Source organism: Pseudophryne corroboree, unplaced genomic scaffold, assembly GCF_028390025.1.
Source record: "Pseudophryne corroboree isolate aPseCor3 unplaced genomic scaffold, aPseCor3.hap2 scaffold_719, whole genome shotgun sequence".
NCBI lineage: Eukaryota > Metazoa > Chordata > Amphibia > Anura > Myobatrachidae > Pseudophryne > Pseudophryne corroboree.
The window spans coordinates 164943-235695 of NW_026970301.1; the positions used below are offsets into that span (position 1 = coordinate 164943).

The 70753-nt window shown below is 41.1% G+C and overlaps 21 non-coding genes and 1 pseudogene across 21 annotated transcripts in view; 11 read left to right on the plus strand and 11 right to left on the minus strand.

The window, feature by feature from the left end:
* The first annotated feature begins 4388 nt into the window (after positions 1 to 4388).
* Positions 4389 to 4552, plus strand: LOC135039989 (U1 spliceosomal RNA). Its single transcript, XR_010233955.1, has one exon. It is a non-coding gene; the product is annotated as a U1 spliceosomal RNA (small nuclear RNA).
* Positions 4553 to 4704: 152 nt separating this feature from the next.
* Positions 4705 to 4867, plus strand: LOC135039904 (U1 spliceosomal RNA). The gene has a single exon (XR_010233878.1). It is a non-coding gene; the product is annotated as a U1 spliceosomal RNA (small nuclear RNA).
* A 655-nt stretch (positions 4868 to 5522) lies between these two features.
* LOC135039992 (U1 spliceosomal RNA) lies at positions 5523 to 5685 on the plus strand. Its single transcript, XR_010233958.1, has one exon. It is a non-coding gene; the product is annotated as a U1 spliceosomal RNA (small nuclear RNA).
* Positions 5686 to 15156: 9471 nt separating this feature from the next.
* On the minus strand, positions 15157 to 15319 carry LOC135039888 (U1 spliceosomal RNA). The gene has a single exon (XR_010233862.1). It is a non-coding gene; the product is annotated as a U1 spliceosomal RNA (small nuclear RNA).
* A 152-nt stretch (positions 15320 to 15471) lies between these two features.
* Positions 15472 to 15635, minus strand: LOC135039962 (U1 spliceosomal RNA). Its single transcript, XR_010233928.1, has one exon. It is a non-coding gene; the product is annotated as a U1 spliceosomal RNA (small nuclear RNA).
* A 674-nt stretch (positions 15636 to 16309) lies between these two features.
* On the minus strand, positions 16310 to 16472 carry LOC135039889 (U1 spliceosomal RNA). Its single transcript, XR_010233863.1, has one exon. It is a non-coding gene; the product is annotated as a U1 spliceosomal RNA (small nuclear RNA).
* A 152-nt stretch (positions 16473 to 16624) lies between these two features.
* LOC135039999 (U1 spliceosomal RNA) lies at positions 16625 to 16788 on the minus strand. The gene has a single exon (XR_010233964.1). It is a non-coding gene; the product is annotated as a U1 spliceosomal RNA (small nuclear RNA).
* A 694-nt stretch (positions 16789 to 17482) lies between these two features.
* Positions 17483 to 17623, minus strand: LOC135039928 (U1 spliceosomal RNA; annotated as a pseudogene).
* A 152-nt stretch (positions 17624 to 17775) lies between these two features.
* LOC135039869 (U1 spliceosomal RNA) lies at positions 17776 to 17939 on the minus strand. The gene has a single exon (XR_010233843.1). It is a non-coding gene; the product is annotated as a U1 spliceosomal RNA (small nuclear RNA).
* A 674-nt stretch (positions 17940 to 18613) lies between these two features.
* Positions 18614 to 18776, minus strand: LOC135039895 (U1 spliceosomal RNA). The gene has a single exon (XR_010233869.1). It is a non-coding gene; the product is annotated as a U1 spliceosomal RNA (small nuclear RNA).
* Positions 18777 to 18928: 152 nt separating this feature from the next.
* Positions 18929 to 19092, minus strand: LOC135039984 (U1 spliceosomal RNA). Its single transcript, XR_010233950.1, has one exon. It is a non-coding gene; the product is annotated as a U1 spliceosomal RNA (small nuclear RNA).
* Positions 19093 to 19141: 49 nt separating this feature from the next.
* On the plus strand, positions 19142 to 19305 carry LOC135040000 (U1 spliceosomal RNA). Its single transcript, XR_010233965.1, has one exon. It is a non-coding gene; the product is annotated as a U1 spliceosomal RNA (small nuclear RNA).
* Positions 19306 to 19403: 98 nt separating this feature from the next.
* LOC135039930 (U1 spliceosomal RNA) lies at positions 19404 to 19566 on the plus strand. Its single transcript, XR_010233900.1, has one exon. It is a non-coding gene; the product is annotated as a U1 spliceosomal RNA (small nuclear RNA).
* Positions 19567 to 20240: 674 nt separating this feature from the next.
* Positions 20241 to 20404, plus strand: LOC135039967 (U1 spliceosomal RNA). Its single transcript, XR_010233933.1, has one exon. It is a non-coding gene; the product is annotated as a U1 spliceosomal RNA (small nuclear RNA).
* A 152-nt stretch (positions 20405 to 20556) lies between these two features.
* On the plus strand, positions 20557 to 20719 carry LOC135039890 (U1 spliceosomal RNA). The gene has a single exon (XR_010233864.1). It is a non-coding gene; the product is annotated as a U1 spliceosomal RNA (small nuclear RNA).
* Positions 20720 to 30190: 9471 nt separating this feature from the next.
* On the minus strand, positions 30191 to 30353 carry LOC135039867 (U1 spliceosomal RNA). The gene has a single exon (XR_010233841.1). It is a non-coding gene; the product is annotated as a U1 spliceosomal RNA (small nuclear RNA).
* A 655-nt stretch (positions 30354 to 31008) lies between these two features.
* Positions 31009 to 31171, minus strand: LOC135039905 (U1 spliceosomal RNA). Its single transcript, XR_010233879.1, has one exon. It is a non-coding gene; the product is annotated as a U1 spliceosomal RNA (small nuclear RNA).
* A 152-nt stretch (positions 31172 to 31323) lies between these two features.
* On the minus strand, positions 31324 to 31487 carry LOC135039991 (U1 spliceosomal RNA). The gene has a single exon (XR_010233957.1). It is a non-coding gene; the product is annotated as a U1 spliceosomal RNA (small nuclear RNA).
* A 37655-nt stretch (positions 31488 to 69142) lies between these two features.
* LOC135039916 (U1 spliceosomal RNA) lies at positions 69143 to 69306 on the plus strand. The gene has a single exon (XR_010233888.1). It is a non-coding gene; the product is annotated as a U1 spliceosomal RNA (small nuclear RNA).
* A 152-nt stretch (positions 69307 to 69458) lies between these two features.
* LOC135039912 (U1 spliceosomal RNA) lies at positions 69459 to 69621 on the plus strand. The gene has a single exon (XR_010233884.1). It is a non-coding gene; the product is annotated as a U1 spliceosomal RNA (small nuclear RNA).
* Positions 69622 to 70295: 674 nt separating this feature from the next.
* LOC135039972 (U1 spliceosomal RNA) lies at positions 70296 to 70459 on the plus strand. Its single transcript, XR_010233938.1, has one exon. It is a non-coding gene; the product is annotated as a U1 spliceosomal RNA (small nuclear RNA).
* A 152-nt stretch (positions 70460 to 70611) lies between these two features.
* The window catches only part of LOC135039913 (U1 spliceosomal RNA), a 163-nt gene continuing 21 nt past the window's right edge, over positions 70612 to 70753 (plus strand). Inside the window, exon 1 of the small nuclear RNA XR_010233885.1 lies at positions 70612 to 70753. This exon is cut by the window's right edge and continues 21 nt beyond it. This is a non-coding gene — a small nuclear RNA (U1 spliceosomal RNA).

Sequence of the window (70753 nt, forward strand, 5' to 3'; positions counted from 1 at the left end):
GTTTCAATCTGCCTACCTCTGGGTTATGGACCCAGCATGCTTCCATTACAGTACTCTGCTGCACATGTAAGTGCAAGAGATCCTGAAGCACTCACTCATCATGGGAAAGTACCAATGTGTTTCTTCATTGGTTGATGGAAGAAACATCATACAAAAACTCTCCACATTATTGACTTTTTAAAATGTTTCTAGGAATCGTTCTAGATGAATGCTTATTAGCCTTTGTCAGTATGTACTTTTGCAAAGTGTCGCGGTGGCGCAATCAGTTAGTGTGTAAGGCTATTAACCAAAAGGTTGGTGGTTCAATCCCACCCAGGGACTTAATTGACCTTGTTATCAGATTTTGGTGATCTTTAAGTAGACAAGTCAAAATTTCGAAAACCCCTGTTATGGTGTAGGGTACCTGGCCTTCTCTGATGTAATCAGAGTTAGATTTGATTCAGTGATTTTATAAAAACAGCTAGGAAGCACAATTTAGCAGTGGGTTGCAGAGAAAAAGAAATATGCTGGCAAAAAAATCCAATTGACTGATTAAACAGCTCTTCATTTTCTGGCTTTATTTTTATGCTAACAAATTTGTTCTCTGAAAAGTGTCCACAAAGCCAAGTATCTGATTAACATCTTTGTAGGGATGGTTTTTCACCTATTACTAAATTAAACTTGCTTCATTGGAAAGGCAGCAAGATGCATCCTCATTTCAATATCTACTGAAATAATACAGGTTGACACCAGGAAACATTAACGCCACTGCATCCTTGCTGCTTTCTCATGTGGAAGTCTGTTTAATGTGAAAACAAGGTGATATCTAATTAGCACACAGGTAAGGAATTAAGAAAATCTTTATTTAAGGCTGAAGATGTTTCTCACAAAATCGTTGCCCCAATGCATCATTGAAATTCAAGCTGGAAAGATGATTTTAATATATCACTTGTACATTTTGTATTGCTCTTCTGGTGACAATGTAGTTTGCTTTTGTCAATTACCATTTTAATAATCGGGTAAAGAAAATTAATTGGATTTTTGAAAGAAAACAATACTGTCAATATACTATTAAAACAAATTAAAATGGTAAAAGTTATTGTACTTTAAGTAAAAATAAAAGAGCAAAAATATCAATCCCAGTTTTGGATTACTTTAATTAACAAAAAAAAATGCATATAGCAGAGGATAGTTTCAATCTGCCTACCTCTGGGTTATGGACCCAGCATGCTTCCATTACAGTACTCTGCTGCACATGTAAGTGCAAGAGATCCTGAAGCACTCACTCATCATGGGAAAGTACCAATGTGTTTCTTCATTGGTTGATGGAAGAAACATCATACAAAAACTCTCCACATTATTGACTTTTTAAAATGTTTCTAGGAATCGTTCTAGATGAATGCTTATTAGCCTTTGTCAGTATGTACTTTTGCAAAGTGTCGCGGTGGCGCAATCAGTTAGTGTGTAAGGCTATTAACCAAAAGGTTGGTGGTTCAATCCCACCCAGGGACTTAATTGACCTTGTTATCAGATTTTGGTGATCTTTAAGTAGACAAGTCAAAATTTCGAAAACCCCTGTTATGGTGTAGGGTACCTGGCCTTCTCTGATGTAATCAGAGTTAGATTTGATTCAGTGATTTTATAAAAACAGCTAGGAAGCACAATTTAGCAGTGGGTTGCAGAGAAAAAGAAATATGCTGGCAAAAAAATCCAATTGACTGATTAAACAGCTCTTCATTTTCTGGCTTTATTTTTATGCTAACAAATTTGTTCTCTGAAAAGTGTCCACAAAGCCAAGTATCTGATTAACATCGTTGTAGGGATGGTTTTTCACCTATTACTAAATTAAACTTGCTTCATTGGAAAGGCAGCAAGATGCATCCTCATTTCAATATCTACTGAAATAATACAGGTTGACACCAGGAAACATTAACGCCACTGCATCCTTGCTGCTTTCTCATGTGGAAGTCTGTTTAATGTGAAAACAAGGTGATATCTAATTAGCACACAGGTAAGGAATTAAGAAAATCTTTATTTAAGGGTGAAGATGTTTCTCACAAAATCGTTGCCCCAATGCATCATTGAAATTCAAGCTGGAAAGATGATTTTAATATATCACTTGTACATTTTGTATTGCTCTTCTGGTGACAATGTAGTTTGCTTTTGTCAATTACCATTTTAATAATCGGGTAAAGAAAATTAATTGGATTTTTGAAAGAAAACAATACTGTCAATATACTATTAAAACAAATTAAAATGGTAAAAGTTATTGTACTTTAAGTAAAAATAAAAGAGCAAAAATATCAATCCCAGTTTTGGATTACTTTAATTAACAAAAAAAAATGCATATAGCAGAGGATAGTTTCAATCTGCCTACCTCTGGGTTATGGACCCAGCATGCTTCCATTACAGTACTCTGCTGCACATGTAAGTGCAAGAGATCCTGAAGCACTCACTCATCATGGGAAAGTACCAATGTGTTTCTTCATTGGTTGATGGAAGAAACATCATACAAAAACTCTCCACATTATTGACTTTTTAAAATGTTTCTAGGAATCGTTCTAGATGAATGCTTATTAGCCTTTGTCAGTATGTACTTTTGCAAAGTGTCGCGGTGGCGCAATCAGTTAGTGTGTAAGGCTATTAACCAAAAGGTTGGTGGTTCAATCCCACCCAGGGACTTAATTGACCTTGTTATCAGATTTTGGTGATCTTTAAGTAGACAAGTCAAAATTTCAAACCCCCTGTTATGGTGTAGGGTACCTGGCCTTCTCTGATGTAATCAGAGTTAGATTTGATTCAGTGATTTTATAAAAACAGCTAGGAAGCACAATTTAGCAGTGGGTTGCAGAGAAAAAGAAAAATGCTGGCAGAAAAATCCAATTGAGTGATTAAACAGCTCTTCATTTTCTGGCTTTATTTTTATGCTAACTAATTTGTTCTCTGAAAAGTGTCCACAAAGCCAAGTATCTGATTAACATATTTGTAGGGATGGTTTTTCACCTATTACTAAATTAAACTTGCTTCATTGGAAAGGCAGCAAGATGCATCCTCATTTCAATATCTACTGAAATAATACAGGTTGACACCAGGAAACATTAACGCCACTGCATCCTTGCTGCTTTCTCATGTGGAAGTCTGTTTAATGTGAAAACAAGGTGATATCTAATTAGCACACAGGTAAGGAATTAAGAAAATCTTTATTTAAGGGTGAAGATGTTTCGCACAAAATCGTTGCCCCAATGCATCATTGAAATTCAAGCTGGAAAGATGATTTTAATATATCACTTGTACATTTTGTATTGCCCTTCTGGTGACAATGTAGTTTGTTTTTGTCAATTACCATTTTAATAATAGGGTAAAGAAAATTAAGTGGATTTTTGAAAGAAAACAATACTGTCAATATACTATTAAAACAAATTAAAATGGTAAAAGTTATTGTACTTTAAGTAAAAATAAAAGCTAAAATATCAATCCCAGTTTTGGATTACTTTAATGAACAACAAAAAAATGCATATAGCAAAGGATAGTTTCAATCTGCCTACCTCTGGGTTATGGACCCAGCATGCTTCCATTGCAGTACTCTGCTGCACATGTAAGTGCAAGAGATCCTGAAGCACTCACTCATCATGCGAAAGTACCAATGTGTTTCTTCATTGGTTGCTGGAAGAAACATCTTACAAACACTCTCCAGATTATTGACTTTTTAAAGTTTTTCTAGGAAACGTTCTAGATGAATGCTTATTAGTCTTTGTCAGTATATACTTTTTGCAAAGTGTCTCTGTGGCGCAATCGGTTAGTGTGTTCAGCTAACCCTTGTGCACTATCCTGACTTCTCCTCCTGTCTGCTTACTTTGTGCCTTCCAATGCACAATGCAAACTACAGGTAGTGCTGCAGGGCCCACACCCTTTTACTTGCCTTACGGAGCAGCTCTGGAGCTGTTTCAGTGCCAAGCTGCTGTAAGAAATAAGCTTGAATGCTTCAGAGGCTGGGGCATTGTCAACATGAGCCCCACACCAAAGGAGGGTGGAGGTGTTTAATGCGAACTAGGGGTCATCCAAGCGCCGCAAAAGGCCGCCATACCCTGCACGCCCCTTTTCTCTTTTCATATGCAGATGAGGATTGAAGCCAACTTTGACCCACTGCTTGGATGACATCACCATATGCAAATCCATCTGCTGCAGGCCTTCCCCCCGGAATGCTTGCACTAGTTGTTGCATTTGGTTTGTTGTTTGGGGGTGCTTCAGTATTAGGCAGCCTTCTGCCCTCCCATGTTCATCTGAAAATATGTGTTCTCCCTGCAGTTGTTGTCCCAAGATGAGAGTTCCCTTGTGCTGCCTCAGTTGAATCTCCTTTACTTGACAGAGATGTGCCTGAGCAGCGGCCCTCCCCAGCCCTATCCCAAATCATACTTATTTTGCATAGGAGATACCATGGTCATGAAGATTGTTCTCCCAGGGTGAGGTTCATTCATTGCATTTTGGGTATGCTGATCCCTGTGATTTCCCCAAATGTGGGTAACTCGACTGCATTATTTGTGGTAGTGGGGGACTGTGTTTGTGTTTTCCTCTGGTCAGCTCTGGTAAAAGTCAGATTTCTTTGTTTCAGATCTTCCTCTAGCCTTGTTCTTCTTTCGAGAGTTCCCTTGTGCTTCCTCAGTTGGATCTCCTTCAGTTGACAGGGCGGTGCCCGAGCAGCGACCCTCCCCAGCTCAAGCCCAACTCCTACTTACCTGCCAGGTGAGATACTATGATCATGAAGGTGCTTCTTCCAGGGCAAGGCTTACCCATTGCACTCTGGGTGTGCTGCCCCTGCGATTTCCCCAAATGTGGGAAACTTGACTGCATAATTTGTGTTTCCCCTGGTCGGCTCTCGTATAATTCAGATCTCTTTGTCTCAGGTCTCTCTCCAGCCTAGTTTGCTGTCTGTTTCCACTTCTTTTTTCTTGAGCCCCTCCCTTTTATACCCTTGTGCACTATCCTGACTTCTCCTCCTGTCTGCTTACTTTGTGCCTTCCAATGCACAATGCAAACTACACACCCTTTTACTTGCCTTACAGAGCAGCTCTGGAGCTGTTACAGTGCCAAGCTGCTGTAAGAAATCAGCTTGAATGCTTCAGGGGCTGGGGCATTGTCAACATGAGCCCCACACCGAAGGAGGGTGGGGGTGTTTAATGCGAACTAAGGGTCATCCAAGCGCCGCAAAAGGCCGCCATGCCCTGCATGCCCCTTTTCTCTTTTCATATGCAGATGAGGGTTCCAGCCAACTTTGGCCCACTGCTTGGATGACATCACCGTATGCAAATCCGTCTTCTGCAGAACTTCCCCCAGGAATGCTTGTACTAGTTGTTGCATTTGGTTTGTTGTTTGGGGGTGCTTCAGTATTAGGCAGCCTTCTGCCCTCCCATGTTCATCTGAAAATATGTGTTCTCCCTGCAGTTGTTGTCCCCAGATGAGAGTTCCCTTGTGCTGCCTCAGTTGAATCTCCTATACTTGACAGAGATGTGCCTGAGCAGCGGCCCTCCCCAGCCCTATCCCAAATCATACTTATTTTGCATAGGCGATACCATGGTCATGAAGATTGTTCTCCCAGGGTGAGGTTCATTCATTGCATTCTGGGTATGCTGACCCCTGTGATTTCCAAAATGTGGGAAACTCAACTGCATTATTTGTGGTAGTGGGGGACTGTGTTTGTGCTTTCCTCTGGTCAGCTCTGGTAAAAGTCAGATTTCTTTGTCTCAGATCTTCCTCTAGCCTTGTTCTTCTTTCGAGAGTTCCCTTGTGCTGCCTCAGTTGGATCTCCTTCACTTCACAGGGGGTGCCCGAGCAGCAATCCTCCACAGCTCTGGCCCAACTCCTACTTACCTGCCAGGTGAGATACTATGATCTTCACTGTTAGGGCAATCAGGATGTGGAATTCCCTGCCAGGGAAGGTGGTAATGGCGGACTCTGTAATTGGATTTAAAAAAGGAATGGATACATTTCTGAATGAAAAAGCTATCCAAGTTTATAATACTTAAAATATCAACATGGTTAATCCGGGGGTAACATGAGTTGTAGTAGCTAACTAGTCATAATACATTATTAAGCAAGTATGTAGAATCATCACAACTTAAAACAGGTTGAACACGATGGGCAATTTGCCTCTATTCAACCTCAAAAACTATGTTACTATATGTTACTATATTACTATGTTACTGTAGTATACAGAACACCACAATGCAATGAGCAGTGATAGTGAGCACTGATGAGGATACTAGAACTGACACTGAGCAGCAAGATGCAGCACTGGACTATTAGTAATGTACTGTAGTATGCTGAGCACAACAATGCAGCACAAGACAATGAGCAGTGATACTGAGCACTGATGAGGATACTACTGAGAACTGACACTGAGCAGGAGAGACACACTACTAGTATTACTGAGCAGCAATAAGTATCCACTGATACTGAGCACTGATATTGAGATTTCCACTGAGAGAACATAGCCACGTCCTCTCCGCTCTCTCTTCAATGCACGAGTAAAAATGGCGGCAACGCGCAGCTCTTTATATGGAATCCGAATCTCGCGAGAATCCGACAGCGGGATGATGACATTTTCCCTTGTTCATAGAATTTGGGAGTCATTTTGATCCCAAAGTATTATTAACCTCAATAACCATAATTTCCACTCATTTTCAGTCTATTCTTAACACCTTACACCTCACAATATTATTTTTAGTCCTAAAATTTGCACCGAGGTCGCTGGATGACTAAGCTCAGCGACCCAAGTGGCCGACACAAACACCTGGCCCATCTAGGAGTGGCACTGCAGTGTCACGCAGGATAGCCCTTCCAAAAAACACTCCCCAAACAGCACATGACGCAAAGAAAAAAAGAGGCGCAATGAGGTAGCTGTGTGACTAAGCTCAGCGACCCAAGTGGCCGACACAAACACCTGGCCCATCTAGGAGTGGCACTGCAGTGTCACGCAGGATGGCCCTTCCAAAAAACACTCCCCAAACAGCACATGACGCAAAGAAAAAAAGAGGCGCAATGAGGTAGCTGTGTGACTAAGCTCAGCGACCCAAGTGGCCGACACAAACACCTGGCCCATCTAGGAGTGGCACTGCAGTGTCACGCAGGATGGCCCTTCCAAAAACACTCCCCAAACAGCACATGACGCAAAGAAAAAAAGAGGCGCAATGAGGTAGCTGTGTGACTAAGCTCAGCGACCCAAGTGGCCGACACAAACACCTGGCCCATCTAGGAGTGGCACTGCAGTGTCACGCAGGATGGCCCTTCCAAAAAACACTCCCCAAACAGCACATGACGCAAAGAAAAAAAGAGGCGCAATGAGGTAGCTGTGTGACTAAGCTCAGCGACCCAAGTGGCCGACACAAACACCTGGCCCATCTAGGAGTGTCACTGCAGTGTCACGCAGGATGGCCCTTCCAAAAAACACTCCCCAAACAGCACATGACGCAAAGAAAAAAAGAGGCGCAATGAGGTAGCTGTGTGACTAAGCTCAGCGACCCAAGTGGCCGACACAAACACCTGGCCCATCTAGGAGTGGCACTGCAGTGTCACGCAGGATGGCCCTTCCAAAAAACACTCCCCAAACAGCACATGACGCAAAGAAAAATGAAAGAAAAAAGAGGTGCAAGATGGAATTGTCCTTGGGCACTCCCACCCACCCTTATGTTGTATAAACAGGACATGCACACTTTAACCAACCCATCATTTCAGTGACAGGGTCTGCCACACGACTGTGACTGAAATGACGGGTTGGTTTGGACCCCCACCAAAAAAGAAGCAATTAATCTCTCCTTGCACAAACTGGCTCTACAGAGGCAAGATGTCCACCTCATCATCATCCTCCGATTCATCACCGTGTACATCCCCCTCCTCACAGATTATCAATTCGTCCCCACTGGAATCTACCATCTCAGCTCCCTGTGTACTTTGTGGAGGCAATTGCTGCTGGTCAATGTCTCCACGGAGCAATTGATTATAATTCATTTTAATGAACATCATCTTCTCCACATTTTCTGGAAGTAACCTCGTACGCCGATTGCTGACAAGGTGAGCGGCGGCACTAAACACTCTTTCGGAGTACTACTTGTGGGAGGGCAACTTAGGTAGAATAAAGCCAGTTTGTGCAAGGGCCTCCAAATTGCCTCTTTTTCCTGCCAGTATACGTACGGACTGTCTGACGTGCCTACTTGGATGCGGTCACTCATATAATCCTCCACCATTCTTTCAATGGTGAGAGAATCATATGCAGTGACAGTAGACGTCATGTCCGTAATCGTTGGCAGGTCCTTCAGTCCGGACCAGATGTCAGCATCAGCAGTCGCTCCAGACTGCCCTGCATCACCGCCAGCGGGTGGGCTCGGAATTCTGAGCCTTTTCCTCGCACCCCCAATTGCGGGAGAATGTGAAGGAGGAGCTGTTGACCGATCAAGTTCCACTTGACTTGATAATTTTCTCACCAGCAGGTCTTTGAACCCCTGCAGACTTGTGTCTGCCGGAAAGAGAGATACAACGTAGGTTTTAAATCTAGGATCGAGCACGGTGGCCAAAATGTAGTGCTCTGATTTCAACAGATTGACCACCCGTGAATCCTGGTTAAGCGAATGAAGGGCTCCATCCACAAGTCCCACATGCCTAGCGGAATCGCTCTGTCTTAGCTCCTCCTTCAATGTCTCCAGCTTCTTCTGCAAAAGCCTGATGACGGGAATGACCTGACTCAGGCTGGCAGTGTCTGAACTGACTTCACGTGTGGCAAGTTCAAAAGGTTGCAGAACCTTGCACAACGTTGAAATCATTCTCCACTGCGCTTGAGACAGGTGCATTCCACCTCCTATATCGTGGTCAGATGTATAGGCTTGAATGGCCTTTTGCTGCTCCTCCATCCTCTGAAGCATATAGAGGGTTGAATTCCACCTCGTTACCACTTCTTGCTTCAGATGATGGCAGGGCAGGTTCAGGCGTTTTTGGTGTTGCTCCAGTCTTCTGTACGTGGTGCCTGTACGCCGAAAGTGTCCCGCAATTCTTCTGGCCACCGACAGCATCTCTTGCACACCCCTGTCGTTTTTTAAATAATTCTGCACCACCAAATTCAATGTATGTGCAAAACATGGGACGTGCTGGAATTTGCCCAGATATAATGCACGCACAATATTGCTGGCGTTGTCCGATGCCACATATCCACAGGAGAGTCCAATTGGGGTAAGCCATTCTGCGATGATCTTCCTCAGTTGCCGTAAGAGGTTTTCAGCTGTGTGCGTATTCTGGAAAGCGGTGATACAAAGCGTAGCCTGCCTAGAAAAGAGTTGGCGTTTGCGAGATGCTGCTACTGGTGCCGCCGCTGCTGTTCTTGCGGCGGGAGTCAATACATCTACCCAGTGGGCTGTCACAGTCATATAGTCCTGAGTCTGCCCTGCCCCATTTGTCCACATGTCCGTGGTTAAGTGGACATTGGGTACAACTGCATTTTTTAGGACACTGGTGAGTCTTTTTCTGAGGTCTGTGTACATTTTCGGTATCGCCTGCCTAGAGAAATGGAACCTAGATGGTATTTGGTACCGGGGACACAGTACCTCAATCAAGTCTATAGTTGGCTCTGAAGTAATGATGGATACCGGAACCACGTTTCTCACCGCCCAGGATGCCAAGGCCTCAGTTATCCGCTTTGCAGCAGGATGACTGCTGTGATATTTCATCTTCCTTGCAAAGGACTGTTGGACAGTCAATTGCTTGGTGGAAGTAGTAAAAGTGGTCTTACGACTTCCCCTCTGGGATGACCATCGACTCCCAGCAGCAACAACAGCAGCGCCAGCAGCAGTAGGCGTTACACTCAAGGATGCATCGGAGGAATCCCAGGCAGGAGAGAACTCGTCAGAATTGCCAGTGACATGGCCTGCAGGACTATTGGCATTCCTGGGGAAGGAGGAAATTGACACTGAGGGAGTTGGTGGGGTGGTTTGCGTGAGCTTGGTTACAAGAGGAAGGGATTTACTGGTCAGTGGACTGCTTCCGCTGTCGCCCAAAGTTTTTGAACTTGTCACTGACTTATGATGAATGCGCTGCAGGTGACGTATAAGGGAGGATGTTCCGAGGTGGTTAACGTCCTTACCCCTACTTATTACAGCTTGACAAAGGCAACACACGGCTTGACACCTGTTGTTCGCATTTCTGTTGAAATACTTCCACACCGAAGAGCAGTTTTTTTTGGTATTTTCACCAGGCATGTCAATGGCCATATTCCTCCCACGGACAACAGGTGTCTCCCCGGGTGCCTGACTTAAACAAACCACCTCACCTCCCCAGCGCCAGCAACACCCATATCCTCCTCATCCTGGTGTACTTCAACACTGACATCTTCAATCTGACTATCAGGAACTGGACTGCGGGTGCTCCTTCCAGCACTTGCAGGGGGTGTGCAAATGGTGGAAGGTGCATGCTCTTCACGTCCAGTGTTGGGAAGGTCAGGCATCGCAACCGACACAATTGGACTCTCCTTGTGGATTTGTGATTTTGAAGAACGCACAGTTCTTTGCTGTGCTTTTGCCAGCTTAAGTCTTTTCATTTTTCTAGCGAGAGGCTGAGTGCTTCCATCCTCATGTGAAGCTGAACCACTAGCCATGAACATAGGCCAGGGCCTCAGCCGTTCCTTGCCACTCCGTGTGGTAAATGGCATATTGGCAAGTTTACGCTTCTCCTCCGACGATTTTTATTTAGATTTTTGAGTCCTTTTTTTTACTGATCTTTTGTGTTTTGAATTTTACATGCTCTGTACTATGACATTGGGCATCGGCCTCGGCAGACGACGTTGATGGAATTTCATCGTCTCGGCCATGACTAGTGGCAGCAGCTTCAGCACGAGGTGGAAGTGGATCTTGATCTTTCCCTATTTTTGGAACCTCAACATTTTTGTTCTCCATATTTTAATAGGCACAACTAAAAGGCACCTCAGGTAAACAATGGAGATGGATGGATACTAGTATACTTATGGATGACGAGTGACTGACGACACAGAGGTAGCTACAGCCGTGGACTACCGTACTGCGTCTGCTAGTATAGAGATGATAATTAATGATATAAAAAAAATATATATATAACTACTGTAGGTATATATTATATAATGACGGACCTGGTGGACACTGTCAGCAGACTGCTAAACTACTAGTATGATGAAGACAGAAAAAAAAACCCCACCACAGGTAGGTAGGTATACAATTATGGACGAGCACTGACGACACAGAGATAGCCACAGCCGTGGCCTACCGTACTGCGTCTGCTAGTATAGAGATGATAATTAATGATATAAAAAAAAATATATATAACTACTGTAGGTATATATAATGTAATGACGGACCTGGTGGACACTGTCAGCAGACTGCTAAACTACTAGTATGAAGAAGATAGAAAAAAAACTTCACCACAGGTAGGTATACAATTATGGACGAGTGACGACACAGAGGTAGGTACAGCCGTGGACTACCGTACTGCGTCTGCTAGTATAGATAATATACTAAATATATTACTACTGTAGGTATATAATATAATGACGGACCTGGTGGACACTGTCAGCAGACTCCTAAACTACTAGTATGAAGAAGATAGAAAAAAAAACCCACCACAGGTAGGTAGGTATACAATTATGGATGAGCACTGACGACACAGAGATAGCCACAGCCGTGGCCTACCGTACTGCGTCTGCTAGCATAGATAATATACTAAATATATTACTACTGTAGGTATATAATATAATGACGGACCTGGTGGACACTGTCAGCAGACTGCTAAACTACTAGTATGAAGAAGATAGAAAAAAAACCCCCACCACAGGTAGGTATACAATTATGGACGAGTGACGACACAGAGGTAGGTACAGCCGTGGACTACAGTACTGCGTCTGCTAGTATAGATAATATACTAAATATATTACTACTGTAGGTATATAATATAATGACGGACCTGGTGGACACTGTCAGCAGACTCCTAAACTACTAGTATGAAGAAGATAGAAAAAAAACCCCCACCACAGTTAGGTATACAATTATGGACGAGTGACGACACAGAGGTAGGTACAGCCGTGGACTACCGTACTGCGTCTGCTAGTATAGATAATATACTAAATATATTACTACTGTAGGTATATAATATAATGACGGACCTGGTGGACACTGTCAGCAGACTCCTAAACTACTAGTATGAAGAAGATAGAAAAAAAACACCCCACCACAGGTAGGTATACAATTATGGACGAGCACTGACGACACAGAGATAGCCACAGCCGTGGACTACCGTACTGCGTCTGCTAGTATAGATAATATAATAAATATATTACTACTGTAGGTATATAATATAATGATGGACCTGGTGGACACTGTCAGCAGACTCCTAAACTACTAGTATGAAGAAGATAGAAAAAAAAAACCCACCACAGGTAGGTAGGTATACAATTATGGACGAGCACTGACGACACAGAGATAGCCACAGCCGTGGACTACCGTACTGCGTCTGCTAATATAGAGATGATAAAGATGATAGAGATGAAAAAAAAATATAACACTACTGCAGGTAAATATTTATATAATATAATGTATGACCGACCTGCTGGACACTGTCAGCAGAATGCGTTTATAGAATAAAAAAAAAAAACACCACAGGAGTGTTTAACTTTTTCAGGCAGACAATATACTGGTGGTCACACTGGCAGCAAAAGTGTGCACTGTACTCCTGCTATAACTGCTCCCCAGTCTCCCCCACAATTAAGCTGTGTGAGCAGTGAGCACTCAGCACAGTCAGATATACATAGATGATATATCATGCAGCACACTGAGGCTGAGCACATATATGGTATGTGTATCGTTTTTTTTCAGGCAGAGAACGGATTATAAATAATAAAACTGGTGGTCACTATCAGCAAAACTCTGCACTACTGAGTACTCCTGACAAGTTCAACTGCTCCCCAAATTAGTAGTAAATCAAATGTCACTCGTCTCTATCTTCTAATCTAAACGGAGAGGACGCCAGCCACGTCCTCTCCCTATCAATCTCAATGCACGTGTGAAAATGGCGGCGACGCGCGGCTCCTTATATAGAATCCGAGTCTTGTGAGAATCCGACAGCGGGATGATGACGTTCGGGCGCGCTCGGGATAACCGAGCAAGGCGGGAGGATCCGAGTCTGCTCGGACCCGTGCAAAAAAGGGTGAAGTTCGGGCGGGTTCGGATTCCGAGGAACCGAACCCGCTCATCTCTAATGGCCACCCAGCATGACGCCTCCCTTCTTGACCATGCTGTAATTGCAGTCGCACTGCAGTTCAGCGTGATCATAAAAAATGGTGTAGCCTCCTGCTGGTGCAGACTGTATGTGCGCGCAGGAAGCCGCCACCATTTTTGTGATCACAGCGGCTGAATGTGATGTCATACAGCCGCTGTGACCACGCCCCCTGTGTCTCCTCCATTGCAGACCCCATTTTGAAGCCTTGCCCCCGCACCGCTCCATCCCTGACTTGGAAATGGAGTGTTGCTGACCCCCCTCTCCCCCCCTGCCCCGATTGACAGGCAGAGGCGATCGCATTCTCTGCGGGGTGCCGCAGAAAATGCAGGCACATGCGTATGCTCTTAGCAATTTTTGCAGTTGGATCGCTTATTGTGATTGCAATCCAACCTGAATCAGGCCCTATTACCTATCACAATGCGCTGCGGGCAGTACAAAATTGGTTTAATATAGGAGAAAAACCCCCAGACCTGTGCTCCTTAACTGTACCTGGTGGCTAGTGGAGCGGCTGCCCAGTAATCAGTGTCCACGACAGTGCGCACACGGTCCACCCCCTACGGCCACGCTCCCCTTCATCAGCGGCCTCGTGATCCGGAAGGGCGGTGTGTGTGTGACTGACCTTAGGAAGAAACCGGAGCCTCCGCTGCAGTGACCCAGCAACCAGGGCACGGGAGTATACAGCGCCGCTGGGAGTGATGAAGCTGCAGTAAAGATGTCTATTAGACCTAGCCTGCTGCAGCCCTTGTAGATTCTCATAAAACAAGTTCTTCTTTTCTTGTCAAAATTAATAGCTAAGAATAGGCTGCCTGAGGCAGGCCCCTGTTAAGTGGCCTGCTACTGAAGGCACCAACTACAAACTGAGCTCCCTGTTCATGGAAGCGGGGTTATAGAGGAGAATGCACTGAGCTTCTTGGGAACAGTCAAAAGCTTTGAGCCGGTTGGTGCCTCAGATCAAGATCCTACTCTACACACCAATGTGAATCCTTGTGGAGTCCAGTGTACCCCACAGAAGAAATTAATGTGTCACACCCATTGGCAGCAACCTTAGAATAGCTGCTGACGGGCACAATTGAGAAAGGAAGGGGGGGGGGGACATTTGAATCCAACACATAGATGCAATTCAAATATGTAATTTGTACCTTCCTATTTTAAAATATAATGGATGAACCTCACCCTGTGAGAACAATCTTCATGATCAAGAGATCTCATATGCAAAATAAGTATGAGTTGGGATAGGGCTGGGGAGGGTGGCTGCTCGGGCAGCCCCTCCCCCGTCAAGTTAAGGAGATTCAACTGAGGAAGCACAAGGGAACTTTTGTCTGGGGACAACAACTGCAGGGAGACCACATCTTTTCAGATGAACATGGGAGGGCGGAAGGCTGCCTAATACTGAAGCACCATCAAATATCAAACCATATGCAACAACTAGTACAAGCATTCCTGGGGGAAGGTCTGCAGAAGACGGATTTGCATACGGTGATGTCATCCAAGCAGTGGGCCAAAGTTGGCTGGAACCCTCATCTGCATATGAAAAGAGAAAAGGGGCATGCAGGGCATGGCGGCCTTTTGCGGTGCTTGGATGACCCTTAGTTCGCATTAAACACCCCCACCCTCCTTTTGTGTGGGGCTCATGTTGGCTCTGCCCCAGCCCCTGAAGCATTCAAGCTGATTTCTTGCAGCAGCTGGGCACTGTAACAGCTCCAGAGCTGCTCTGTAAGGCAACTAAAAGGGTGTGGGCCCTGCAGCACTACCTGTAGTTCGCATTGTGCGTTTGAAGGCACAAAGTAAGCAGACAGGAGGATAAGTCAGGATAGTGCGCAAGGGCATAGAAGGGAGCGGCTCAAGAAAAGAGAAGTGGAAACAGACAGCAAACTAGGCTGGAGAGAGACCTGAGACAAAGAGATCTGAATTATACGAGAGCCGACCAGGGGAAACACAAATTATGCAGTCAAGTTTCCCACATTTGGGGAAATCGCAGGGGCAGCACACCCAGAGTGCAATGGGTGAGCCTTGCCCTGGGAGAAGCACCTTCATGATCATAGTATCTCACCTGGCAGGTAAGTAGGAGTTGGGCTAGAGCTGGGGAGGGTCGCTGCTCGGGTACCCCCCTGTAAAGTGAAGGAGATCCAACTGAGGCAGCACAAGGGAACTCTCGAAAGAAGAACAAGGCTAGAGGAAAATCTGAGACAAAGAAATCTGACTTTTACCAGAGCTGACCAGAGGAAAGCACAAACACAGTCCCCCACTACCAAAAATAATGCAGTCAAGTTTCCCACATTTGGGGAAATCACAGGGGTCAGTATACCCAAAATGCAATGAATGAACCTCACCCTGGGAGAACAATCTTCATGACCATGGTATCTCCTATGCAAAATAAGTATGATTTGGAATAGGGCTGGGGAGGGCCGCTGCTCAGGCACATCTCTGTCAAGTAAAGGAGATTCAACTGAGGCAGCACAAGGGAACTCTCATCTGGGGACAACAACTGCAGGGAGAACACATATTTTCAGATGAACATGGGAGGGCAGAAGGCTGCCTAATACTGAAGCACCCCCAAACAACAAACCAAATGCAACAACTAGTGCAAGCATTCCTGGGGGAAGTTCTGCAGAAGACGGATTTGCATACGGTGATGTCATCCAAGCAGTGGGTCAAAGTTGGCTTCAACCCTCATCTGCATATGAAAAGAGAAAAGGGGCGTGCAGGGCTTGGCGGCCTTTTGCGGTGCTTGGATGACCCCTAGTTCGCATTAAACTCCTCCACCCTCCTTTGGTGTGGGGCTCATGTTGGCCATGCCCCATCCCCTGAAGCATTCAAGCTGATTTCTTGCAGCAGCTGGGCACTGTAACAGCTCCAGAGCTGCTCTGTAAGGCAAGTAAAAGGGTGTGGGCCCTGCAGCACTACCTGTAGTTTGCATTGTGCATTGGAAGGCACAAAGTAAGCAGACGGGAGGAGAAGTCAGGATAGTGCACAAGGGTATAGAAGGGAGCGGCTAAAGAAAAGAGAAGTGGAAACAGACAGCAAACTAGGCTGGAGAGAGACCTGAGACAAAGAGATCTGAATTATACGAGAGCCGACCAGGGGAAACACAAATTATGCAGTCAAGTTTCCCACATTTGGGGAAATCGCAGGGGCAGCACACCCAGAGTGCAATGGGTGAGCCTTGCCCTGGGAGAAGCACCTTCATGATCATAGTATCTCACCTGGCAGGTAAGTAGGAGTTGGGCTAGAGCTGGGGAGGGTCGCTGCTCGGGCACCCCCCTGTCAAGTGAAGGAGATCCAACTGAGGCAGCACAAGGGAACTCTCGAAAGAAGAACAAGGCTAGAGGAAGATCTGAAACAAAGAAATCTGACTTTTACCAGAGCTGACCAGAGGAAAACACAAACACAGTCCCCCACTACCACAAATAAAGCAGTCGAGTTTCCCACATTTGGGGAAATCACAGGGGTCAGCATACCCAGAATGCAATGAATGAACCTCACCCTGGGAGAATAATCTTCATGACCATGGTATCTCCTATGCAAAATAAGTATGATTTGGGATAGAGCTGGGGAGGGCCGCTGCTCAGGCACATCTCTGTCAAGTAAAGGAGATTCAACTGAGGCAGCACAAGGGAACTCTCATCTGGGGATAACAACTGCAGGGAGAACACATATTTTCAGATGAACATGGAGGGCAGAAGGCTGCCTAATACTGAAGCACCCCCAAACAACAAACCAAATGCAACAACTAGTGCAAGCATTCCTGGGGGAAGGCCTGCCGCAGATGGATTTGCATATGGTGATGTCATCCAAGCAGTGGGTCAAAGTTGGCTTCAACCCTCGTCTGCATATGAAAAGAGAAAAGGGGCGTGCAGGGCATGGTGGCCTTTTGCGGCGCTTGGCTGACCCCTAGTTTGCATTAAACACCTCCACCCTCCTTCGGTGTGGGGCTCATGTTGGCTATGCCCCAGCCCCTGAAGCATTCAAGCTGATTTCTTGCAGCAGCTGGGCACTGTAACAGCTCCAGAGCTGCTCTGTAAGGCAAGTAAAAGGGTGTGGGCCCTGCAGCACTACCTGTAGTTTGCATTGTGCATTGGAAGGCACAAAGTAAGCAGACGGGAGGAGAAGTCAGGATAGTGCACAAGGGTATAGATGGGAGGGGCTCAAGAAAAAAGAAGTGGAAACAGACAGCAAACTAGGCTGGAGAGAGACCTGAGACAAAGAGATCTAAATTATACGAGAGCCGACCAGGGGAAACACAAATTATGCAGTCAAGTTTCCCACATTTCGGGAAATCGCAGGGGCAGCACACCCAGAGTGCAATGGTGGGCCTTGCCCTGGGAGAAGCACCTTCATGATCATAGTATCTCACCTGGCAGGTAAGTAGGAGTTGGGCTAGAGCTGGGGAGGGTCGCTGCTCGGGCACCCCCCTGTCAAGTGAAGGAGATCCAACTGAGGCAGCACAAGGGAACTCTCGAAAGAAGAACAAGGCTAGAGGAAGATCTGAAACAAAGAAATCTGACTTTTACCAGAGCTGACCAGAGGAAAACACAAACACAGTCCCCCACTACCACAAATAAAGCAGTCGCGTTTCCCACATTTGGGGAAATCACAGAGGTCAGCATACCCAGAATGCAATGAATGAACCTCACCCTGGGAGAACAATCTTCATGACCATGGTATCTCCTATGCAAAATAAGTATGATTTGGAATAGGGCTGGGGAGGGCCGCTGCTCATGCACATCTCTGTCAAGTAAAGGAGATTCAACTGAGGCAGCACAAGGGAACTCTCATCTGGGGACAACAACTGCAGGGAGAACACATATTTTCAGATGAACATGGGAGGGCAGAAGGCTGCCTAATACTGAAGCACCCCCAAACAACAAACCAAATGCAACAACTAGTACAAGCATTCCTGGGGGAAGTTCTGCAGAAGACGGATTTGCATATGGTGATGTCATCCAAGCAGTGGGTCAAAGTTGGCTTCAACCCTCGTCTGCATATGAAAAGAGAAAAGGGGCGTGCAGGGCATGGCGGCCTTTTGCGGCGCTTGGATGACCCCTAGTTCGCATTAAACACCTCCACCCTCCTTCGGTGTGGGGCTCATGTTGGCTATGCCCCAGCCCCTGAAGCATTCAAGCTGATTTCTTGCAGCAGCTGGGCACTGTAACAGCTCCAGAGCTGCTCTGTAAGGCAAGTAAAAGGGTGTGGGCCCTGCAGCACTACCTGTAGTTCGCATTGTGCGTTGGAAGGCACAAAGTAAGCAGACAGGAGGAGAAGTCAGGATAGTGCGCAAGGGCATAGAAGGGAGCGGCTCAAGAAAAGAGAAGTGGAAACAGACAGCAAACTAGGCTGGAGAGAGACCTGAGACAAAGAGATCTGAATTATACGAGAGCCGACCAGGGGAAACACAAATTATGCAGTCAAGTTTCCCACATTTGGGGAAATCGCAGGAGCAGCACACCCAGAGTGCAATGGGTGAGCCTTGCCCTGGGAGAAGCACCTTCATGATCATAGTATCTCACCTGGCAGGTAAGTAGGATTTGGGCTAGAGCTGGGGAGGGTCGCTGCTCGGGTACCCCCCTGTCAAGTGAAGGAGATCCAACTGAGGCAGCACAAGGGAACTCTCGAAAGAAGAACAAGGCTAGAGTAAAATATGAGACAAAGAAATCTGACTTTTACCAGAGCTGACCAGAGGAAAGCACAAACACAGTCCCCCACTACCACAAATAATGCAGTCAAGTTTCCCACATTTGGGGAAATCACAGGGGTCAGCATACCCAGAATGCAATGAATGAACCTCACCCTGGAAGAACAATCTTCATGACCATGGTATCTCCTATGCAAAATAAGTATGATTTGGAATAGGGCTGGGGAGGGCCGCTGCTCAGCCCTATTCCAAATCATACTTATTTTGCATAGGAGATACCATGGTCATGAAGATTATTCTCCCAGGGTGAGGTTCATTCATTGCATTCTGGGTATGCTGACCCCTGTGATTTCCCCAAATGTGGGAAACTCGACTGCTTTATTTGTGGTAGTGGGGGACTGTGTTTGTGTTTTCCTCTGGTCAGCTCTGGTAAAAGTCAGATTTCTTTGTTTCAGATCTTCCTCTAGCCTTGTTCTTCTTTCGAGAGTTCCCTTGTGCTGCCTCAGTTGGATCTCCTTCACTTGACAGGGGGGTGAGATACTATGATCATGAAGGTGCTTCTCCCAGGGCAAGGCTCACCCATTGCACTCTGGGTGTGCTGCCCCTGCGATTTCCCCAAATGTGGGAAACTTGACTGCATAATTTGTGTTTCCCCTGGTCGGCTCTCGTATAATTCAGATCTCTTTGTCTCAGGTCTCTCTCCAGCCTAGTTTGCTGTCTGTTTCCACTTCTCTTTTCTTTAGCCGCTCCCTTCTATACCCTTGTGCACTATCCTGACTTCTCCTCCCGTCTGCTTACTTTGTGCCTTCCAATGCACAATGCAAACTACAGGTAGTGCTGCAGGGCCCACACCCTTTTACTTGCCTTACAGAGCAGCTCTGGAGCTGTTACAGTGCCCAGCTGCTGCAAGAAATCAGCTTGAATGCTTCAGGGGATGGGGCATGGCCAACATGAGCCCCACACCAAAGGAGGGTGGAGGAGTTTAATGCGAACTAGGGGTCATCCAAGCACCGCAAAAGGCCGCCAAGCCCTGCACGCCCCTTTTCTCTTTTCATATGCAGATGAGGGTTGAAGCCAACTTTGACCCACTGCTTGGATGACATCACCGTATGCAAATCCGTCTTCTGCAGAACTTCCCCCAGGAATGCTTGCACTAGTTGTTGCATTTGGTTTGTTGTTTGGGGGTGCTTCAGTATTAGGCAGCCTTCTGCCCTCCCATGTTCATCTGAAAATATGTGTTCTCCCTGCAGTTGTTGTCCCCAGATGAGAGTTCCCTTGTGCTGCCTCAGTTGAATCTCCTTTACTTGACAGAGATGTGCCTGAGCAGCGGCCCTCCCCAGCCCTATTCCAAATCATACTTATTTTGCATAGGAGATACCATGGTCATGAAGATTGTTCTCCCAGGGTGAGGTTCATTCATTGCATTTTGGGTATACTGACCCCTGTGATTTCCCCAAATGTGGGAAACTTGACTGCATTATTTTTGGTAGTGGGGGACTGTGTTTGTGCTTTCCTCTGGTCAGCTCTGGTAAAAGTCAGATTTCTTTGTCTCAGATTTTCCTCTAGCCTTGTTCTTCTTTCGAGAGTTCCCTTGTGCTGCCTCAGTTGGATCTCCTTCACTTTACAGGGGGGTACCCGAGCAGCGACCCTCCCCAGCTCTAGCCCAACTCCTACTTACCTGCCAGGTGAGATACTATGATCATGAAGGTGCTTCTCCCAGGGCAAGGCTCACCCATTGCACTCTGGGTGTGCTGCCCCTGCGATTTCCCCAAATGTGGGAAACTTGACTGCATAATTTGTGTTTCCCCTGGTCGGCTCTCGTATAATTCAGATCTCTTTGTCTCAGGTCTCTCTCCAGCCTAGTTTGCTGTCTGTTTCCACTTCTCTTTTCTTGAGCCGCTCCCTTCTATGCCCTTGCGCACTATCCTGACTTATCCTCCTGTCTGCTTACTTTGTGCCTTCAAACGCACAATGCGAACTACAGGTAGTGCTGCAGGGCCCACACCCTTTTAGTTGCCTTACAGAGCAGCTCTGGAGCTGTTACAGTGCCCAGCTGCTGCAAGAAATCAGCTTGAATGCTTCAGGGGCTGGGGCAGAGCCAACATGAGCCCCACACAAAAGGAGGGTGGGGGTGTTTAATGCGAACTAAGGGTCATCCAAGCACCGCAAAAGGCCGCCATGCCCTGCATGCCCCTTTTCTCTTTTCATATGCAGATGAGGGTTCCAGCCAACTTTGGCCCACTGCTTGGATGACATCACCGTATGCAAATCCGTCTTCTGCAGACCTTCCCCCAGGAATGCTTGTACTAGTTGTTGCATATGGTTTGATATTTGATGGTGCTTCAGTATTAGGCAGCCTTCCGCCCTCCCATGTTCATCTGAAAAGATGTGGTCTCCCTGCAGTTGTTGTCCCCAGACGAAAGTTCCCTTGTGCTTCCTCAGTTGAATCTCCTTAACTTGACGGGGGAGGGGCTGCCCGAGCAGCCACCCTCCCCAGCCCTATCCCAACTCATACTTATTTTGCATATGAGATCTCTTGATCATGAAGATTGTTCTCACAGGGTGAGGTTCATCCATTATATTTTAAAATAGGAAGGTACAAATTACATATTTGAATTGCATCTATGTGTTGGATTCAAATGTCCCCCCCCCCCTTCCTTTCTCAATTGTGCCCGTCAGCAGCTATTCTAAGGTTGCTGCCAATGGGTGTGACACATTAATTTCTTCTGTGGGGTACACTGGACTCCACAAGGATTCACATTGGTGTGTAGAGTAGGATCTTGATCTGAGGCACCAACCGGCTCAAAGCTTTTGACTGTTCCCAAGAAGCTCAGTGCATTCTCCTCTATAACCCCGCTTCCATGAACAGGGAGCTCAGTTTGTAGTTGGTGCCTTCAGTAGCAGGCCACTTAACAGGGGCCTGCCTCAGGCAGCCTATTCTTAGCTATTAATTTTGACAAGAAAAGAAGAACTTGTTTTATGAGAATCTACAAGGGCTGCAGCAGGCTAGGTCTAATAGACATCTTTACTGCAGCTTCATCACTCCCAGCGGCGCTGTATACTCCCGTGCCCTGGTTGCTGGGTCACTGCAGCGGAGGCTCCGGTTTCTTCCTAAGGTCAGTCACACACACACCGCCCTTCCGGATCACGAGGCCGCTGATGAAGGGGAGCGTGGCCGTAGGGGGTGGACCGTGTGCGCACTGTCGTGGACACTGATTACTGGGCAGCCGCTCCACTAGCCACCAGGTACAGTTAAGGAGCACAGGTCTGGGGGTTTTTCTCCTATATTAAACCAATTTTGTACTGCCCGCAGCGCATTGTGATAGGTAATAGGGCCTGATTCAGGTTGGATTGCAATCACAATAAGCGATCCAACTGCAAAAATTGCTAAGAGCATACGCATGTGCCTGCATTTTCTGCGGCACCCCGCAGAGAATGCGATCGCCTCTGCCTGTCAATCGGGGCAGGGGGGGAGAGGGGGGTCAGCAACACTCCATTTCCAAGTCAGGGATGGAGCGGTGCGGGGGCAAGGCTTCAAAATGGGGTCTGCAATGGAGGAGACACAGGGGGCGTGGTCACAGCGGCTGTATGACATCACATTCAGCCGCTGTGATCACAAAAATGGTGGCGGCTTCCTGCGCGCACATACAGTCTGCACCAGCAGGAGGCTACACCATTTTTTATGATCACGCTGAACTGCAGTGCGACTGCAATTACAGCATGGTCAAGAAGGGAGGCGTCATGCTGGGTGGCCATTAGAGATGAGCGGGTTCGGTTCCTCGGAATCCGAACCCGCCCGAACTTCACCCTTTTTTGCACGGGTCCGAGCAGACTCGGATCCTCCCGCCTTGCTCGGTTATCCCGAGCGCGCCCGAACGTCATCATCCCGCTGTCGGATTCTCACAAGACTCGGATTCTATATAAGGAGCCGCGCGTCGCCGCCATTTTCACACGTGCATTGAGATTGATAGGGAGAGGACGTGGCTGGCGTCCTCTCCGTTTAGATTAGAAGATAGAGACGAGTGACATTTGATTTACTACTAATTTGGGGAGCAGTTGAACTTGTCAGGAGTACTCAGTAGTGCAGAGTTTTGCTGATAGTGACCACCAGTTTTATTATTTATAATCCGTTCTCTGCCTGAAAAAAAACGATACACATACCATATATGTGCTCAGCCTCAGTGTGCTGCATGATATATCATCTATGTATATCTGACTGTGCTGAGTGCTCACTGCTCACACAGCTTAATTGTGGGGGAGACTGGGGAGCAGTTATAGCAGGAGTACAGTGCACACTTTTGCTGCCAGTGTGACCACCAGTATATTGTCTGCCTGAAAAAGTTAAACACTCCTGTGGTGTTTTTTTTTTTTATTCTATAAACGCATTCTGCTGACAGTGTCCAGCAGGTCGATCATACATTATATTATATAAATATTTACCTGCAGTAGTGTTATATTTTTTTTTCATCTCTATCATCTTTATCATCTCTATATTAGCAGACGCAGTACGGTAGTCCACGGCTGTGGCTATCTCTGTGTCGTCAGTGCTCGTCCATAATTGTATACCTACCTACCTGTGGTGGGTTTTTTTTTTCTATCTTCTTCATACTAGTAGTTTAGGAGTCTGCTGACAGTGTCCACCAGGTCCATCATTATATTATATACCTACAGTAGTAATATATTTATTATATTATCTATACTAGCAGACGCAGTACGGTAGTCCACGGCTGTGGCTATCTCTGTGTCGTCAGTGCTCGTCCATAATTGTATACCTACCTGTGGTGGGGTGTTTTTTTTCTATCTTCTTCATACTAGTAGTTTAGGAGTCTGCTGACAGTGTCCACCAGGTCCGTCATTATATTATATACCTACAGTAGTAATATATTTAGTATATTATCTATACTAGCAGACGCAGTACGGTAGTCCACGGCTGTACCTACCTCTGTGTCGTCACTCGTCCATAATTGTATACCTAACTGTGGTGGGGTTTTTTTTTCTATCTTCTTCATACTAGTAGTTTAGGAGTCTGCTGACAGTGTCCACCAGGTCCGTCATTATATTATATACCTACAGTAGTAATATATTTAGTATATTATCTATACTAGCAGACGCAGTACTGTAGTCCACGGCTGTACCTACCTCTGTGTCGTCACTCGTCCATAATTGTATACCTACCTGTGGTGGGGGTTTTTTTTCTATCTTCTTCATACTAGTAGTTTAGCAGTCTGCTGACAGTGTCCACCAGGTCCGTCATTATATTATATACCTACAGTAGTAATATATTTAGTATATTATCTATGCTAGCAGACGCAGTACGGTAGGCCACGGCTGTGGCTATCTCTGTGTCGTCAGTGCTCATCCATAATTGTATACCTACCTACCTGTGGTGGGTTTTTTTTTCTATCTTCTTCATACTAGTAGTTTAGGAGTCTGCTGACAGTGTCCACCAGGTCCGTCATTATATTATATACCTACAGTAGTAATATATTTAGTATATTATCTATACTAGCAGACGCAGTACGGTAGTCCACGGCTGTACCTACCTCTGTGTCGTCACTCGTCCATAATTGTATACCTACCTGTGGTGAAGTTTTTTTTCTATCTTCTTCATACTAGTAGTTTAGCAGTCTGCTGACAGTGTCCACCAGGTCCGTCATTACATTATATATACCTACAGTAGTTATATATATTTTTTTTTATATCATTAATTATCATCTCTATACTAGCAGACGCAGTACGGTAGGCCACGGCTGTGGCTATCTCTGTGTCGTCAGTGCTCGTCCATAATTGTATACCTACCTACCTGTGGTGGGGTTTTTTTTTCTGTCTTCATCATACTAGTAGTTTAGCAGTCTGCTGACAGTGTCCACCAGGTCCGTCATTATATAATATATACCTACAGTAGTTATATATATATTTTTTTTATATCATTAATTATCATCTCTATACTAGCAGACGCAGTACGGTAGTCCACGGCTGTAGCTACCTCTGTGTCGTCAGTCACTCGTCATCCATAAGTATACTAGTATCCATCCATCTCCATTGTTTACCTGAGGTGCCTTTTAGTTGTGCCTATTAAAATATGGAGAACAAAAATGTTGAGGTTCCAAAAATAGGGAAAGATCAAGATCCACTTCCACCTCGTGCTGAAGCTGCTGCCACTAGTCATGGCCGAGACGATGAAATTCCATCAACGTCGTCTGCCGAGGCCGATGCCCAATGTCATAGTACAGAGCATGTAAAATTCAAAACACAAAAGATCAGTAAAAAAAAGGACTCAAAAATCTAAATAAAAATCGTCGGAGGAGAAGCGTAAACTTGCCAATATGCCATTTACCACACGGAGTGGCAAGGAACGGCTGAGGCCCTGGCCTATGTTCATGGCTAGTGGTTCAGCTTCACATGAGGATGGAAGCACTCAGCCTCTCGCTAGAAAAATGAAAAGACTTAAGCTGGCAAAAGCACAGCAAAGAACTGTGCGTTCTTCAAAATCACAAATCCACAAGGAGAGTCCAATTGTGTCGGTTGCGATGCCTGACCTTCCCAACACTGGACGTGAAGAGCATGCACCTTCCACCATTTGCACACCCCCTGCAAGTGCTGGAAGGAGCACCCGCAGTCCAGTTCCTGATAGTCAGATTGAAGATGTCAGTGTTGAAGTACACCAGGATGAGGAGGATATGGGTGTTGCTGGCGCTGGGGAGGTGAGGTGGTTTGTTTAAGTCAGGCACCCGGGGAGACACCTGTTGTCCGTGGGAGGAATATGGCCATTGACATGCCTGGTGAAAATACAAAAAAAAACTGCTCTTCGGTGTGGAAGTATTTCAACAGAAATGCGAACAACAGGTGTCAAGCCGTGTGTTGCCTTTGTCAAGCTGTAATAAGTAGGGGTAAGGACGTTAACCACCTCGGAACATCCTCCCTTATACGTCACCTGCAGCGCATTCATCATAAGTCAGTGACAAGTTCAAAAACTTTGGGCGACAGCGGAAGCAGTCCACTGACCAGTAAATCCCTTCCTCTTGTAACCAAGCTCACGCAAACCACCCCACCAACTCCCTCAGTGTCAATTTCCTCCTTCCCCAGGAATGCCAATAGTCCTGCAGGCCATGTCACTGGCAATTCTGACGAGTTCTCTCCTGCCTGGGATTCCTCCGATGCATCCTTGAGTGTAACGCCTACTGCTGCTGGCGCTGCTGTTGTTGCTGCTGGGAGTCGATGGTCATCCCAGAGGGGAAGTCGTAAGACCACTTTTACTACTTCCACCAAGCAATTGACTGTCCAACAGTCCTTTGCAAGGAAGATGAAATATCACAGCAGTCATCCTGCTGCAAAGCGGATAACTGAGGCCTTGGCATCCTGGGCGGTGAGAAACGTGGTTCCGGTATCCATCATTACTTCAGAGCCAACTATAGACTTGATTGAGGTACTGTGTCCCCGGTACCAAATACCATCTAGGTTCCATTTCTCTAGGCAGGCGATACCGAAAATGTACACAGACCTCAGAAAAAGACTCACCAGTGTCCTAAAAAATGCAGTTGTACCCAATGTCCACTTAACCACGGACATGTGGACAAATGGGGCAGGGCAGACTCAGGACTATATGACTGTGACAGCCCACTGGGTAGATGTATTGACTCCCGCCGCAAGAACAGCAGCGGCGGCACCAGTAGCAGCATCTCGCAAACGCCAACTCTTTCCTAGGCAGGCTACGCTTTGTATCACCGCTTTCCAGAATACGCACACAGCTGAAAACCTCTTACGGCAACTGAGGAAGATCATCGCAGAATGGCTTACCCCAATTGGACTCTCCTGTGGATTTGTGGCATCGGACAACGCCAGCAATATTGTGCGTGCATTATATCTGGGCAAATTCCAGCACGTCCCATGTTTTGCACATACCTTGAATTTGGTGGTGCAGAATTATTTAAAAAACGACAGGGGTGTGCAAGAGATGCTGTCGGTGGCCAGAAGAATTGCGGGACACTTTCGGCGTACAGGCACCACGTACAGAAGACTGGAGCAACACCAAAAACGCCTGAACCTGCCCTGCCATCATCTGAAGCAAGAAGTGGTAACGAGGTGGAATTCAACCCTCTATATGCTTCAGAGGATGGAGGAGCAGCAAAAGGCCATTCAAGCCTATACATCTGACCACGATATAGGAGGTGGAATGCACCTGTCTCAAGCGCAGTGGAGAATGATTTCAACGTTGTGCAAGGTTCTGCAACCTTTTGAACTTGCCACACGTGAAGTCAGTTCAGACACTGCCAGCCTGAGTCAGGTCATTCCCGTCATCAGGCTTTTGCAGAAGAAGCTGGAGACATTGAAGGAGGAGCTAAGACAGAGCGATTCCGCTAGGCATGTGGGACTTGTGGATGGAGCCCTTCATTCGCTTAACCAGGATTCACGGGTGGTCAATCTGTTGAAATCAGAGCACTACATTTTGGCCACCGTGCTCGATCCTAGATTTAAAACCTACGTTGTATCTCTCTTTCCGGCAGACACAAGTCTGCAGGGGTTCAAAGACCTGCTGGTGAGAAAATTATCAAGTCAAGTGGAACTTGATCGGTCAACAGCTCCTCCTTCACATTCTCCCGCAATTGGGGGTGCGAGGAAAAGGCTCAGAATTCCGAGCCCACCCGCTGGCGGTGATGCAGGGCAGTCTGGTGCGACTGCTGATGCTGACATCTGGTCCGGACTGAAGGACCTGCCAACGATTACGGACATGACGTCTACTGTCACTGCATATGATTCTCTCACCATTGAAAGAATGGTGGAGGATTATATGAGTGACCGCATCCAAGTAGGCACGTCAGACAGTCCGTACGTATACTGGCAGGAAAAAGAGGCAATTTGGAGGCCCTTGCACAAACTGGCTTTATTCTACCTAAGTTGCCCTCCCACAAGTAGTACTCCGAAAGAGTGTTTAGTGCCGCCGCTCACCTTGTCAGCAATCGGCGTACGAGGTTACTTCCAGAAAATGTGGAGAAGATGATGTTCATTAAAATGAATTATAATCAATTGCTCCGTGGAGACATTGACCAGCAGCAATTGCCTCCACAAAGTACACAGGGAGCTGAGATGGTAGATTCCAGTGGGGACGAATTGATAATCTGTGAGGAGGGGGATGTACACGGTGATGAATCGGAGGATGATGATGAGGTGGACATCTTGCCTCTGTAGAGCCAGTTTGTGCAAGGAGAGATTAATTGCTTCTTTTTTGGTGGGGGTCCAAACCAACCCGTCATTTCAGTCACAGTCGTGTGGCAGACCCTGTCACTGAAATGATGGGTTGGTTAAAGTGTGCATGTCCTGTTTATACAACATAAGGGTGGGTGGGAGTGCCCAAGGACAATTCCATCTTGCACCTCTTTTTTCTTTCATTTTTCTTTGCGTCATGTGCTGTTTGGGGAGTGTTTTTTGGAAGGGCCATCCTGCGTGACACTGCAGTGCCACTCCTAGATGGGCCAGGTGTTTGTGTCGGCCACTTGGGTCGCTGAGCTTAGTCACACAGCTACCTCATTGCGCCTCTTTTTTTCTTTGCGTCATGTGCTGTTTGGGGAGTGTTTTTTGGAAGGGCCATCCTGCGTGACACTGCAGTGACACTCCTAGATGGGCCAGGTGTTTGTGTCGGCCACTTGGGTCGCTGAGCTTAGTCACACAGCTACCTCATTGCGCCTCTTTTTTTCTTTGCGTCATGTGCTGTTTGGGGAGTGTTTTTTGGAAGGGCCATCCTGCGTGACACTGCAGTGCCACTCCTAGATGGGCCAGGTGTTTGTGTCGGCCACTTGGGTCGCTGAGCTTAGTCACACAGCTACCTCATTGCGCCTCTTTTTTTCTTTGCGTCATGTGCTGTTTGGGGAGTGTTTTTGGAAGGGCCATCCTGCGTGACACTGCAGTGCCACTCCTAGATGGGCCAGGTGTTTGTGTCGGCCACTTGGGTCGCTGAGCTTAGTCACACAGCTACCTCATTGCGCCTCTTTTTTTCTTTGCGTCATGTGCTGTTTGGGGAGTGTTTTTTGGAAGGGCCATCCTGCGTGACACTGCAGTGCCACTCCTAGATGGGCCAGGTGTTTGTGTCGGCCACTTGGGTCGCTGAGCTTAGTCACACAGCTACCTCATTGCGCCTCTTTTTTTCTTTGCGTCATGTGCTGTTTGGGGAGTGTTTTTTGGAAGGGCTATCCTGCGGGACACTGCAGTGCCACTCCTAGATGGGCCAGGTGTTTGTGTCGGCCACTTGGGTCGCTGAGCTTAGTCATCCAGCGACCTCGGTGCAAATTTTAGGACTAAAAATAATATTGTGAGGTGTAAAGTGTTAAGAATAGACTGAAAATGAGTGGAAATTATGGTTATTGAGGTTAATAATACTTTGGGATCAAAATGACTCCCAAATTCTATGAACAAGGGAAAATGTCATCATCCCGCTGTCGGATTCTCGCGAGATTCGGATTCCATATAAAGAGCTGCGCGTTGCCGCCATTTTTACTCGTGCATTGAAGAGAGAGCGGAGAGGACGTGGCTATGTTCTCTCAGTGGAAATCTCAATATCAGTGCTCAGTATCAGTGGATACTTATTGCTGCTCAGTAATACTAGTAGTGTGTCTCTCCTGCTCAGTGTCAGTTCTCAGTAGTATCCTCATCAGTGCTCAGTATCACTGCTCATTGTCTTGTGCTGCATTGTTGTGCTCAGCATACTACAGTACATTACTAATAGTCCAGTGCTGCATCTTGCTGCTCAGTGTCAGTTCTAGTATCCTCATCAGTGCTCACTATCACTGCTCATTGCATTGTGGTGTTCTGTATACTACAGTAACATAGTAATATAGTAACATATAGTAACATAGTTTTTGAGGTTGAATAGAGGCAAATTGCCCATCGTGTTCAACCTGTTTTAAGTTGTGATGATTCTACATACTTGCTTAATAATGTATTATGACTAGTTAGCTACTACAACTCATGTTACCCCCGGATTAACCATGTTGATATTTTAAGTATTATAAACTTGGATAGCTTTTTCATTCAGAAATGTATCCATTCCTTTTTTAAATCCAATTACAGAGTCCGCCATTACCACCTTCCCTGGCAGGGAATTCCACATCCTGATTGCCCTAACAGTGAAGATCATAGTATCTCACCTGGCAGGTAAGTAGGAGTTGGGCCAGAGCTGTGGAGGATTGCTGCTCGGGCACCCCCTGTGAAGTGAAGGAGATCCAACTGAGGCAGCACAAGGGAACTCTCGAAAGAAGAACAAGGCTAGAGGAAGATCTGAGACAAAGAAATCTGACTTTTACCAGAGCTGACCAGAGGAAAGCACAAACACAGTCCCCCACTACCACAAATAATGCAGTCAAGTTTCCCACATTTTGGAAATCACAGGGGTCAGCATACCCAGAATGCAATGAATGAACCTCACCCTGGGAGAACAATCTTCATGACCATGGTATCGCCTATGCAAAATAAGTATGATTTGGGATAGGGCTGGGGAGGGCCGCTGCTCAGGCACATCTCTGTCAAGTATAGGAGATTCAACTGAGGCAGCACAAGGGAACTCTCATCTGGGGACAACAACTGCAGGGAGAACACATATTTTCAGATGAACATGGGAGGGCAGAAGGCTGCCTAATACTGAAGCACCCCCAAACAACAAACCAAATGCAACAACTAGTACAAGCATTCCTGGGGGAAGTTCTGCAGAAGACGGATTTGCATACGGTGATGTCATCCAAGCAGTGGGCCAAAGTTGGCTGGAACCCTCATCTGCATATGAAAAGAGAAAAGGGGCATGCAGGGCATGGCGGCCTTTTGCGGCGCTTGGATGACCCTTAGTTCGCATTAAACACCCCCACCCTCCTTCGGTGTGGGGCTCATGTTGACAATGCCCCAGCCCCTGAAGCATTCAAGCTGATTTCTTACAGCAGCTTGGCACTGTAACAGCTCCAGAGCTGCTCTGTAAGGCAAGTAAAAGGGTGTGTAGTTTGCATTGTGCATTGGAAGGCACAAAGTAAGCAGACAGGAGGAGAAGTCAGGATAGTGCACAAGGGTATAAAAGGGAGGGGCTCAAGAAAAAAGAAGTGGAAACAGACAGCAAACTAGGCTGGAGAGAGACCTGAGACAAAGAGATCTGAATTATACGAGAGCCGACCAGGGGAAACACAAATTATGCAGTCAAGTTTCCCACATTTGGGGAAATCGCAGGGGCAGCACACCCAGAGTGCAATGGGTAAGCCTTGCCCTGGAAGAAGCACCTTCATGATCATAGTATCTCACCTGGCAGGTAAGTAGGAGTTGGGCTTGAGCTGGGGAGGGTCGCTGCTCGGGCACCGCCCTGTCAACTGAAGGAGATCCAACTGAGGAAGCACAAGGGAACTCTCGAAAGAAGAACAAGGCTAGAGGAAGATCTGAAACAAAGAAATCTGACTTTTACCAGAGCTGACCAGAGGAAAACACAAACACAGTCCCCCACTACCACAAATAATGCAGTCGAGTTACCCACATTTGGGGAAATCACAGGGATCAGCATACCCAAAATGCAATGAATGAACCTCACCCTGGGAGAACAATCTTCATGACCATGGTATCTCCTATGCAAAATAAGTATGATTTGGGATAGGGCTGGGGAGGGCCGCTGCTCAGGCACATCTCTGTCAAGTAAAGGAGATTCAACTGAGGCAGCACAAGGGAACTCTCATCTTGGGACAACAACTGCAGGGAGAACACATATTTTCAGATGAACATGGGAGGGCAGAAGGCTGCCTAATACTGAAGCACCCCCAAACAACAAACCAAATGCAACAACTAGTGCAAGCATTCCGGGGGGAAGGCCTGCAGCAGATGGATTTGCATATGGTGATGTCATCCAAGCAGTGGGTCAAAGTTGGCTTCAATCCTCATCTGCATATGAAAAGAGAAAAGGGGCGTGCAGGGTATGGCGGCCTTTTGCGGCGCTTGGATGACCCCTAGTTCGCATTAAACACCTCCACCCTCCTTTGGTGTGGGGCTCATGTTGACAATGCCCCAGCCTCTGAAGCATTCAAGCTTATTTCTTACAGCAGCTTGGCACTGAAACAGCTCCAGAGCTGCTCCGTAAGGCAAGTAAAAGGGTGTGGGCCCTGCAGCACTACCTGTAGTTTGCATTGTGCATTGGAAGGCACAAAGTAAGCAGACAGGAGGAGAAGTCAGGATAGTGCACAAGGGTTAGCTGAACACACTAACCGATTGCGCCACAGAGACACTTTGCAAAAAGTATATACTGACAAAGACTAATAAGCATTCATCTAGAACGTTTCCTAGAAAAACTTTAAAAAGTCAATAATCTGGAGAGTGTTTGTAAGATGTTTCTTCCAGCAACCAATGAAGAAACACATTGGTACTTTCGCATGATGAGTGAGTGCTTCAGGATCTCTTGCACTTACATGTGCAGCAGAGTACTGCAATGGAAGCATGCTGGGTCCATAACCCAGAGGTAGGCAGATTGAAACTATCCTTTGCTATATGCATTTTTTTGTTGTTCATTAAAGTAATCCAAAACTGGGATTGATATTTTAGCTTTTATTTTTACTTAAAGTACAATAACTTTTACCATTTTAATTTGTTTTAATAGTATATTGACAGTATTGTTTTCTTTCAAAAATCCACTTAATTTTCTTTACCCTATTATTAAAATGGTAATTGACAAAAACAAACTACATTGTCACCAGAAGGGCAATACAAAATGTACAAGTGATATATTAAAATCATCTTTCCAGCTTGAATTTCAATGATGCATTGGGGCAACGATTTTGTGCGAAACATCTTCACCCTTAAATAAAGATTTTCTTAATTCCTTACCTGTGTGCTAATTAGATATCACCTTGTTTTCACATTAAACAGACTTCCACATGAGAAAGCAGCAAGGATGCAGTGGCGTTAATGTTTCCTGGTGTCAACCTGTATTATTTCAGTAGATATTGAAATGAGGATGCATCTTGCTGCCTTTCCAATGAAGCAAGTTTAATTTAGTAATAGGTGAAAAACCATCCCTACAAATATGTTAATCAGATACTTGGCTTTGTGGACACTTTTCAGAGAACAAATTAGTTAGCATAAAAATAAAGCCAGAAAATGAAGAGCTGTTTAATCACTCAATTGGATTTTTCTGCCAGCATTTTTCTTTTTCTCTGCAACCCACTGCTAAATTGTGCTTCCTAGCTGTTTTTATAAAATCACTGAATCAAATCTAACTCTGATTACATCAGAGAAGGCCAGGTACCCTACACCATAACAGGGGGTTTGAAATTTTGACTTGTCTACTTAAAGATCACCAAAATCTGATAACAAGGTCAATTAAGTCCCTGGGTGGGATTGAACCACCAACCTTTTGGTTAATAGCCTTACACACTAACTGATTGCGCCACCGCGACACTTTGCAAAAGTACATACTGACAAAGGCTAATAAGCATTCATCTAGAACGATTCCTAGAAACATTTTAAAAAGTCAATAATGTGGAGAGTTTTTGTATGATGTTTCTTCCATCAACCAATGAAGAAACACATTGGTACTTTCCCATGATGAGTGAGTGCTTCAGGATCTCTTGCACTTACATGTGCAGCAGAGTACTGTAATGGAAGCATGCTGGGTCCATAACCCAGAGGTAGGCAGATTGAAACTATCCTCTGCTATATGCATTTTTTTTTGTTAATTAAAGTAATCCAAAACTGGGATTGATATTTTTGCTCTTTTATTTTTACTTAAAGTACAATAACTTTTACCATTTTAATTTGTTTTAATAGTATATTGACAGTATTGTTTTCTTTCAAAAATCCAATTAATTTTCTTTACCCGATTATTAAAATGGTAATTGACAAAAGCAAACTACATTGTCACCAGAAGAGCAATACAAAATGTACAAGTGATATATTAAAATCATCTTTCCAGCTTGAATTTCAATGATGCATTGGGGCAACGATTTTGTGAGAAACATCTTCACCCTTAAATAAAGATTTTCTTAATTCCTTACCTGTGTGCTAATTAGATATCACCTTGTTTTCACATTAAACAGACTTCCACATGAGAAAGCAGCAAGGATGCAGTGGCGTTAATGTTTCCTGGTGTCAACCTGTATTATTTCAGTAGATATTGAAATGAGGATGCATCTTGCTGCCTTTCCAATGAAGCAAGTTTAATTTAGTAATAGGTGAAAAACCATCCCTACAAAGATGTTAATCAGATACTTGGCTTTGTGGACACTTTTCAGAGAACAAATTTGTTAGCATAAAAATAAAGCCAGAAAATGAAGAGCTGTTTAATCAGTCAATTGGATTTTTTTGCCAGCATATTTCTTTTTCTCTGCAACCCACTGCTAAATTGTGCTTCCTAGCTGTTTTTATAAAATCACTGAATCAAATCTAACTCTGATTACATCAGAGAAGGCCAGGTACCCTACACCATAACAGGGGTTTTCGAAATTTTGACTTGTCTACTTAAAGATCACCAAAATCTGATAACAAGGTCAATTAAGTCCCTGGGTGGGATTGAACCACCAACCTTTTGGTTAATAGCCTTACACACTAACTGATTGCGCCACCGCGACACTTTGCAAAAGTACATACTGACAAAGGCTAATAAGCATTCATCTAGAACGATTCCTAGAAACATTTTAAAAAGTCAATAATGTGGAGAGTTTTTGTATGATGTTTCTTCCATCAACCAATGAAGAAACACATTGGTACTTTCCCATGATGAGTGAGTGCTTCAGGATCTCTTGCACTTACATGTGCAGCAGAGTACTGTAATGGAAGCATGCTGGGTCCATAACCCAGAGGTAGGCAGATTGAAACTATCCTCTGCTATATGCATTTTTTTTTGTTAATTAAAGTAATCCAAAACTGGGATTGATATTTTTGCTCTTTTATTTTTACTTAAAGTACAATAACTTTTACCATTTTAATTTGTTTTAATAGTATATTGACAGTATTGTTTTCTTTCAAAAATCCAATTAATTTTCTTTACCCGATTATTAAAATGGTAATTGACAAAAGCAAACTACATTGTCACCAGAAGAGCAATACAAAATGTACAAGTGATATATTAAAATCATCTTTCCAGCTTGAATTTCAATGATGCATTGGGGCAACGATTTTGTGAGAAACATCTTCAGCCTTAAATAAAGATTTTCTTAATTCCTTACCTGTGTGCTAATTAGATATCACCTTGTTTTCACATTAAACAGACTTCCACATGAGAAAGCAGCAAGGATGCAGTGGCGTTAATGTTTCCTGGTGTCAACCTGTATTATTTCAGTAGATATTGAAATGAGGATGCATCTTGCTGCCTTTCCAATGAAGCAAGTTTAATTTAGTAATAGGTGAAAAACCATCCCTACAAAGATGTTAATCAGATACTTGGCTTTGTGGACACTTTTCAGAGAACAAATTTGTTAGCATAAAAATAAAGCCAGAAAATGAAGAGCTGTTTAATCAGTCAATTGGATTTTTTTGCCAGCATATTTCTTTTTCTCTGCAACCCACTGCTAAATTGTGCTTCCTAGCTGTTTTTATAAAATCACTGAATCAAATCTAACTCTGATTACATCAGAGAAGGCCAGGTACCCTACACCATAACAGGGGTTTTCGAAATTTTGACTTGTCTACTTAAATATCACCAAAATCTGATCACAAGGTCAATTACATCCCTGGGTGGGATTGAACCACCAACCTTTTGATTAATAGCTGAACACACTAACCGATTGCGCCACAGAGACACTTTGCAAAAAGTACATACTGACAAAGACTAATAAGCATTCATCTAGAACGTTTCCTAGAAAAACTTTAAAAAGTCAATAATCTGGAGAGTTTTTGTAAGATGTTTCTTCCAGCAACCAATGAAGAAACACATTGGTACTTTCGCATGATGAGTGAGTGCTTCAGGATCTCTTGCACTTACATGTGCAGCAGAGTACTGCACTGGAAGCATGCTGGGCCCATAACCCAGAGGTAGGCAGATTGAAACTATCCTTTGCTATATGCATTTTTTTTTGTTCATTAAAGTAATCCAAAACTGGGATTGATATTTTAGCTTTTATTTTTACTTAAAGTACAATAACTTTTACCATTTTAATTTTTTTTAATAGTATATTGACAGTATTGTTTTCTTTCAAAAATCCAATTAATTTTCTTTACCCGATTATTAAAATGGTAATTGACAAAAACAAACTACATTGTCACCAGAAGGGCAATACAAAATGTACAAGTGATATATTAAAATCATCTTTCCAGCTTGAATTTCAATGATGCATTGGGGCAACGATTTTGTGAGAAACATCTTCACCCTTAAATAAAGATTTTCTTAATTCCTTACCTGTGTGCTAATTAGATATCACCTTGTTTTCACATTAAACAGACTTCCACATGAGAAAGCAGCAAGGATGCAGTGGCGTTAATGTTTCCTGGTGTCAACCTGTATTATTTCAGTAGATATTGAAATGAGGATGCATCTTGCTGCCTTTCCAATGAAGCAAGTTTAATTTAGTAATAGGTGAAAAACCATCCCTACAAATATGTTAATCAGATACTTGGCTTTGTGGACACTTTTCAGAGAACAAATTAGTTAGCATAAAAATAAAGCCAGAAAATGAAGAGCTGTTTAATCACTCAATTGGATTTTTCTGCCAGCATTTTTCTTTTTCTCTGCAACCCACTGCTAAATTGTGCTTCCTAGCTGTTTTTATAAAATCACTGAATCAAATCTAACTCTGATTACATCAGAGAAGGCCAGGTACCCTACACCATAACAGGGGGTTTGAAATTTTGACTTGTCTACTTAAAGATCACCAAAATCTGATAACAAGGTCAATTAAGTCCCTGGGTGGGATTGAACCACCAACCTTTTGGTTAAAAGCCTTACACACTAACTGATTGCGCCACCGCGACACTTTGCAAAAGTACATACTGACAAAGGCTAATAAGCATTCATCTAGAACGATTCCTAGAAACATTTTAAAAAGTCAATAATGTGGAGAGTTTTTGTATGATGTTTCTTCCATCAACCAATGAAGAAACACATTGGTACTTTCCCATGATGAGTGAGTGCTTCAGGATCTCTTGCACTTACATGTGCAGCAGAGTACTGTAATGGAAGCATGCTGGGTCCATAACCCAGAGGTAGGCAGATTGAAACTATCCTCTGCTATATGCATTTTTTTTTTGTTAATTAAAGTAATCCAAAACTGGGATTGATATTTTTGCTCTTTTATTTTTACTTAAAGTACAATAACTTTTACCATTTTAATTTGTTTTAATAGTATATTGACAGTATTGTTTTCTTTCAAAAATCCAATTAATTTTCTTTACCCGATTATTAAAATGGTAATTGACAAAAGCAAACTACATTGTCACCAGAAGAGCAATACAAAATGTACAAGTGATATATTAAAATCATCTTTCCAGCTTGAATTTCAATGATGCATTGGGGCAACGATTTTGTGAGAAACATCTTCACCCTTAAATAAAGATTTTCTTAATTCCTTACCTGTGTGCTAATTAGATATCACCTTGTTTTCACATTAAACAGACTTCCACATGAGAAAGCAGCAAGGATGCAGTGGCGTTAATGTTTCCTGGTGTCAACCTGTATTATTTCAGTAGATATTGAAATGAGGATGCATCTTGCTGCCTTTCCAATGAAGCAAGTTTAATTTAGTAATAGGTGAAAAACCATCCCTACAAAGATGTTAATCAGATACTTGGCTTTGTGGACACTTTTCAGAGAACAAATTTGTTAGCATAAAAATAAAGCCAGAAAATGAAGAGCTGTTTAATCAGTCAATTGGATTTTTTTGCCAGCATATTTCTTTTTCTCTGCAACCCACTGCTAAATTGTGCTTCCTAGCTGTTTTTATAAAATCACTGAATCAAATCTAACTCTGATTACATCAGAGAAGGCCAGGTACCCTACACCATAACAGGGGTTTTCGAAATTTTGACTTGTCTACTTAAATATCACCAAAATCTGATCACAAGGTCAATTACATCCCTGGGTGGGATTGAACCACCAACCTTTTGATTAATAGCTGAACACACTAACCGATTGCGCCACAGAGACACTTTGCAAAAAGTACATACTGACAAAGACTAATAAGCATTCATCTAGAACGTTTCCTAGAAAAACTTTAAAAAGTCAATAATCTGGAGAGTTTTTGTAAGATGTTTCTTCCAGCAACCAATGAAGAAACACATTGGTACTTTCGCATGATGAGTGAGTGCTTCAGGATCTCTTGCACTTACATGTGCAGCAGAGTACTGCACTGGAAGCATGCTGGGCCCATAACCCAGAGGTAGGCAGATTGAAACTATCCTTTGCTATATGCATTTTTTTTTTGTTCATTAAAGTAATCCAAAACTGGGATTGATATTTTAGCTTTTATTTTTACTTAAAGTACAATAACTTTTACCATTTTAATTTTTTTTAATAGTATATTGACAGTATTGTTTTCTTTCAAAAATCCAATTAATTTTCTTTACCCGATTATTAAAATGGTAATTGACAAAAACAAACTACATTGTCACCAGAAGGGCAATACAAAATGTACAAGTGATATATTAAAATCATCTTTCCAGCTTGAATTTCAATGATGCATTGGGGCAACGATTTTGTGAGAAACATCTTCACCCTTAAATAAAGATTTTCTTAATTCCTTACCTGTGTGCTAATTAGATATCACCTTGTTTTCACATTAAACAGACTTCCACATGAGAAAGCAGCAAGGATGCAGTGGCGTTAATGTTTCCTGGTGTCAACCTGTATTATTTCAGTAGATATTGAAATGAGGATGCATCTTGCTGCCTTTCCAATGAAGCAAGTTTAATTTAGTAATAGGTGAAAAACCATCCCTACAAATATGTTAATCAGATACTTGGCTTTGTGGACACTTTTCAGAGAACAAATTAGTTAGCATAAAAATAAAGCCAGAAAATGAAGAGCTGTTTAATCACTCAATTGGATTTTTCTGCCAGCATTTTTCTTTTTCTCTGCAACCCACTGCTAAATTGTGCTTCCTAGCTGTTTTTATAAAATCGCTGAATCAAATCTAACTCTGATTACATCAGAGAAGGCCAGGTACCCTACACCATAACAGGGGGTTTGAAATTTTGACTTGTCTACTTAAAGATCACCAAAATCTGATAACAAGGTCAATTAAGTCCCTGGGTGGGATTGAACCACCAACCTTTTGGTTAAAAGCCTTACACACTAACTGATTGCGCCACCGCGACACTTTGCAAAAGTACATACTGACAAAGGCTAATAAGCATTCATCTAGAACGATTCCTAGAAACATTTTAAAAAGTCAATAATGTGGAGAGTTTTTGTATGATGTTTCTTCCATCAACCAATGAAGAAACACATTGGTACTTTCCCATGATGAGTGAGTGCTTCAGGATCTCTTGCACTTACATGTGCAGCAGAGTACTGTAATGGAAGCATGCTGGGTCCATAACCCAGAGGTATTCAGATTGAAACTATCCTCTGCTATATGCATTTTTTTTTTGTTAATTAAAGTAATCCAAAACTGGGATTGATATTTTTGCTCTTTTATTTTTACTTAAAGTACAATAACTTTTACCATTTTAATTTGTTTTAATAGTATATTGACAGTATTGTTTTCTTTCAAAAATCCAATTAATTTTCTTTACCCGATTATTAAAATGGTAATTGACAAAAGCAAACTACATTGTCACCAGAAGAGCAATACAAAATGTACAAGTGATATATTAAAATCATCTTTCCAGCTTGAATTTCAATGATGCATTGGGGCAACGATTTTGTGAGAAACATCTTCACCCTTAAATAAAGATTTTCTTAATTCCTTACCTGTGTGCTAATTAGATATCACCTTGTTTTCACATTAAACAGACTTCCACATGAGAAAGCAGCAAGGATGCAGTGGCGTTAATGTTTCCTGGTGTCAACCTGTATTATTTCAGTAGATATTGAAATGAGGATGCATCTTGCTGCCTTTCCAATGAAGCAAGTTTAATTTAGTAATAGGTGAAAAACCATCCCTACAAAGATGTTAATCAGATACTTGGCTTTGTGGACACTTTTCAGAGAACAAATTTGTTAGCATAAAAATAAAGCCAGAAAATGAAGAGCTGTTTAATCAGTCAATTGGATTTTTTTGCCAGCATATTTCTTTTTCTCTGCAACCCACTGCTAAATTGTGCTTCCTAGCTGTTTTTATAAAATCACTGAATCAAATCTAACTCTGATTACATCAGAGAAGGCCAGGTACCCTACACCATAACAGGGGTTTTCGAAATTTTGACTTGTCTACTTAAATATCACCAAAATCTGATCACAAGGTCAATTACGTCCCTGGGTGGGATTGAACCACCAACCTTTTGATTAATAGCTGAACACACTAACCGATTGCGCCACAGAGACACTTTGCAAAAAGTACATACTGACAAAGACTAATAAGCATTCATCTAGAACGTTTCCTAGAAAAACTTTAAAAAGTCAATAATCTGGAGAGTTTTTGTAAGATGTTTCTTCCAGCAACCAATGAAGAAACACATTGGTACTTTCGCATGATGAGTGAGTGCTTCAGGATCTCTTGCACTTACATGTGCAGCAGAGTACTGCACTGGAAGCATGCTGGGCCCATAACCCAGAGGTAGGCAGATTGAAACTATCCTTTGCTATATGCATTTTTTTTTTGTTCATTAAAGTAATCCAAAACTGGGATTGATATTTTAGCTTTTATTTTTACTTAAAGTACAATAACTTTTACCATTTTAATTTTTTTTAATAGTATATTGACAGTATTGTTTTCTTTCAAAAATCCAATTAATTTTCTTTACCCGATTATTAAAATGGTAATTGACAAAAACAAACTACATTGTCACCAGAAGAGCAATACAAAATGTACAAGTGATATATTAAAATCATCTTTTCAGCTTGAATTTCAATGATGCATTGGGGCAACGATTTTGTGAGAAACATCTTCACCCTTAAATAAAGATTTTCTTAATTCCTTACCTGTGTGCTAATTAGATATCACCTTGTTTTCACATTAAACAGACTTCCACATGAGAAAGCAGCAAGGATGCAGTGGCGTTAATGTTTCCTGGTGTCAACCTGTATTATTTCAGTAGATATTGAAATGAGGATGCATCTTGCTGCCTTTCCAATGAAGCAAGTTTAATTTAGTAATAGGTGAAAAACCATCACTACAAATATGTTAATCAGATACTTGGCTTTGTGGACACTTTTCAGAGAACAAATTAGTTAGCATAAAAATAAAGCCAGAAAATGAAGAGCTGTTTAATCATTCAATTGGATTTTTCTGCCAGCATATTTCTTTTTCTCTGCAACCCACTGCTAAATTGTGCTTCCTAGCTGTTTTTATAAAATCACTGAATCAAATCTAACTCTGATTACATCAGAGAAGGCCAGGTACCCTACACCATAAGAGGGGGTTTGCAATTTTGACTTGTCTACTTAAATATCACCAAAATCTGATCACAAGGTCAATTACGTCCCTGGGTGGGATTGAACCACCAACCTTTTGATTAATAGCTGAACACACTAACCGATTGCGCCACAGAGACACTTTGCGAAAAGTATATACTGACAAAGACTAATAAGCATTCATCTAGAACGTTTCCTAGAAAAACTTTAAAAAGTCAATAATCTGGAGAGTGTTTGTAAGATGTTTCTTCCAGCAACCAATGAAGAAACACATTGGTACTTTCGCATGATGAGTGAGTGCTTCAGGATCTCTTGCACTTACATGTGCAGCAGAGTACTGCACTGGAAGCATGCTGGGCCCATAACCCAGAGGTAGGCAGATTGAAACTATCCTTTGCTATATGCATTTTTTTTTTGTTCATTAAAGTAATCCAAAACTGGGATTGATATTTTAGCTTTTATTTTTACTTAAAGTACAATAACTTTTACCATTTTAATTTTTTTTTATAGTATATTGACAGTATTGTTTTCTTTCAAAAATCCAATTAATTTTCTTTACCCGATTATTAAAATGGTAATTGACAAAAACAAACTACATTGTCACCAGAAGAGCAATACAAAATGTACAAGTGATATATTAAAATCATCTTTCCAGCTTGAATTTCAATGATGCATTGGGGCAACGATTTTGTGAGAAACATCTTCACCCTTAAATAAAGATTTTCTTAATTCCTTACCTGTGTGCTAATTAGATATCACCTTGTTTTCACATTAAACAGACTTCCACATGAGAAAGCAGCAAGGATGCAGTGGCGTTAATGTTTCCTGGTGTCAACCTGTATTATTTCAGTAGATATTGAAATGAGGATGCATCTTGCTGCCTTTCCAATGAAGCAAGTTTAATTTAGTAATAGGTGAAAAACCATCCCTACAAATATGTTAATCAGATACTTGGCTTTGTGGACACTTTTCAGAGAACAAATTAGTTAGCATAAAAATAAAGCCAGAAAATGAAGAGCTGTTTAATCACTCAATTGGATTTTTCTGCCAGCATTTTTCTTTTTCTCTGCAACCCACTGCTAAATTGTGCTTCCTAGCTGTTTTTATAAAATCACTGAATCAAATCTAACTCTGATTACATCAGAGAAGGCCAGGTACCCTACACCATAACAGGGGGTTTGAAATTTTGACTTGTCTACTTAAAGATCACCAAAATCTGATAACAAGGTCAATTAAGTCCCTGGGTGGGATTGAACCACCAACCTTTTGGTTAAAAGCCTTACACACTAACTGATTGCGCCTCCGCGACACTTTGCAAAAGTACATACTGACAAAGGCTAATAAGCATTCATCTAGAACGATTCCTAGAAACATTTTAAAAAGTCAATAATGTGGAGAGTTTTTGTATGATGTTTCTTCCATCAACCAATGAAGAAACACATTGGTACTTTCCCATGATGAGTGAGTGCTTCAGGATCTCTTGCACTTACATGTGCAGCAGAGTACTGTAATGGAAGCATGCTGGGTCCATAACCCAGAGGTAGGCAGATTGAAACTATCCTCTGCTATATGCATTTTTTTTTTGTTAATTAAAGTAATCCAAAACTGGGATTGATATTTTTGCTCTTTTATTTTTACTTAAAGTACAATAACTTTTACCATTTTAATTTGTTTTAATAGTATATTGACAGTATTGTTTTCTTTCAAAAATCCAATTAATTTTCTTTACCCAATTATTAAAATGGTAATTGACAAAAGCAAACTACATTGTCACCAGAAGAGCAATACAAAATGTACAAGTGATATATTAAAATCATCTTTCCAGCTTGAATTTCAATGATGCATTGGGGCAACGATTTTGTGAGAAACATCTTCACCCTTAAATAAAGATTTTCTTAATTCCTTACCTGTGTGCTAATTAGATATCACCTTGTTTTCACATTAAACAGACTTCCACATGAGAAAGCAGCAAGGATGCAGTGGCGTTAATGTTTCCTGGTGTCAACCTGTATTATTTCAGTAGATATTGAAATGAGGATGCATCTTGCTGCCTTTCCAATGAAGCAAGTTTAATTTAGTAATAGGTGAAAAACCATCCCTACAAAGATGTTAATCAGATACTTGGCTTTGTGGACACTTTTCAGAGAACAAATTTGTTAGCATAAAAATAAAGCCAGAAAATGAAGAGCTGTTTAATCAGTCAATTGGATTTTTTTGCCAGCATATTTCTTTTTCTCTGCAACCCACTGCTAAATTGTGCTTCCTAGCTGTTTTTATAAAATCACTGAATCAAATCTAACTCTGATTACATCAGAGAAGGCCAGGTACCCTACACCATAACAGGGGTTTTCGAAATTTTGACTTGTCTACTTAAATATCACCAAAATCTGATCACAAGGTCAATTACGTCCCTGGGTGGGATTGAACCACCAACCTTTTGATTAATAGCTGAACACACTAACCGATTGCGCCACAGAGACACTTTGCAAAAAGTACATACTGACAAAGACTAATAAGCATTCATCTAGAACGTTTCCTAGAAAAACTTTAAAAAGTCAATAATCTGGAGAGTTTTTGTAAGATGTTTCTTCCAGCAACCAATGAAGAAACACATTGGTACTTTCGCATGATGAGTGAGTGCTTCAGGATCTCTTGCACTTACATGTGCAGCAGAGTACTGCACTGGAAGCATGCTGGGCCCATAACCCAGAGGTAGGCAGATTGAAACTATCCTTTGCTATATGCATTTTTTTTTTGTTCATTAAAGTAATCCAAAACTGGGATTGATATTTTAGCTTTTATTTTTACTTAAAGTACAATAACTTTTACCATTTTAATTTTTTTTAATAGTATATTGACAGTATTGTTTTCTTTCAAAAATCCAATTAATTTTCTTTACCCGATTATTAAAATGGTAATTGACAAAAACAAACTACATTGTCACCAGAAGAGCAATACAAAATGTACAAGTGATATATTAAAATCATCTTTTCAGCTTGAATTTCAATGATGCATTGGGGCAACGATTTTGTGAGAAACATCTTCACCCTTAAATAAAGATTTTCTTAATTCCTTACCTGTGTGCTAATTAGATATCACCTTGTTTTCACATTAAACAGACTTCCACATGAGAAAGCAGCAAGGATGCAGTGGCGTTAATGTTTCCTGGTGTCAACCTGTATTATTTCAGTAGATATTGAAATGAGGATGCATCTTGCTGCCTTTCCAATGAAGCAAGTTTAATTTAGTAATAGGTGAAAAACCATCACTACAAATATGTTAATCAGATACTTGGCTTTGTGGACACTTTTCAGAGAACAAATTAGTTAGCATAAAAATAAAGCCAGAAAATGAAGAGCTGTTTAATCATTCAATTGGATTTTTCTGCCAGCATATTTCTTTTTCTCTGCAACCCACTGCTAAATTGTGCTTCCTAGCTGTTTTTATAAAATCACTGAATCAAATCTAACTCTGATTACATCAGAGAAGGCCAGGTACCCTACACCATAAGAGGGGGTTTGCAATTTTGACTTGTCTACTTAAATATCACCAAAATCTGATCACAAGGTCAATTACGTCCCTGGGTGGGATTGAACCACCAACCTTTTGATTAATAGCTGAACACACTAACCGATTGCGCCACAGAGACACTTTGCGAAAAGTGTATACTGACAAAGACTAATAAGCATTCATCTAGAACGTTTCCTAGAAAAACTTTAAAAAGTCAATAATCTGGAGAGTGTTTGTAAGATGTTTCTTCCAGCAACCAATGAAGAAACACATTGGTACTTTCGCATGATGAGTGAGTGCTTCAGGATCTCTTGCACTTACATGTGCAGCAGAGTACTGCAATGGAAGCATGCTGGGTCCATAACCCAGAGGTAGGCAGATTGAAACTATCCTTTGCTATATGCATTTTTTTTTGTTCATTAAAGTAATCCAAAACTGGGATTGATATTTTAGCTTTTATTTTTACTTAAAGTACAATAACTTTTACCATTTTAATTTGTTTTAATAGTATATTGACAGTATTGTTTTCTTTCAAAAATCCACTTAATTTTCTTTACCCTATTATTAAAATGGTAATTGACAAAAACAAACTACATTGTCACCAGAAGAGCAATACAAAATGTACAAGTGATATATTAAAATCATCTTTCCAGCTTGAATTTCAATGATGCATTGGGGCAACGATTTTGTGAGAAACATCTTCACCCTTAAATAAAGATTTTCTTAATTCCTTACCTGTGTGCTAATTAGATATCACCTTGTTTTCACATTAAACAGACTTCCACATGAGAAAGCAGCAAGGATGCAGTGGCGTTAATGTTTCCTGGTGTCAACCTGTATTATTTCAGTAGATATTGAAATGAGGATGCATCTTGCTGCCTTTCCAATGAAGCAAGTTTAATTTAGTAATAGGTGAAAAACCATCCCTACAAATATGTTAATCAGATACTTGGCTTTGTGGACACTTTTCAGAGAACAAATTAGTTAGCATAAAAATAAAGCCAGAAAATGAAGAGCTGTTTAATCACTCAATTGGATTTTTCTGCCAGCATTTTTCTTTTTCTCTGCAACCCACTGCTAAATTGTGCTTCCTAGCTGTTTTTATAAAATCACTGAATCAAATCTAACTCTGATTACATCAGAGAAGGCCAGGTACCCTACACCATAACAGGGGGTTTGACATTTTGACTTGTCTACTTAAAGATCACCAAAATCTGATAACAAGGTCAATTAAGTCCCTGGGTGGGATTGAACCACCAACCTTTTGGTTAATAGCCTTACACACTAACTGATTGCGCCACCGCGACACTTTGCAAAAGTACATACTGACAAAGGCTAATAAGCATTCATCTAGAACGATTCCTAGAAACATTTTAAAAAGTCAATAATGTGGAGAGTTTTTGTATGATGTTTCTTCCATCAACCAATGAAGAAACACATTGGTACTTTCCCATGATGAGTGAGTGCTTCAGGATCTCTTGCACTTACATGTGCAGCAGAGTACTGTAATGGAAGCATGCTGGGTCCATAACCCAGGGGTAGGCAGATTGAAACTATCCTCTGCTATATGCATTTTTTTTTTGTTAATTAAAGTAATCCAAAACTGGGATTGATATTTTTGCTCTTTTATTTTTACTTAAAGTACAATAACTTTTACCATTTTAATTTTATTTTAATAGTATATTGACAGTATTGTTTTCTTTCAAAAATCCAATTAATTTTCTTTACCCGATTATTAAAATGGTTATTGACAAAAGCAAACTACATTGTCACCAGAAGAGCAATACAAAATGTACAAGTGATATATTAAAATCATCTTTCCAGCTTGAATTTCAATGATGCATTGGGGCAACGATTTTGTGAGAAACATCTTCACCCTTAAATAAAGATTTTCTTAATTCCTTACCTGTGTGCTAATTAGATATCACCTTGTTTTCACATTAAACAGACTTCCACATGAGAAAGCAGCAAGGATGCAGTGGCGTTAATGTTTCCTGGTGTCAACCTGTATTATTTCAGTAGATATTGAAATGAGGATGCATCTTGCTGCCTTTCCAATGAAGCAAGTTTAATTTAGTAATAGGTGAAAAACCATCCCTACAAAGATGTTAATCAGATACTTGGCTTTGTGGACACTTTTCAGAGAACAAATTTGTTAGCATAAAAATAAAGCCAGAAAATGAAGAGCTGTTTAATCAGTCAATTGGATTTTTTTGCCAGCATATTTCTTTTTCTCTGCAACCCACTGCTAAATTGTGCTTCCTAGCTGTTTTTATAAAATCACTGAATCAAATCTAACTCTGATTACATCAGAGAAGGCCAGGTACCCTACACCATAACAGGGGTTTTCGAAATTTTGACTTGTCTACTTAAATATCACCAAAATCTGATCACAAAGTCAATTACATCCCTGGGTGGGATTGAACCACCAACCTTTTGATTAATAGCTGAACACACTAACCGATTGCGCCACAGAGACACTTTGCAAAAAGTACATACTGACAAAGACTAATAAGCATTCATCTAGAACGTTTCCTAGAAAAACTTTAAAAAGTCAATAATCTGGAGAGTTTTTGTAAGATGTTTCTTCCAGCAACCAATGAAGAAACACATTGGTACTTTCGCATGATGAGTGAGTGCTTCAGGATCTCTTGCACTTACATGTGCAGCAGAGTACTGCACTGGAAGCATGCTGGGCCCATAACCCAGAGGTAGGCAGATTGAAACTATCCTTTGCTATATGCATTTTTTTTTTGTTCATTAAAGTAATCCAAAACTGGGATTGATATTTTAGCTTTTATTTTTACTTAAAGTACAATAACTTTTACCATTTTAATTTGTTTTAATAGTATATTGACAGTATTGTTTTCTTTCAAAAATCCAATTAATTTTCTTTACCCGATCATTAAAATGGTAATTGACAAAAACAAACTACATTGTCACCAGAAGAGCAATACAAAATGTACAAGTGATATATTAAAATCATCTTTCCAGCTTGAATTTCAATGATGCATTGGGGCAACGATTTTGTGAGAAACATCTTCACCCTTAAATAAAGATTTTCTTAATTCCTTACCTGTGTGCTAATTAGATATCACCTTGTTTTCACATTAAACAGACTTCCACATGAGAAAGCAGCAAGGATGCAGTGGCGTTAATGTTTCCTGGTGTCAACCTGTATTATTTCAGTAGATATTGAAATGAGGATGCATCTTGCTGCCTTTCCAATGAAGCAAGTTTAATTTAGTAATAGGTGAAAAACCATCCCTACAAAGATGTTAATCAGATACTTGGCTTTGTGGACACTTTTCAGAGAACAAATTTGTTAGCATAAAAATAAAGCCAGAAAATGAAGAGCTGTTTAATCAGTCAATTGGATTTTTTTGCCAGCATATTTCTTTTTCTCTGCAACCCACTGCTAAATTGTGCTTCCTAGCTGTTTTTATAAAATCACTGAATCAAATCTAACTCTGATTACATCAGAGAAGGCCAGGTACCCTACACCATAACAGGGGTTTTCGAAATTTTGACTTGTCTACTTAAATATCACCAAAATCTGATCACAAGGTCAATTACGTCCCTGGGTGGGATTGAACCACCAACCTTTTGATTAATAGCTGAACACACTAACCGATTGCGCCACAGAGACACTTTGCAAAAAGTACATACTGACAAAGACTAATAAGCATTCATCTAGAACGTTTCCTAGAAAAACTTTAAAAAGTCAATAATCTGGAGAGTTTTTGTAAGATGTTTCTTCCAGCAACCAATGAAGAAACACATTGGTACTTTCGCATGATGAGTGAGTGCTTCAGGATCTCTTGCACTTACATGTGCAGCAGAGTACTGCACTGGAAGCATGCTGGGCCCATAACCCAGAGGTAGGCAGATTGAAACTATCCTTTGCTATATGCATTTTTTTTTGTTCATTAAAGTAATCCAAAACTGGGATTGATATTTTAGCTTTTATTTTTACTTAAAGTACAATAACTTTTACCATTTTAATTTTTTTTAATAGTATATTGACAGTATTGTTTTCTTTCAAAAATCCAATTAATTTTCTTTACCCGATTATTAAAATGGTAATTGACAAAAACAAACTACATTGTCACCAGAAGAGCAATACAAAATGTACAAGTGATATATTAAAATCATCTTTCCAGCTTGAATTTCAATGATGCATTGGGGCAACGATTTTGTGAGAAACATCTTCACCCTTAAATAAAGATTTTCTTAATTCCTTACCTGTGTGCTAATTAGATATCACCTTGTTTTCACATTAAACAGACTTCCACATGAGAAAGCAGCAAGGATGCAGTGGCGTTAATGTTTCCTGGTGTCAACCTGTATTATTTCAGTAGATATTGAAATGAGGATGCATCTTGCTGCCTTTCCAATGAAGCAAGTTTAATTTAGTAATAGGTGAAAAACCATCCCTACAAAGATGTTAATCAGATACTTGGCTTTGTGGACACTTTTCAGAGAACAAATTTGTTAGCATAAAAATAAAGCCAGAAAATGAAGAGCTGTTTAATCAGTCAATTGGATTTTTTTGCCAGCATATTTCTTTTTCTCTGCAACCCACTGCTAAATTGTGCTTCCTAGCTGTTTTTATAAAATCACTGAATCAAATCTAACTCTGATTACATCAGAGAAGGCCAGGTACCCTACACCATAACAGGGGTTTTCGAAATTTTGACTTGTCTACTTAAATATCACCAAAATCTGATCACAAGGTCAATTACGTCCCTGGGTGGGATTGAACCACCAACCTTTTGATTAATAGCTGAACACACTAACCGATTGCGCCACAGAGACACTTTGCAAAAAGTACATACTGACAAAGACTAATAAGCATTCATCTAGAACGTTTCCTAGAAAAACTTTAAAAAGTCAATAATCTGGAGAGTTTTTGTAAGATGTTTCTTCCAGCAACCAATGAAGAAACACATTGGTACTTTCGCATGATGAGTGAGTGCTTCAGGATCTCTTGCACTTACATGTGCAGCAGAGTACTGCACTGGAAGCATGCTGGGCCCATAACCCAGAGGTAGGCAGATTGAAACTATCCTTTGCTATATGCATTTTTTTTGTTCATTAAAGTAATCCAAAACTGGGATTGATATTTTAGCTTTTATTTTTACTTAAAGTACAATAACTTTTACCATTTTAATTTTTTTTAATAGTATATTGACAGTATTGTTTTCTTTCAAAAATCCAATTAATTTTCTTTACCCGATTATTAAAATGGTAATTGACAAAAACAAACTACATTGTCACCAGAAGAGCAATACAAAATGTACAAGTGATATATTAAAATCATCTTTCCAGCTTGAATTTCAATGATGCATTGGGGCAACGATTTTGTGAGAAACATCTTCACCCTTAAATAAAGATTTTCTTAATTCCTTACCTGTGTGCTAATTAGATATCACCTTGTTTTCACATTAAACAGACTTCCACATGAGAAAGCAGCAAGGATGCAGTGGCGTTAATGTTTCCTGGTGTCAACCTGTATTATTTCAGTAGATATTGAAATGAGGATGCATCTTGCTGCCTTTCCAATGAAGCAAGTTTAATTTAGTAATAGGTGAAAAACCATCACTACAAATATGTTAATCAGATACTTGGCTTTGTGGACACTTTTCAGAGAACAAATTAGTTAGCATAAAAATAAAGCCAGAAAATGAAGAGCTGTTTAATCAGTCAATTGGATTTTTTTGCCAGCATATTTCTTTTTCTCTGCAACCCACTGCTAAATTGTGCTTCCTAGCTGTTTTTATAAAATCACTGAATCAAATCTAACTCTGATTACATCAGAGAAGGCCAGGTACCCTACACCATAACAGGGGTTTTCGAAATTTTGACTTGTCTACTTAAATATCACCAAAATCTGATCACAAGGTCAATTACGTCCCTGGGTGGGATTGAACCACCAACCTTTTGATTAATAGCTGAACACACTAACCGATTGCGCCACAGAGACACTTTGCAAAAAGTACATACTGACAAAGACTAATAAGCATTCATCTAGAACGTTTCCTAGAAAAACTTTAAAAAGTCAATAATCTGGAGAGTTTTTGTAAGATGTTTCTTCCAGCAACCAATGAAGAAACACATTGGTACTTTCGCATGATGAGTGAGTGCTTCAGGATCTCTTGCACTTACATGTGCAGCAGAGTACTGCACTGGAAGCATGCTGGGCCCATAACCCAGAGGTAGGCAGATTGAAACTATCCTTTGCTATATGCATTTTTTTTTGTTCATTAAAGTAATCCAAAACTGGGATTGATATTTTAGCTTTTATTTTTACTTAAAGTACAATAACTTTTACCATTTTAATTTTTTTTAATAGTATATTGACAGTATTGTTTTCTTTCAAAAATCCAATTAATTTTCTTTACCCGATTATTAAAATGGTAATTGACAAAAACAAACTACATTGTCACCAGAAGAGCAATACAAAATGTACAAGTGATATATTAAAATCATCTTTCCAGCTTGAATTTCAATGATGCATTGGGGCAACGATTTTGTGAGAAACATCTTCACCCTTAAATAAAGATTTTCTTAATTCCTTACCTGTGTGCTAATTAGATATCACCTTGTTTTCACATTAAACAGACTTCCACATGAGAAAGCAGCAAGGATGCAGTGGCGTTAATGTTTCCTGGTGTCAACCTGTATTATTTCAGTAGATATTGAAATGAGGATGCATCTTGCTGCCTTTCCAATGAAGCAAGTTTAATTTAGTAATAGGTGAAAAACCATCCCTACAAAGATGTTAATCAGATACTTGGCTTTGTGGACACTTTTCAGAGAACAAATTTGTTAGCATAAAAATAAAGCCAGAAAATGAAGAGCTGTTTAATCAGTCAATTGGATTTTTTTGCCAGCATATTTCTTTTTCTCTGCAACCCACTGCTAAATTGTGCTTCCTAGCTGTTTTTATAAAATCACTGAATCAAATCTAACTCTGATTACATCAGAGAAGGCCAGGTACCCTACACCATAACAGGGGTTTTCGAAATTTTGACTTGTCTACTTAAATATCACCAAAATCTGATCACAAGGTCAATTACGTCCCTGGGTGGGATTGAACCACCAACCTTTTGATTAATAGCTGAACACACTAACCGATTGCGCCACAGAGACACTTTGCAAAAAGTACATACTGACAAAGACTAATAAGCATTCATCTAGAACGTTTCCTAGAAAAACTTTAAAAAGTCAATAATCTGGAGAGTTTTTGTAAGATGTTTCTTCCAGCAACCAATGAAGAAACACATTGGTACTTTCGCATGATGAGTGAGTGCTTCAGGATCTCTTGCACTTACATGTGCAGCAGAGTACTGCACTGGAAGCATGCTGGGCCCATAACCCAGAGGTAGGCAGATTGAAACTATCCTTTGCTATATGCATTTTTTTTGTTCATTAAAGTAATCCAAAACTGGGATTGATATTTTAGCTTTTATTTTTACTTAAAGTACAATAACTTTTACCATTTTAATTTTTTTTAATAGTATATTGACAGTATTGTTTTCTTTCAAAAATCCAATTAATTTTCTTTACCCGATTATTAAAATGGTAATTGACAAAAACAAACTACATTGTCACCAGAAGAGCAATACAAAATGTACAAGTGATATATTAAAATCATCTTTCCAGCTTGAATTTCAATGATGCATTGGGGCAACGATTTTGTGAGAAACATCTTCACCCTTAAATAAAGATTTTCTTAATTCCTTACCTGTGTGCTAATTAGATATCACCTTGTTTTCACATTAAACAGACTTCCACATGAGAAAGCAGCAAGGATGCAGTGGCGTTAATGTTTCCTGGTGTCAACCTGTATTATTTCAGTAGATATTGAAATGAGGATGCATCTTGCTGCCTTTCCAATGAAGCAAGTTTAATTTAGTAATAGGTGAAAAACCATCACTACAAATATGTTAATCAGATACTTGGCTTTGTGGACACTTTTCAGAGAACAAATTAGTTAGCATAAAAATAAAGCCAGAAAATGAAGAGCTGTTTAATCAGTCAATTGGATTTTTTTGCCAGCATATTTCTTTTTCTCTGCAACCCACTGCTAAATTGTGCTTCCTAGCTGTTTTTATAAAATCACTGAATCAAATCTAACTCTGATTACATCAGAGAAGGCCAGGTACCCTACACCATAACAGGGGTTTTCGAAATTTTGACTTGTCTACTTAAATATCACCAAAATCTGATCACAAGGTCAATTACGTCCCTGGGTGGGATTGAACCACCAACCTTTTGATTAATAGCTGAACACACTAACCGATTGCGCCACAGAGACACTTTGCAAAAAGTACATACTGACAAAGACTAATAAGCATTCATCTAGAACGTTTCCTAGAAAAACTTTAAAAAGTCAATAATCTGGAGAGTTTTTGTAAGATGTTTCTTCCAGCAACCAATGAAGAAACACATTGGTACTTTCGCATGATGAGTGAGTGCTTCAGGATCTCTTGCACTTACATGTGCAGCAGAGTACTGCACTGGAAGCATGCTGGGCCCATAACCCAGAGGTAGGCAGATTGAAACTATCCTTTGCTATATGCATTTTTTTTTGTTCATTAAAGTAATCCAAAACTGGGATTGATATTTTAGCTTTTATTTTTACTTAAAGTACAATAACTTTTACCATTTTAATTTTTTTTAATAGTATATTGACAGTATTGTTTTCTTTCAAAAATCCAATTAATTTTCTTTACCCGATTATTAAAATGGTAATTGACAAAAACAAACTACATTGTCACCAGAAGAGCAATACAAAATGTACAAGTGATATATTAAAATCATCTTTCCAGCTTGAATTTCAATGATGCATTGGGGCAACGATTTTGTGAGAAACATCTTCACCCTTAAATAAAGATTTTCTTAATTCCTTACCTGTGTGCTAATTAGATATCACCTTGTTTTCACATTAAACAGACTTCCACATGAGAAAGCAGCAAGGATGCAGTGGCGTTAATGTTTCCTGGTGTCAACCTGTATTATTTCAGTAGATATTGAAATGAGGATGCATCTTGCTGCCTTTCCAATGAAGCAAGTTTAATTTAGTAATAGGTGAAAAACCATCACTACAAATATGTTAATCAGATACTTGGCTTTGTGGACACTTTTCAGAGAACAAATTAGTTAGCATAAAAATAAAGCCAGAAAATAAAGAGCTGTTTAATCACTCAATTGGATTTTTCTGCCAGCATATTTCTTTTTCTCTGCAACCCACTGCTAAATTGTGCTTCCTAGCTGTTTTTATAAAATCACTGAATCAAATCTAACTCTGATTACATCAGAGAAGGCCAGGTACCCTACACCATAAGAGGGGGTTTGCAATTTTGACTTGTCTACTTAAATATCACCAAAATCTGATCACAAGGTCAATTACGTCCCTGGGTGGGATTGAACCACCAACCTTTCGATTAATAGCTGAACACACTAACCGATTGCGCCACAGAGACACTTTGCAAAAAGTATATACTGACAAAGACTAATAAGCATTCATCTAGAACGTTTCCTAGAAAAACTTTAAAAAGTCAATAATCTGGAGAGTGTTTGTAAGATGTTTCTTCCAGCAACCAATGAAGAAACACATTGGTACTTTCGCATGATGAGTGAGTGCTTCAGGATCTCTTGCACTTACATGTGCAGCAGAGTACTGCAATGGAAGCATGCTGGGTCCATAACCCAGAGGTAGGCAGATTGAAACTATCCTTTGCTATATGCATTTTTTTTTGTTCATTAAAGTAATCCAAAACTGGGATTGATATTTTAGCTTTTATTTTTACTTAAAGTACAATAACTTTTACCATTTTAATTTGTTTTAATAGTATATTGACAGTATTGTTTTCTTTCAAAAATCCACTTAATTTTCTTTACCCTATTATTAAAATGGTAATTGACAAAAACAAACTACATTGTCACCAGAAGAGCAATACAAAATGTACAAGTGATATATTAAAATCATCTTTCCAGCTTGAATTTCAATGATGCATTGGGGCAACGATTTTGTGAGAAACATCTTCACCCTTAAATAAAGATTTTCTTAATTCCTTACCTGTGTGCTAATTAGATATCACCTTGTTTTCACATTAAACAGACTTCCACATGAGAAAGCAGCAAGGATGCAGTGGCGTTAATGTTTCCTGGTGTCAACCTGTATTATTTCAGTAGATATTGAAATGAGGATGCATCTTGCTGCCTTTCCAATGAAGCAAGTTTAATTTAGTAATAGGTGAAAAACCATCCCTACAAATATGTTAATCAGATACTTGGCTTTGTGGACACTTTTCAGAGAACAAATTAGTTAGCATAAAAATAAAGCCAGAAAATGAAGAGCTGTTTAATCACTCAATTGGATTTTTCTGCCAGCATTTTTCTTTTTCTCTGCAACCCACTGCTAAATTGTGCTTCCTAGCTGTTTTTATAAAATCACTGAATCAAATCTAACTCTGATTACATCAGAGAAGGCCAGGTACCCTACACCATAACAGGGGGTTTGAAATTTTGACTTGTCTACTTAAAGATCACCAAAATCTGATAACAAGGTCAATTAAGTCCCTGGGTGGGATTGAACCACCAACCTTTTGGTTAATAGCCTTACACACTAACTGATTGCGCCACCGCGACACTTTGCAAAAGTACATACTGACAAAGGCTAATAAGCATTCATCTAGAACGATTCCTAGAAACATTTTAAAAAGTCAATAATGTGGAGAGTTTTTGTATGATGTTTCTTCCATCAACCAATGAAGAAACACATTGGTACTTTCCCATGATGAGTGAGTGCTTCAGGATCTCTTGCACTTACATGTGCAGCAGAGTACTGTAATGGAAGCATGCTGGGTCCATAACCCAGAGGTAGGCAGATTGAAACTATCCTCTGCTATATGCATTTTTTTTTTGTTAATTAAAGTAATCCAAAACTGGGATTGATATTTTTGCTCTTTTATTTTTACTTAAAGTACAATAACTTTTACCATTTTAATTTGTTTTAATAGTATATTGACAGTATTGTTTTCTTTCAAAAATCCAATTAATTTTCTTTACCCGATTATTAAAATGGTAATTGACAAAAACAAACTACATTGTCACCAGAAGAGCAATACAAAATGTACAAGTGATATATTAAAATCATCTTTCCAGCTTGAATTTCAATGATGCATTGGGGCAACGATTTTGTGAGAAACATCTTCACCCTTAAATAAAGATTTTCTTAATTCCTTACCTGTGTGCTAATTAGATATCACCTTGTTTTCACATTAAACAGACTTCCACATGAGAAAGCAGCAAGGATGCAGTGGCGTTAATGTTTCCTGGTGTCAACCTGTATTATTTCAGTAGATATTGAAATGAGGATGCATCTTGCTGCCTTTCCAATGAAGCAAGTTTAATTTAGTAATAGGTGAAAAACCATCCCTACAAAGATGTTAATCAGATACTTGGCTTTGTGGACACTTTTCAGAGAACAAATTTGTTAGCATAAAAATAAAGCCAGAAAATGAAGAGCTGTTTAATCAGTCAATTGGATTTTTTTGCCAGCATATTTCTTTTTCTCTGCAACCCACTGCTAAATTGTGCTTCCTAGCTGTTTTTATAAAATCACTGAATCAAATCTAACTCTGATTACATCAGAGAAGGCCAGGTACCCTACACCATAACAGGGGTTTTCGAAATTTTGACTTGTCTACTTAAATATCACCAAAATCTGATCACAAAGTCAATTACGTCCCTGGGTGGGATTGAACCACCAACCTTTTGATTAATAGCTGAACACACTAACCGATTGCGCCACAGAGACACTTTGCAAAAAGTACATACTGACAAAGACTAATAAGCATTCATCTAGAACGTTTCCTAGAAAAACTTTAAAAAGTCAATAATCTGGAGAGTTTTTGTAAGATGTTTCTTCCAGCAACCAATGAAGAAACACATTGGTACTTTCGCATGATGAGTGAGTGCTTCAGGATCTCTTGCACTTACATGTGCAGCAGAGTACTGCACTGGAAGCATGCTGGGCCCATAACCCAGAGGTAGGCAGATTGAAACTATCCTTTGCTATATGCATTTTTTTTTTGTTCATTAAAGTAATCCAAAACTGGGATTGATATTTTAGCTTTTATTTTTACTTAAAGTACAATAACTTTTACCATTTTAATTTGTTTTAATAGTATATTGACAGTATTGTTTTCTTTCAAAAATCCAATTAATTTTCTTTACCCGATTATTAAAATGGTAATTGACAAAAACAAACTACATTGTCACCAGAAGAGCAATACAAAATGTACAAGTGATATATTAAAATCATCTTTCCAGCTTGAATTTCAATGATGCATTGGGGCAACGATTTTGTGAGAAACATCTTCACCCTTAAATAAAGATTTTCTTAATTCCTTACCTGTGTGCTAATTAGATATCACCTTGTTTTCACATTAAACAGACTTCCACATGAGAAAGCAGCAAGGATGCAGTGGCGTTAATGTTTCCTGGTGTCAACCTGTATTATTTCAGTAGATATTGAAATGAGGATGCATCTTGCTGCCTTTCCAATGAAGCAAGTTTAATTTAGTAATAGGTGAAAAACCATCACTACAAATATGTTAATCAGATACTTGGCTTTGTGGACACTTTTCAGAGAACAAATTAGTTAGCATAAAAATAAAGCCAGAAAATGAAGAGCTGTTTAATCACTCAATTGGATTTTTCTGCCAGCATATTTCTTTTTCTCTGCAACCCACTGCTAAATTGTGCTTCCTAGCTGTTTTTATAAAATCACTGAATCAAATCTAACTCTGATTACATCAGAGAAGGCCAGGTACCCTACACCATAACAGGGGGTTTGAAATTTTGACTTGTCTACTTAAAGATCACCAAAATCTGATAACAAGGTCAATTAAGTCCCTGGGTGGGATTGAACCACCAACCTTTTGGTTAATAGCCTTACACACTAACTGATTGCGCCACAGCGACACTTTGCAAAACTATATACTGACAAAGGCTAATAAGCATTCATCTAGAACGATTCCTAGAAACATTTTAAAAAGTCAATAATGTTGAGAGTTTTTGTAAGATGTTTCTTCCAGCAACCAATGAAGAAACACATTGGTACTTTCCCATGATGAGTGAGTGCTTCAGGATCTCTTGCACTTACATGTGCAGCAGAGTACTGTAATGGAAGCATGCTGGGTCCATAACCCAGAGGTAGGCAGATTGAAACTATCCTCTGCTATATGCATTTTTTTTGTTAATTAAAGTAATCCAAAACTGGGATTGATATTTTTGCTCTTTTATTTTTACTTAAAGTACAATAACTTTTACCATTTTAATTTGTTTTAATAGTATATTGACAGTATTGTTTTCTTTCAAAAATCCAATTAATTTTCTTTACCCGATTATTAAAATGGTAATTGACAAAAACAAACTACATTGTCACCAGAAGAGCAATACAAAATGTACAAGTGATATATTAAAATCATCTTTCCAGCTTGAATTTCAATGATGCATTGGGGCAACGATTTTGTGAGAAACATCTTCACCCTTAAATAAAGATTTTCTTAATTCCTTACCTGTGTGCTAATTAGATATCACCTTGTTTTCACATTAAACAGACTTCCACATGAGAAAACAGCAAAGATGCAGTGGCGTTAATGTTTCCTGGTGTCAACCTGTATTATTTCCGTAGATATTGAAATGAGGATGCATCTTGCTGCCTTTCCAATGAAGCAAGTTTAATTTAGTAATAGGTGAAAAACCATCCCTACAAAGATGTTAATCAGATACTTGGCTTTGTGGACACTTTTCAGAGAACAAATTTGTTATCATAAAAATAAAGCCAGTAAATGAAGAGCTGTTTAATCACTCAATTGGATTTTTCTGCCAGCATTTTTCTTTTTCTCTGCAACCCACTGCTAAATTGTGCTTCCTAGCTGATTTTTTATAAAATCACTTAATCAAATCTAACTCTGATTACATCAGAGAAGGCCAGGTACCCTACACCATAAGAGGGGGTTTGCAATTTTGACTTGTCTACTTAAATATCACCAAAATCTGATCACAAGGTCAATTACGTCCCTGGGTGGGATTGAACCACCAACCTTTTGACTAATAGCTGAACACACTAACCGATTGCGCCACAGAGACACTTTGCAAAAAGTCCATACTGACAAAGACTAATAAGCATTCATCTAGAACGTTTCCTAGAAAAACTTTAAAAAGTCAATAATCTGGAGAGTTTTTGTAAGATGTTTCTTCCAGCAACCAATGAAGAAACACATTGGTACTTTCGCATGATGAGTGAGTGCTTCAGGATCTCTTGCACTTACATGTGCAGCAGAGTACTGCAATGGAAGCATGCTGGGCCCATAACCCAGAGGTAGGCAGATTGAAACTATCCTTTGCTATATGCATTTTTTTTTTGTTCATTAAAGTAATCCAAAACTGGGATTGATATTTTAGCTTTTATTTTTACTTAAAGTACAATAACTTTTACCATTTTAATTTGTTTTAATAGTATATTGACAGTATTGTTTTCTTTCAAAAATCCACTTAATTTTCTTTACCCTATTATTAAAATGGTAATTGACAAAAACAAACTACATTGTCACCAGAAGAGCAATACAAAATGTACAAGTGATATATTAAAATCATCTTTCCAGCTTGAATTTCAATGATGCATTGGGGCAACGATTTTGTGAGAAACATCTTCACCCTTAAATAAAGATTTTCTTAATTCCTTACCTGTGTGCTAATTAGATATCACCTTGTTTTCACATTAAACAGACTTCCACATGAGAAAGCAGCAAGGATGCAGTGGCGTTAATGTTTCCTGGTGTCAACCTGTATTATTTCAGTAGATATTGAAATGAGGATGCATCTTGCTGCCTTTCCAATGAAGCAAGTTTAATTTAGTAATAGGTGAAAAACCATCCCTACAAATATGTTAATCAGATACTTGGCTTTGTGGACACTTTTCAGAGAACAAATTAGTTAGCATAAAAATAAAGCCAGAAAATGAAGAGCTGTTTAATCACTCAATTGGATTTTTCTGCCAGCATATTTCTTTTTCTCTGCAACCCACTGCTAAATTGTGCTTCCTAGCTGTTTTTATAAAATCACTGAATCAAATCTAACTCTGATTACATCAGAGAAGGCCAGGTACCCTACACCATAACAGGGGGTTTGAAATTTTGACTTGTCTACTTAAAGATCACCAAAATCTGATAACAAGGTCAATTAAGTCCCTGGGTAGGATTGAACCACCAACCTTTTGGTTAATAGCCTTACACACTAACTGATTGCGCCACAGCGACACTTTGCAAAAGTACATACTTACAAATGCTAATAAGCATTCATCTAGAACGATTCCTAGAAACATTTTAAAAAGTCAATAATGTGGAGAGTTTTTGTAAGATGTTTCTTCCATCAACCAATGAAGAAACACATTGGTACTTTCCCATGACGAGTGAGTGCTTCAGGATCTCTTGCACTTACATGTGCAGCAGAGTACTGTAATGGAAGCATGCTGGGTCCATAACCCAGAGGTAGGCAGATTGAAACTATCCTCTGCTATATGCATTTTGTTTTGTTAATTAAATTAATCCAAAACTGGGATTGATATTTTTGCTCTTTTATTTTTACTTAAAGTACAATAACTTTTACCATTTTAATTTGTTTTAATAGTATATTGACAGTATTGTTTTCTTTCAAAAATCCAATTAATTTTCTTTACCCGATTATTAAAATGGTAATTGACAAAAACAAACTACATTGTCACCAGAAGAGCAATACAAAATGTACAAGTGATATATTAAAATCATCTTTCCAGCTTGAATTTCAATGATGCATTGGGGCAACGATTTTGTGAGAAACATCTTCACCCTTAAATAAAGATTTTCTTAATTCCTTACCTGTGTGCTAATTAGATATCACCTTGTTTTCACATTAAACAGACTTCCACATGAGAAAACAGCAAAGATGCAGTGGCGTTAATGTTTCCTGGTGTCAACCTGTATTATTTCCGTAGATATTGAAATGAGGATGCATCTTGCTGCCTTTCCAATGAAGCAAGTTTAATTTAGTAATAGGTGAAAAAACATCCCTACAAAGATGTTAATCAGATACTTGGCTTTGTGGACACTTTTCAGAGAACAAATTTGTTATCATAAAAATAAACCCAGAAAATGAAGAGCTGTTTAATCACTCAATTGGATTTTTCTGCCAGCATTTTTCTTTTTCTCTGCAACCCACTGCTAAATTGTGCTTCCTAGCTGTTTTTTTTATAAAATCACTTAATCAAATCTAACTCTGATTACATCAGAGAAGGCCAGGTACCCTACACCATAAGAGGGGGTTTGCAATTTTGACTTGTCTACTTAAATATCACCAAAATCTGATTACAAGGTCAATTACGTCCCTGGGTGGGATTGAACCACCAACCTTTTGATTAATAGCTGAACACACTAACCGATTGCGCCACAGAGACACTTTGCAAAAAGTCCATACTGACAAAGATTAATAAGCATTCATCTAGAACGTTTCCTAGAAAAACTTTAAAAAGTCAATAATCTGGAGAGTTTTTGTAAGATGTTTCTTCCAGCAACCAATGAAGAAACACATTGGTACTTTCGCATGATGAGTGAGTGCTTCAGGATCTCTTGCACTTACATGTGCAGCAGAGTACTGCAATGGAAGCATGCTGGGCCCATAACCCAGAGGTAGGCAGATTGAAACTATCCTTTGCTATATGCATTTTTTTTTTGTTCATTAAAGTAATCCAAAACTGGGATTGATATTTTAGCTTTTATTTTTACTTAAAGTACAATAACTTTTACCATTTTAATTTGTTTTAGTGCAAAAGGCATATCAGCAGTCAGCACTAACTGGTGACATGCCATTTGTACAAGTAAGCCATGTGTGACTAATATATAAACATACTTTATTAAATAACACCTCAAACTATCATACCCTGGATTCAAACCTATAACCTGTTGAATTCTAATCAAACACCCTACCCATGGAGCTACTTGATCCTGCATCTTTTCTAACCTCCAAAAACAGATTCAGTTGCATTTTCCAGCGTGTTTTGTTTGCGCCTTTGCAAATGTCTTACATCGACAAACTTATTTAGTACTATTTTGCAAATAGGGTTACATTGTCGCAACATTGTGTTCCCTAATTGCTTGATTTTTTAAATGCAACAATTGATAAAGACACCTGATAATTGCTCTGTGGAGTCTTATTTTGTGTTTTGTGTTTAGTCTTTAGATCTGAATTTGAATGTACTTGTGAACTAACTTAATTTCCTACTTCTAAATTCATTCCTAAATTCACTACTTACATGAATCCTGTAGTTGGGCATTTTGGGACTTCGATTGTGGGCATTGTTTTGTGTCCAGACCAGCAGCAGGTGGTGTGCATTTGCTGGAAAGGCATCGAAGACCTCCGATATGCTGCATCTCCTGATGTGTGTCTCCCTCAAGTGGCTGTCAGCAAATGCCTGCTAGACACCCCATTCCAAGCTGATTGTGACATCATGGAACATGCATCATAGAACAGGCATGCTAAAACATGGGTCTTCAACCTGCGACCCTCCAGCTGCTGTGGAACTACACATCCCAGCATGCCCTGCCTCAGTTTTAGCATACCTTAATAGCAAAACTGTGGCAGGGCATGCTGGGATGTGTAGTTTCACAGCAGCTGGAGGGCCACAGGATGAAGACCCATGTGCTAGAGCCAAGCCGCAGGTACATTGAATGCTAGCAAGCTGAATATTTAAATCCTTTTTGTTCCACAGCATTCCAATGCGGAAGATTCCATGGAACCAGAGATCCTTCCATTGAGAAGGACATGCTGCCTGGATGACTACACTGTGCAAATTAAATCACGGAGCCAGTTGGCTTGTGGGTGGCTCTGGTGACTGGGTGGTTGGGTGGGTGGTGTGTCGGAAGTGGAGCGCATGCAAATGATTGTGTATCATCCAGCTAGTGAGAGAGAAAACTCATGCAGGAGTGTGCCTGCTTGTCAGTGGGTTATGCACCTTGCCAGACGTTAAATCTACATAGAGCAGCTGGAGGGGACAAGAGCAGGTTTGCAAAATATAGATAGAAGAGCATATATGCTGGCGCATTCTCCATGATTGTGTCAGCTTATGTTTTGGTGCACTGCACTTTCCTCCACTAAGTTTTAGCCATTTTTGTTAAGCTCAAGTGTAGTTGCTTCTCGGCCTTTTGGCTGTGATCTTGTATCGTGGTTGAAGGGTCTGCTGGAGGGAGGGATTGTTTTCTTCATTGGCGAAAGACCAAAGATATTCCAGGATGGAAGGCTTGGGAACACTATCTGTTTTTCAGTTGTGGAAGAGCACAGAGGTCGGATTGGACTACATTCTATAGTAAAGGATATCTTTCTATTTATTGACCCTCCCCTTATATGTGTCTGTGTTACAATAAAGCTTCGGTTTTGTGAATCCCTCACCCTCTTACACTCCACACCCATAGCCTTATTAACTGTTGTATTATTGTATAGTTTAAATGTATAGTGCAGTTCATGATTTATAGTGTAGGCTGGCCTGTGCTGTAGTTCTGGAACTGTACTATACCGTCAGCATTTGTATTGTGTTTTGGCTGTGCTGCAACACTGTACTTATGTGTGTAATGTTTATGTATGTTTTTTAATGTCAATAAAAACTGCTTTTTCAAGCCAATATCTGAAAACAATCAATGTTTATCTTTGATGGCAATAAAAGTGGTATGATATTTGATGCTTTTGAAAGGCAATATCTGATATGTCCCCTATCTGGGAACCATATATTAAATGGCTTTTCAGAAAAGGGAGATGGGAGAAGAGCTTTCAGTACTTGTAGGACCGATGCACATAAAGAAGCAAAAAAACATACATAAACATTACACACATAAGTACCGCGTTGCGGCAATGCCAAAACACAATAGAAATGCTGACGGTATAGTACAGTTCAAGAACTACAGCACAGGCCAGCCTACACTATAAATCATGAACTGCACTATACATTTAAACTGTACAATAATACAACAGTTAATAAGGCTATGGGTGTGGAGTGTAAGAGGGTGAGGGAATCACAAGCCCGAAGCTTTATTGAAAGACTGACACATATAAGGGGAGGATTAATAAATAGAAAGACATCCTTTACTATAGAATGTAGTCCAATCCGGTCTTTCAACTCTTCCACAATTGAAAAACGGATAGTGTTCCCAAGCCTTCCATCCTGGAATATCTTTGGTCTTTCGCCAATGAAGAAAGCAATCCCTCCCTCCAGCAGACCCTTCAACCACAATACAAGATCACAGCCAAAAGGCCGAGAAGCAACTACACTTGAGCTTAACAAAAATGGCTAAAACTTAGTGGAGGAAAGTGCAGTGCACCAAAACATAAGCTGACACAATCATGGAGAATGCGCCAGCATATATGCTCTTCTATCTATATTTTGCAAACCTGCTCTTGTCCCCTCCAGCTGCTCTATGTAGATTTAACGTCTGGCAAGGTGCATAACCCACTGACAAGCAGGCACACTCCTGCATGAGTTTTCACTCTCACTAGCTGGATGATACACAATCATTTGCATGTGCTCCACCTCCGACACACCACCCACCCAACCACCCAGTCACCAGAGCCACCCACAAACCAACTGGCTCCGTGATTTAATTTGCACAGTGTAGTCATCCAGGCAGCATGTCCTTCTCAATGGAAGGATCTCTGGTTCCATGGAATCTTCCGCATTGGAATGCTGCGGAACAAAAAGGATTTAAATATTCAGCTTGCTAGCATTCAATGTACCTGCGGCTTGGCTCTAGCACATGGGTCTTCATCCTGTGGCCCTCCAGCTGCTGTGAAACTACACATCCCAGCATGCCCTGCCACAGTTTTGCTATAAGGTATGCTAAAACTGAGGCAGGGCATGCTGGGATGTGTAGTTCCACAGCAGCTGGAGGGTCGCAGGTTGAAGACCCATGTTTTAGCATGCCTGTTCTATGATGCATGTTCCGTGATGTCACAATCAGCTTGGAATGGGGTGTCTAGCAGGCATTTGCTGACAGCCACTTGAGGGAGACACACATCAGGAGATGCAGCATATCGGAGGTCTTCGATGCCTTTCCAGCAAATGCACACCACCTGCTGCTGGTCTGGACACAAAACAATGCCCACAATCGAAGTCCCAAAATGCCCAACTACAGGATTCATGTAAGTAGTGAATTTAGGAATGAATTTAGAAGTAGGAAATTAAGTTAGTTCACAAGTACATTCAAATTCAGATCTAAAGTCTAGTTAGTCCACACGTCCTGGCAGTCGCCAGCATTTAAAAATGCCTTGATTAGAGGTACGGAATTAAATGTAGATAAGAAGTAGACACAAAATAAGACTCCGCAGAGCAGTTATCAGGTGTTTTTATCAATTGTTGCATTTAAAAAATCAAGCAATTAGGGAACACAATGTTGCAACAATGTAACCCTATTTGCAAAATAGTACTAAATAAGTTTGTCGATGTAAGACATTTGCAAAGGCGCATCCAAAACACGCTGGAAAATGCAACTGAATCTGTTTTTGGAGGCTAGAATAGGAAATGTGCATCGGTCCTACAAGTACTGAAAGCTCTTCTCCCATCTCCCTTTTCTGAAAAGCCATTTAATATATGGTTCCCAGATAGGGGACATATCAGATATTGCCTTTCAAAAGCAGCAAATATCATACCACTTCTATTGCCATCAAAGATAAACATTGATTGTTTTCAGATATTGGATTGAAAAAGCAGTCTTTATTGACATAAAGAAGCAAAAAAACATACATAAACATTACACACATAAGTACTGTGTTGCAGCACAGCCAAAACACAATACAAATGCTGTCGGTATAGTACAGTTCAAGAACTACAGCACAGGTCAGCCTACACTATAAATCATGAACTGCACTATACATTTAAACAATACAATAGTTAATAAGGCTATGGGTGTGGAGTGTAAGAGGGTGACGGAATCACAAGCCCAAAGCTTTATTGAAAGACAGACACATATAAAGGGAGGATTAATAAATACAAAGATACCCTTTACTATAGAATGTAGTCCAATCCGGTCTTTCAACTCTTCCACAACTGAAAAACGGATAGTGTTCCCAAGCCTTCCATCCTGGAATATCTTCAGTCTCTCGCCAATGAAGAAAACAATCCCTCCAGCAGACTCTTCAACCACAATACAATATCACAGCCAAAAGAGCGAGAAGCAACTACACTTGCGTTTAAACAAAATGGCTAAAACTTAGTGGAGGAAAGTGCAGTGCACCAAAACATAAGCTGACACAATCATGGAGAATGCGCCAGCATATATGCTCTTCTGTCTATATTTTCCAAACCTGCTCTTGTCCCCTCCAGTTGCTCCATGTAGATTTGACGTCTGGCAAGGTGCATAACTCACTGACAAGCAGGCACACTCCTACATGAGTTTTCTCTCTCACTAGCTGGATGATACACATTCATTTGCATGTGCTCCACCTCCGACACACCGCCCACCCAACCACCCAGTCACCAGAGCCACCCACAAGCCAACTGGCTCCGTGATTTAATTTGCACAGTGCAGTCATCCAGGCAGCATGTCCTTCTCAATGGAATAATCTCTGGTTCCATGGAATCTTCCGCATTGGAATGCTGCGGAACAAAAAGGATTTAAACATTCAGCTTGCTAGCATTCAATGTACCTGCGGTTTGGTTCTAGCACATGGGTCTTCATCCTGTGGCCCTCCAGCTGCTGTGAAACTACACATCCCAGCATGCCCTGCCACAGTTTTGCTTTTAAGGTATGCTAAAACTGAGGCAGGGCATGCTGGGATATGTAGTTCCACAGCAGCTGGAGGGTCGCAGGTTGAAGACCCATGTTCTAGCATGCCTGTTCTATGATGCATGTTCCGTGATGTCACAATCAGCTTGGAATGGGGTGTCTAGCATGCATTTGCTGACAGCCACTTGAGGCAGACACACATCAGGGGATGCAGCATATCGGAGGTCTTCGATGCCTTTCCAGCAAATGCACACCACCAGCTGCTGGTCTGGACACAAAACAATGCCCACAATTGAAGGCTCAAAATGCCCAACTACAGGATTAATGTAAGTAGTGAATTTAGGAATGAATTTAGAAGTAGGAAATTAAGTTAGTTCACAAGTACATTCAAATTCAGATCTAAAGACTAGGTAGGCCTCACGTCCTGGCAGCACCCAGCATTTAAAAATGCCTTGATTATAGGTAGGGAATTAAATGTAGATAAGAAGTAGACACAAAAGAAGACTCCACAGAGCAATTATCAGGTGTCTTTATCAATTTTTGCATTTAAAAAATCAAGCAATTAGGGAACACAATGTTGCGACAATGTAACCCTATTTGCAAAATAGTACTAAATAAGTTTGTCGATGTAAGACATTTGCAAAGGCGCAAACAAAACACGCTGGAAAATGCAACTGAATCTGTTTTTGGAGGTTAGAATAGATGCAGGATCAAGTAGCTCAATGGGTAGGGTGTTTGATTAGAATTTAACAGGTTTTAGGTTTGAATCCTGGGTATGATAGTTTGAGGTGTTATTTAATAAAGTATGTTTATATATTAGTCACACATGGCTTACTTGTACAAATGGCATGTCACCAGTTAGTGCTGACTGCTGATATGCCATTTACACAAACATGCCATGTGTGACTGTATATGCATTTAAGGAGGGCACCCCTGCAATACCACAAACCATTGAGTGTCAAGTATACTAGATATATCTTCATATCTCATGTGCTTTCTCTGAGACCAATCTTGTTATGCCCCTTCCCCACAAGGCATGCGCCTTTTGTCCATATTGCAAAAATGGGGGGGAGGGCATATAATTCTCTGTCACAGGGCACCAAAAAGTCTAGTTATGGCTCTGGTATGCATTATGTAATCTGGCAGACCATCTCTCCAACACTGGCTGGTTGGAATAGAAATCCGGTTATCTATGTGAGCAAATGACCATCAACGATTTACTCTCAAACACTAAAAAATGGACAAAAATGGTCCCCTAAACAAATTGGTTAAATTTTGGGTTTAACCAATTTGTGTAATGACCATTTTTGACCACTTTTCTAGTGTTTGGGAGCAAATGGTTAATTGACATTTGCTCCTATACATTACCAGATTTTCATTCCAACCATCCAGACTGGATAGATAGCCTGACAGATAATTGTGTAGTGTACGCCCAGGATAACTGTTAGTCATGCTTTATTTTATGGCGGCACATAAATGGGTGGACAGATCCAGGGCAAGCACTGCCCACTCATGCATAGTTGTCAACTGATGTGAAGTTCCAGGGGGCAATCTCAGTTATAAAGGGAAGTATCTGGAAATTGTCCCTAGTTAAAAAAAAAAAAAAAAATTTGATCAACTCCATTTATTTAGTATGATATCCCAGGTGATAGGATGCCGGCAGTCAGAACAACATACTTTATTAAATAACACATCTCAAACTACCATACCCAGGATTCAAACCTATAACCTGTTGAATTCTAATCAAACACCCTACCTATTGAGCTATTTGATCCTGCATAAAAATTGTGAACATTATATGAAGCTATTGGTACTTTGCAAAAAAAAAGAATCAGCATTACAACGCAGCAGATCCATGCAGTTTGCAGCCACACACTACATGTATCTGCTCAGCCACAATGCTGATTATTTCTTCACAAAGTACAAGGTGAGCTCCAAACAGAATTCTCTAGCTTAGAATTATACCTTTCTTTGCCAAACCTAGAAGTCGGGCCCCCCACCCTGGGATCCCCCAGAGGGAGGCCTGCACCGTCATGCGGCAGGCTTGTCCGTTTTGGAAGCAGGCTGATGGGCAGCCCAGGATTGCTTCAGTCTGGGCTTGGCAGGTCTGGAAACATGAGCTTGCTTTGGGTATGCCTGACCTTGGGTACGCTTTACCTGGAGGATGAAAGGGCCAAGAAAAGTACTTTTAGCCTTCTGCGTGGTAGGAGTCATACTAGGTAGGCAAGCTGTTTTAGCAGTAGCCAGATCAGCTACAATCTTATTGAGGTCTTCTCCAAAAGGAGATTCAACTGAGGCAGCACAAGGGAACTCTCATCTGGGGACAACAACTGCAGGGAGAACACATATTTTCAGATGAACATGGTAGGGCAGAAGGCTGCCTAATACTGAAGCACCCCCAAACAACAAATCAAATGCAACTTACTTGACAGAGATGTGCCTGAGCAACGGCCCTCCCCAGCCCTATCCCAAATCATACTTATTTTGCATAGGAGATACCATGGTCATGAAGATTGTTCTCCCAGGGTTAGGTTCATTCATTGCATTCTGGGTATGCTGACCCCTGTGATTTCCCCAAATGTGGGAAACTCGACTGCATTATTTGTGGTAGTGGGGGACTGTATTTGTGCTTTCCTCTGGTCAGCTCTGGTAAAATTCAGATTTCTTTGTCTCAGATCTTCCTCTAGCCTTGTTCTTCTTTCGAGAGTTCCCTTGTGCTGCCTCAGTTGGATCTCCTTCACTTGACAGGGGGGTGCCCGAGCAGCGACCCTCCCCAGCTCTAGCCCAACTCCTACTTACCTGCCAGGTGAGATACTATGATCATGAAGTTGCTTCTCCCAGGGCAAGGCTCACCCATTGCACTCTGGGTGTGCTGCCCCTGCGATTTCCCCAAATGTGGGAAACTTGACTGCATAATTTGAGTTTTCCCTGGTCGGCTCTCATGTAATTCAGATCTCTTTGTCTCAGGTCTCTCTCCAGCCTAGTTTGCTGTCTGGTTCCACTTCTTTTTTCTTGAGCCCCTCCCTTCTATACCCTTGTGCACTATCCTGACTTCTCCTCCCGTCTGCTTACTTTGTGCCTCCCAATGCACAATGCAAACTACGGGTAGTGCTGCAGGGCCCACACCCTTTTACTTGCTTTACAGAGCAGCTCTGGAGCTGTTACAGTGCCCAGCTGCTGCAAGAAATCAGCTTGAATGCTTCAGGGGCTGGGGAATGGCCAACATGAGCCCCACACCGAAGGAGGGTGGGGGTGCTTAATGCGAACTAGGGGTCATCCAAGCACCACAAAAGGCCTCCATGCCCTGCACGCTCCTTTTCTCTTTTCATATGCAGACAAGGGTTGAAGCCAACTTTGACCCACTGCTTGGATGACATCACCATATTCAAATCCATCTGCTGCAGGCCATCCCCCAGGAATGCTTGCACTAGTTGTTGCATTTGGTTTGTTGTTTGGGGGTGCTTCAGTATTAGGCAGCCTTCTGCCACCCCATGTTCATCTGAAAATATGTGTTCTCCCTGCAGTTGTTGTCCCCAGATGAGAGTTCCCTTGTGCTGCCTCAGTTGAATCTCCTTTACTTGACAGAGATGTGCCTGAGCAGCGGCCCTCCCCAGCCCTATCCCAAATCATACTTATTTTGCATAGGAGATACTATTGTCATGAAGATTGTTTTCCCAGGGTGAGGTTCATTCATTGCATTCTGGGTATGCTGACCCCTGTGATTTCCCCAAATGTGGGAAACTCGACTGCATTATTTGTGGTAGTGGGGGACTGTATTTGTGCTTTCCTCTGGTCAGCTCTGGTAAAATTCAGATTTCTTTGTCTCAGATCTTCCTCTAGCCTTGTTCTTCTTTCGAGAGTTCCCTTGTGCTGCCTCAGTTGGATCTCCTTCACTTGACAGGGTGGTGCCCGAGCAGCGACCCTCCCCAGCTCTAGCCCAACTCCTACTTACCTGCCAGGTGAGATACTATGATCATGAAGTTGCTTCTCCCAGGGCAAGGCTCACCCATTGCACTCTGGGTGTGCTGCCCCTGCGATTTCCCCAAATGTGGGAAACTTGACTGCATAATTTGAGTTTTCCCTGGT